The sequence below is a fragment of the Gobio gobio genome (genome assembly GCF_949357685.1).
Source record: "Gobio gobio genome assembly, chromosome: 1".
NCBI classification, from domain to species: Eukaryota; Metazoa; Chordata; class Actinopteri; order Cypriniformes; family Gobionidae; genus Gobio; species Gobio gobio.
Genome location: NC_137097.1, coordinates 76,807,875 through 76,879,963, shown reverse-complemented (window position 1 = coordinate 76,879,963; position 72,089 = coordinate 76,807,875). Strand labels below are relative to the sequence as shown.

Here is a 72,089-nt window from a genome sequence, read left to right as displayed (position 1 = left end):
GATCTGTTTGCCGCCCCCGATGAGACCCACTGCCAGTTGTATTATTCCCTGACCGATGGGACCCTCGGCACGGATGCACTGGCACTCAGCTGGCCCCGGGGCCTGCGCAAATATGCGTTTCCCCCAGTGAGCCTTCTTGCACAGACACTGACCATGACCCCATTAATGGTGAGTCCTTAGGCAAGCACGATCTGATCGTCAGGTTCCTGAGGGGGGCGAGGAGATTAAATCCGCCTCGCCCTCCCTCTATACCCTCTTGGGACTTGACTCTGGTGCTGACCGCACTGCGGAGGGCGCCCTTTGAGCCTTTACAGTCAGTGGAGCTTAAGATCTTGTCTCTAAAGACAATCCTCCTGATTGCATTGGCCTCAGTTAAGAGGGTAGGGGACCTGCAGGCATTTTCGGTTGACGAATCGTGCCTGGAATTCAGGCCAGGTGACTCTCAGGTGACCCTGAGACCCCGGCCTGGATATGTGCCCAAGGTTCCCACTACTCCCTTCCGGGACCAAGTGATGAGCCTGCAAGCGCTGCCCTCGGAGGAGGCAGACCCAGCCCTGGCTTTTCTCTGTCCAGTTTACGCTCTGCGCATCTATGTTGACAGAACGCAAAGCTTTAGGACCTCAGAGCAGCTCTTCGTCTGTTACGGAGGACAGCAGAAGGGAAAGGCTGTCTCCAAGCAGAGGATGGCCCACTGGATAGTGGATGCCATCGTCTTGGCGTATGATTCCCAAGACATGCCCTGCCCGCTCGGGGTTAGAGCTCATTCCACCAGGGGTGTAGCTTCTTCCTGGGCGCTGGCTCGTGGCGCCTCGCTGACAGACATTTGTAGAGCTGCGGGCTGGGCGACACCTAACACGTTCGCTAGGTTTTATAGCCTACGTGTAGAACCGGTTGCTTCTCGTGTGCTCGCTTCCCATAGTCAGCTTCACTGAAGTGCCCGTTCTAAGTGTCGGCTTGCTGCGCCATTCCCTTCCCCATGGAACGGATACGTACGCTTATTTTCTCCAGTCGAGTTCCCCAGGATTCGCGAAATCTGTTGAGTCCTCCGCACCCCTCAGCAGTCGGATGTGGCGGAGCGTCCGACGCCAGGTCTGGCACTTGTATGCATTGGTGGAACTTGTGTCAGACTGGGTTCCGTATGTCGTGACCCCTACGGCGGTCCCATACGTGTATTCTCCATGGTACAGCTCCCTACGGCGAGCTCGTGTCTTTTCCTTGGCAGAGTTCCTCTGCCGTCTCAGTATGGTGTCGTCCCCCGTCTGTATAGGCCGGGGCCACCTCTGGGACTTCCGTATGTTGTGCTGCCCACGGCCAGCCCATACGTGTTCTCTCCACATGGTAACTCCCTCCGGGCATGATGTGGCTCCCGCAGCGTCCTCCGGGCACGCTTTCCCAGCGTTACCCAATAAGTCTGCTGAATGGGTCTTGCGGAACAGCAGTGTGACTCTCCCTGCGTGAATCTCCCCGCCCGCATCAGAACGGGGTCTGAGGGGCTCTCGCTGGGCGCTGGAAGTGGTAGTAACTGTGGCGTTTTCCATAGGGATCCCAATTCGTCGGTATTACCGATGTACGTCGTAGTGACCGACTGAAAGGGAACGTCTCGGTTACGTATGGTAACCCTCGTTCCCTGAAGGAGGGAACGGAGACGTACGTCCCGTCGCCACAGTTCCTTTCCATCACTGCAGGGTCGAGTCACTAGTTCGGCTCCTCAGTGAAAAACGTCAGTGTGATGCTCTCGCTTCCTACTTATACCCGCGGCGCGGGGCGGAGCGCGAGATGCAAATCTCGCACGCCAATGGCCCATTGGCCTGTTCTCTAAATCTCTAAGCTGATAGGGGCTCTCTAAAGTGATCCCAATTCGTCGGTATTACCGACGTGCGTCTCCGTTCCCTCCTTCAGGGAACGAGGGTTACCATACGTAACCGAGACGTTTTGTGATGTTAAGAGTTCATCTGTTTGTCAGTATTTTGTTTATTGTCATAATTTGCTGATTCTTGATGTCTGTGTCTAAACACCATATTTGTTGTAGGATCTCAAGTTTCACATCAAGCATATACTCAGAGATTTAGGCTCTGAATGACATCAGTAAATCTGGCCGTTACATGATGTTGACAGAAATCAAGTAAAACTGGTTAATAATAAGTGTAATAATGTGTAATGGTTGGAAGTCAGTTGTAAGTGTTTTGTATCTCCTTTTTTCTGTTCTTGTTTTTCTGTTTCTGTTCTTCAGTGATTCTGCTTGTTAGCATCAGGTGATATAACTAATGGTCAATCATCACTTAATGATCATTAACTTCAACAAACTTCATTAAATTTAAGTCAGATGACATATAATGTCTTAATAGTCCAAACAATTTTTCTATAACATGCTAAAGAACTTGACTGTAATGATCCCAAGCTAGATTTTCCCCTCTGAACATACACATACAGAAGATTTCAAAGAACTTCTTTCGTATGGGTGATGTCTACATGCAGTGACAGATCATTGGAGGAAATGGCATTCATAAAAAACAATTCAAAAACTTGAGCTCTCCAAAGAATTTCTGTGAATGTTCACCTGTATAGAATCATTTGATTCAACATCTCCAGTTGATTGCTCACGAAGGCTGTTTCCTGTTACACACTTCTCTGTGTTTTCAGGTGAATCTGAAAGAGAGAAAACAGCACTAGTTTGTAAAATATGACCAATAAATATTTTAGGGTTCAACTAAAAACAAAAAACAAAAATTGTTACCATTTACCCACCCTTGCTGTTCAGAATCTGTAACATTTACTTTTATTTGTGGAACCCAAAAGAAGAATTACAGCCTCTGTAACCATTTACTTTCATTGCATCTTTTTACCATTTGATGGAAATTAACATTGCGATGCATTTTCAGTGATCTGGGGCCTGTTTCAGTAAGGAGGTTCAACCAACTCGGAGTTTAAAGCTGAACTCTGAGTTGACTTACTCTGAGATGGGAAACTCTGAGTTTTGGGTTTCAGAACAGCTGAATTGAGGTAGTTTAATCAACTCTGAGTAGACTGACTCTGAGTTAAGCACATGCACTCCAACTATGAGAAGCCACGATCAATGGAGCTCCGAAATTACGATTCACCATGGCAACAGCACCCAACAAAAAGATGTTCCCATACTTCTGGGTCAATATGTAAGTTTAATTCGTAATTATTTTAATTAAATTAATTTTTTATGGTATCTAAAAGGTAAAAAAAAAGAATATGGCAGCAGCTAAAAATGAAAAATAAAAACAATTAAATCAGGTAAAGCTTTAAGCATAAAATGTTCATGGGTGTAGGTTTAATGACTTTACAAACATTTGACATATTAAATAAATATCATTCAGTGTCCAAAGTGCAGCAGCTTTTCCCACAGACCCTTTTCACAGACTGTGCTGACGAGTTTAACAGTCATCAATATCGTAAACCTGCAAAGTTTTTTGTGTTTATATATATATATATATATATATATATATATATATATATATATATATATATATATATATATATACACAATATCCTCCCCCTTTTTAAAGTGCCAGCAGTGTTTAAATACTTAATTCATTCATTCGCCATCAAACGCCACAAATGCTTTTCTTACTGAGTATTTTGGTCGTATTTCAAGTACAAATATCAAAAAATTATAAATTTTATCTAAATCTAAAGTAAGCGAAGTTTACTTAAAACAAATTAAATTATCTGCCACTTGACAAAAATACATAGTAAGAAAAGCATTTTTGCCAGTGCAGGAACATTCATTCATCTTTGTGGAGAGCAATTCTAATTCTCAGACCCTCAGAATATTATATATACATATATATATATATATATATATATATATATATATATATATATATATATATATATATATATATATATATATATATATATATATATATATATATATATATATATATATAAAATCATAATTATTGTAAAGTGATGAAACATTTAATTATACTACAAATCTAAATATTTTTACCTGATATTTGAAGTGATTTCTTCTTTTCTATTGTTGTTTTCTCAGACTGTGAGATGTCTGTCTGCAGACTTTCCTCCATCTTTGTAGATTTGTCTGTTTGCAGAGGTTCCTCTATCTCTGAAGATTCATCTGGCTGTGGAGGTTTGTCTGTATGTAGACGTACTTCTGTCTCTAGAGATTTGCCTTGCTACAGGAAAAAATATGCTGATGTGAGTTAAAAAATACGTATGAAAACATAGATATTACATTAAATCATAATTTCTCATTTCACAAAAATGAAATATCAATTTTCTCCTGATATTTCTCCCCAGTGAAAAAAAGGCAATTATTAAAACTAAACTGCAAAACTTTCTGATGAAAGACAGACAAGTACCCCATTGGGCTGAACAAAAAGGCCATCTCTATATTTAGCCTTTACTTTATCACCTCACTATTTTATGTTTGGTGTAATTTTACAGCTCACAAACTTATAAAAGTAATTAACCCCTTACTTGTCACCCCTCCCCCCATTTTGGCAAGTGGGGCATGAATGACATACCCAAAATAAAAATGTTGCTGCTTATATGTCATTCTGAATAGACATATAACCAACATATATCTAGAAAGACAACACTTGAGAGTTTACAGCCCAAGACATTAAACAAACAAATACAAAATTATGTAAAAATGTCCTTTTAGCGATTATTCATGTAAACAATTGGTTTTGTCTTAAGTTAACGTAAACGGGAGAATATCAGATGTGTATCAGTGTATATTGGATCCGTGCATAGAGTGAGAGATTGAGTTTATTTCTGTCAAAACCAATTTATCACAGAGAGAGAGAGAGAGAGAGAGAGAGAGAGAGAGAGAGAGAGAGAGAGAGAGAGAGAGAGAGAGAGAGAGAGAGAGAGAGAGAGAGAAAGAGAGTTGCTACTCCACTTACTTTTACTGTGGATAGTTCTTTTTCTACTTCTGTACCCCATTGGGCTTTTACTTTTTTTACTAGAGGTACCACCCACTTTACTGTATCCATTGCCCACTGTTTTATATTTATTACCCACTGTAATAGTGGTCTTGATATTGCTACTATTGCAGCTCCTGCCATTGCTCCAACTACTGCTGATTCTTTTTGTGTTTGTGTTCCTACTAATGATGTCAATATTTCTGTTGCTGTTCCTGCCAGGCCTCCTGTTACTGCTGCTATTGCTGCTTCTCCCACTACTGCCGCTATTGCTCTCATTTCTGCTTCCCATAATGATCTTAAAGTGCATAATCCTGCTCCTGCTGCTGCTCCTGCTGCTGTTCCTGCAACTGCATCAAATACTGCTGTAGTTCCTGCCACAACTACTGCTGAAATGGCTGCAGCTGTCATTGCTATTATTACTGTTAATTTTAAAGGTTTTTGTTTCCATGTTTTCACTTGTGATGGTGATTGTAGACTTGCCATGTCTTCTCCTGCTGTTGCATTTGGAGATGCTGCCATGGCTGCTTCTGTTCCTGCACCTGCAAAAATTAAAGTAATACGAACTTATTTCATTATAGAAGCAATACAACATCTTAAAATATGCTGATTGTTATGTATAAGATATTGATGTTACCCAAAACTGAAGGTAAAAATATTGGATTCTAAACACAGAAATGCCACATTATCATGAAGACCTTGAAGCAGATATGAGGGAGAAACACACACACCTCATACGCTCAAGTGTAAGGGGCTTTCCTTACCATTAAGACTTGGATAACACGCACATCTCCTTCCATTAAAGATAATGGCCAGTGTGGTGGCTGGGATAGACATAAACCTACCAACATACGTGGCATAATTTTTTTTAATGACTTATCATAAGTTTGAGTCGCATAATATCAGTTAATGGAAACACTGTAATTTCGGAATAGTTTTTTATCTACATTTAGAAAATTCCGCAGATGTTTTGGTCAAATCTGTAATGGAAACGCGGCTAGTGCATATCGAGGCTTGTTTCGCTTTAGACCAATGACGTCATTGTTGATGTCCGAAGCCTCGCTTCAGTCTGACTGGTTCAGGAAGCGGTTAAAATCTTGCCCTCTGCCCAGGTAAACCCAGCCAATTTCCAGTTTTATAGTAATAATAATATTGCCTATGTCCAAAGAATTGATTTACACACGTGATAGCCGCATTGATTTCAAGCCAATACGTTTATTACAGTTATGTTATACAATCATTATATACCACCAGAAAATACACATTATATTCATATAAATAGATTATTCTATGTGGAAATTGATTATTTCCTTTACTGTTATACCTAAGCCTTAACTGACGCAACATACAGTGTATCACAGATCACATCAGGTCATCTGTAATGTATCTGCTTGTTTTACACTCTTTGACCACCAGGTGGTATTGTGAGCAAATTAACCCTTTTGTGAACCATTTGGCTGAAAATCTTCAGTGCTTCATGAGGCTTAATCTCACAACCACTAGTGTCTTATAAACACACAGTTACAGCAGCAAGAGAAACACTAAAGTGAAAGAGTCAAGGGTCAAGAGCCCAACTAAAGCAATACTGATCTCCATAATGGTGACTTGGAGACAAACAAAACTATTATTTTTTAAATAAAACAAATTACATAAATAAAGAGAAACAATAAAGAGGAATGAATAAACATATTACAAGCAATAAACAAAGAGTGCTTTCAGTATTTAAGAGTAATGTTTTCCATTCAGGAGCTGCGAGTGATTTTTCTATCTCTCATCTTTACTGTTGTTTTACTGATGATGCCATCATAGACAGCAGGAGATCTAATAATCTGCATTCACCCTGATGCACAGATCTCTTTTGAAATATAAGATGTGGGTTGTTCTCAGGGGCGCGGGAAGATGTTTTAGGTTGGTGGTGCTGTTTTTTTATGTAAGAGAGTATATATCGAGTATATAAAACACGAAAGCACAACAAATATATCGATGAGAATACTCGTTTAAACAGCACACACATATGTGACATGTGACTGCACATCATTTTTTTCACAATGTTGATTCTTCTTGCAATCGTAATGCAATGGACTGTGGCCTACATTAAACCTTTAAATAAAAGGGTTACTGAGCTGTTTACACAGTCATGTACAATAAAAGAGCCTCCACAGCGACAGGAAATAAAAATTAACGCAGAAAACCTGCCTACCTTACCTGAGCATTTGAGCAAAGCGGAGCTCCACTCATGAACAGCTCACCGGCAAAACGACGTGCGCTCAAATCGATATGAAATTTCTCTGTACTGCAGCCTACTATGCTTGTAGCCATTAATACACGTATTTTGTTTCATGTTTAAATATTATGTTATTTTGTTTTATTTTATTTACGACGCAAAAGATGCGCAATATGTCAGAAGACATTTGATCACTTCATTAAGTTTCGTTTTGTATAAATCAGATTTTTATCAATGTTTTATCAACCAAATTGCCCGGATTTAATAAATAATAAGCAAATATAGCAGACAATGACATAGAGGCGGCGGCGCCACGTGAACAACGGCTTAAATGAACAACTACTAGAAAAAAATCCTTTATTCAGGGGCAGCCCTAACTATTTACAGTATTTCAGATAGACCTATATTTTATCCAGCATGTCACAAAGGGCATTCTGGGTTGAGATTCTTGAGTCATCTTCAGAAAGGCGCTCTCCACTGGAGGAAATATACCGATCTTTCTACGCACACACCGCAACGGTCACAATATGACCTCATGTATGTTTTAACAACATAATTCAACATATAAATAATACTTTTTAATGGGCCACTTAAAATGTTTATTACAAATAAATTACTAAATTCTAAAAATGAATACATGTAAATGAACAAAAATTTGCACGTTGCATTTGCAATCCTTTGAAACCACCCCTGGTTGTCCTGTCTGTTTAATCCCTTTAGACACAACTGACTGTGTTTACATTGATTTCCCATCATAAAATAATTTTGAGACACAAGTAAATTTTTACCTCTACACGGAGTCGGACTCGTGCACAGCTGCATACACGAGCGCTCTTCTCCAAGCACACGTGAGCAGTTGAAGTTGAAAGCAGATTCTGTCAGTGAGTTTCATATTTTTAGTTTAAGTCCACTGCATTCAAACGACATAAATTATGCCTTCATAGAGCATTTATAAGGAAAATACCGGCGGGCGAGTCCACACACTGTGTGAGCGTAACATCAAGCAAAGTGTGCACGGGTAGATTACAGTAAATAAAAGTACAATTAAGAGTAAATTACTGGCAACAGTGATGCCAGTATTTTACTAGCCTGGTAAGGTCTAACAGTGCAAAAAGAAACATTAACAAAGCTATTTTCATCAGAATATACATAAGATTAATAATGAATGTGTACATATTCTAAATTAATATAATACAATTTGTAGCCTTCAGTCAATTAAAAAGCTCAACTTTAGGAGGGGAAGAGACAGGGCAAGATGAGGAGACTGCAAATGGTTATTCTGTAAAGCATTAATATGTGCTTTATAAGTACTAATAAACAGACAATATCCTAGTAATATGCATGTTAATAAGCAACTAATATTGAGAATTGGACCATAAACTAGTGTTACCATTTTTTAATCATACCCACATTGGGGGGTGAGCCCCCCTAAAATAAAAATACTAGAATTGCCTCATTCAGTTAGAATAATAAGGCACTAATTTAAAACTACAAACCTCTTTACTGTAGTAAATTACTGGCTAACGAAAAATAATCTCTTAGCTCTGTTCTGGAAATTTTCTAACAAAATTAGGCTATCATTCCCGGAATGTCTTAGAAACCAAACATGTTTTGTTGGGTTTTGATAATAGCGTCTGCTAAATGAATAAATGTAAAATTGTCAAACCTGTCCTGAGGGAATCTGGATTCCAAACAGCAAGCTGAAGTTTTCTTCAGGATGAGGTCTTGTCTTCTGCTTTATATTATTCTGTCGCACTGCATTGCGGATTTATAACTATATCTCAGCCAATCAGAATGGATTAGTAGGTGATGTCAGATGTCTTTTCCCAGTACATCACATGACTTTAAAGAATTCTGAGATCTGCTGAGCCTTGTGGTATTGGATAAATACCCACATTATACATCTCTGGAAAAAAATTAAGAGAGCACTTAACATTGATTTTTTTCCAGAGATGTATTATTATATCATATTATACCCAACTCTCCCTCTTTAATAAAGTATGCTGGGCAAAGGCATGCAGATCTTAATATTATCAAGGGCCAAACAGGAAATAATTAGATCCTACTGGGACCCAGTGTTAAAGTTAATGAGATAATTAAGAGATTAATTAAGTGATGATTGACCATTAGTGAAGTCACCTGATGATAATGAGCAGAATCACTGAAGGATTTATTATGGCGATCAGTGTTTATTTTAGTTAGGCTCTTGACCCTTGGTTTTATAACATTAGTTTTTGTCGGTCTACTGTAACTGCTTTAGCAGCCAGACAAGTTCAGAGAAAATGTGATCAGGTGTTGATGGTTGTGTTTTGAAATAATCATCATGAGCTGAATCACTGATGTCATTTAGAGACTAATCTTTGAGTTAGATTTACTTTACTGATTACAGCAGCTCTGTGATTCTACACAAGCGGCACCTCCCCCAGTTTCTCTTGAAGCCGATACGGAAGTGAGTTAAACTGCAATTCCTCAACTGGCCACTAGAGGCAGACTCCAGAAGGAGCAGAATATCATTGCGCTCATGTTAAAATGCCCAACTTTACAGCAGAAGAACACATGTTTACAGTCTGGGACACATTGTGTCTGTTAGTCATCGCATCACCTCAGCTCATCTCCGCCCACGTCCCGCCTCTTTGCCCATTTTCTGTTATCCGGGTGTGACGAGCTGCCAAGATGGCGACGGCCAGCTCGACCCTACTTTACGCATCAAAACGGTTCTTCAGAATCCTATGGGTGATGTCACGGACACTACGTCCATATTTTTTTACAGTCTATGATTCTACAGCATCAGATCTGGTGTTTTCAATATAATCAGAGGGATTTTTAAAAGTTATTCTGTCAAAAAAGGTTTGAACCTCACAGCTATTTAGACACACAGAGACATCAATAATCAGCGTATGAATCTCAACAATGGTGACCATCAAAAAGCTTTTTGCCGTGCATTCTGGGTGAACCAATCAAAACTCACCCATGGCTCCCAGAATGCATAGCGGCATGAATAATTTATACGATTAATTGTTTTTGTAATTTCTTTTATTCTTACCATTTTCTTTTATTTTTGCTGTTTTATGTGACTTTTTAGTAGCTTGTTTTGTGATATTCAGAGTTAATCTGTGTATCTGAAACAATTAATCAGAGTACAACTCACCTCTCTTCAGTCTCATTTACCACGAACTGAAGAGCAGCCGGAACCGGAACAAGAGTCTTATACCCCTTTTCCACCAAGGCAGTGCTAGAGCTAATTCAGAGCCAGAGCTAGTCCCAGTTCATAGTTGGTTCGACTGAGGAGCCTTCTAAGAACCGTTTGCTTTTCCACATGCTGAGAGCCACAACAGAGCCAGGTCTTATGTCACTGTTTACGTCTCATCTCTCTCAGCAACGCTAGTGAGGCAGCGGCAATGTTGCCAAGTATGTGGTTTTGCCGCGGGCTGTTTTTTCATGTCCGCGGGATGAAGCGACCCCAATTGTGATATTTAGCCCCGGGAATGCGAATTGTAGTGCCAAAAAACACATATTTTACCCCCAAATATGATTTTTACTGGGGAATCCCCCCCTGGAACGTGATTGGGCTTGTTTTGAGTAGCAATTGGGCGGGTTTGTTGTGAAAACCTGGCAACCCTGGGCAGCGGGAAACACACACACACACCAGGCTTGTTCGAGATGCATCGGCACTGCGCAGACCGATCCACGTATGATATAAAAAAACGCATGAGTGAATCAAAAGCATAAGGAGTCGTATGCTCTCGCTGGACTCGTTATCATACGGCGATCGGTCTGCACAGCACCGCTGCGAACAAGCCTTCCATCAACAATGCAAACCTTGCGTTACTATTCATTCACATGGCTTTACGATCCTACATCGGCATCAAAACACAACGCAAACACAGCGAATCCAACGCATTCATGTAGTTCGCCGTAATTTGTATAGACGGAGATTACAAACGAGCAGCAGCTGTTAGCTCCATTAGCTCCATTAGCTGCTATTTCAAACATGGTGGATCTAAAGTTTGTGTTGGTCTTGTTGACCCCGCCCCCAGCGCCTGACGTAATCGGTTCTTACTTCTAGCCCTGTTCTAGCCCAGCAATGTTTTGGTGCTACTTAAGAACCACTTTTCCTGGCTCGGAGCTGGGGCTTTGTGTGTGGAAACACAAAGAACCGATTTGAAACTAGGCTCTGGCTCCGATCTAGCTCTGGCTCTGCTTTGGTGGAAAAGGGGTATTAGAGGAGCCACTCACCTTATTTAACAAAACACCAAAATCACTGAAAAATGAACATATAACTATAGAAACATGTAATCTCAATTCAAATAAATCAATATTAAAATAATAAATTAAATGAAACGTTAAAAGAATATTTCAGTATACAAAACAATAACATAAATGTAAAACAATTGATAAGGGGAGAGATTTTGAGTGAAATTAAATACATATAATATTACACCTGTTACACAAAGGAGCACATGGCAGGATGACATGAAGGCAAGGAAATCACATGACAAACCAGGAAACATTCAAAATTCAAAATAAAACATGAACATGAAACAAAAACCCAAACCAAACCATGACAATTCTACACAGTAAAAAGTGGAAGTTATTTCTGTAAGGAGCTAGGCCTATATGGTTACCGGAACCCTTAAAACTATCTAACATAATGTTCTATACTACTTCACACACTATTCTTAAAAAAAAAAAAAAAAAAAAAAAAAAAGTGGCCAGTGTGCAATAAGCATTAAGTTAGTTTGCGATTTCAAACACAGCCTGTTGGTTTAATTTGTTCATTTAGAACTGGTTCTTTAGATGAAGATCAGAAACTGGTCTAGTAATTCGTAAGAGCCACTAGTGTATAACTCGTTCATTTCTAAATGGGTTTCAGGCCTGTGGCAGACACACTAAGGGCCTGATCACACAGAACGCGTTTTTGCAGCGAAAGGTGCCTTTTTATGCGTTATGCGTACTGCTTATGTGCACCCGGCGCCTCGCGTTTTAACCGTCTGCTGCGCCTCGTGTTTTTGAAGGAGCGCTCTGAGCACATGAAGTTGAAAAAAATCAACTCTGAGCGGAAAAGGCCCGACATCATCGTGTTTTTTTTTCCTATTGTCCAATCAAATGAATGGAGAGGCGGGTCTAACATTTTGTCGACCGTTACCTTGATTAGACTGACAGGACAGCTGATTCGGGGGTTTCCTAGCAACATAAAAAAAAAGCTCACCACTCTTTTCTTAATGAAAAAAGGTCAACCAAAAAAGCCAGTGCGGTTTGTGAAAGCGCCTCGCATTTTCGAACCTGAAAAACGCGTTCTTTGTGATCGGGGCCTATCTCGTCTTTATATACTATGTTGTTGAAATCAAATGTCAATCAATACAAAAACAATTATCAAGTCTAATGAAGAAATATAATCACAATTGGAAAACTAAATGTTACGAATGTAATTCTCAAGATCTCCGTCTGCAAATATTTTTCAATAATTAAAAAAATAGCACAGAAAAGATCTTTTATAAATGTATTTTATTCGGTACCAACATTTCAGTAGTATTTTCCAACACCAGTAACATTTCATGATTAGCAAAACTTATAATTTTTATCATCATTTATCATTAACTCATTCATTTAATATTTTTATTTTAAAATAGTTGAATAAGTAAATAATACATTAAAACAGCATATAGCCTTCAAATATTTTTTAAATAAGTAAACATTGCTTTAAAAAGGTCAAGTGAAAAGTAAGTAATAAAATAACAGGGAAAAAAGAAACATTAAATAAAACAAGTGGCAAGTCTATTAATCTGTACACTCCAAGACTTAATGTATAGATATGGCATATTTTGACATTCAGTATCACATTTTTTCCCCTGTCCATTGCTATGGTTATCACTGTCAGTTATTGCAGTTTCAGATTCAATATCAAAATTCAATATGGTTATCACAGTGCAGTGTGTACTTAGCAGCATGAAAAATATAACTTTTATTCAAATTATGAATGGGTTATATACAGAAAGCGAGCAAAGAGCATTCCCATTTTAATTACTGAATCTGTCAATCACTTAAGCTTTAAGGATTCATGAGTTTGTAGAACAGAAATGCTGGCGCTTTGAGCAGTGTTGAGCAGATTCAGACTAACTTAGACATGTCTGATTGGCCATTGCATTCACATGCTCAACAGACAAATCCTTGATTAGCTTCAATGCACAATGCTTCAAAAAAACAAACACACATTGTAAATAGAAACACTGGACGCTTTTCACAGAGCTCTCGCACAAATACTGAATGCACAAGCACATTTAAAAACAGTCGCCTATCATGGATACCGAATTGACCCAGTACTTGCACATTCTTAAATTAAAATTTCATTACAGACTTAAGCCCCATTTCCACCGAAATTACCCGGAACAATTTGTCCCAGGAACTTTTTTCCCAGGAACTCTTTTCCCCCCAGACCCGCTGCTGTCTGTGTTTCCATCGCGGTCTAAACAAGTAGCATGAAGATTAGTCCGGTGACGTAGGACTGTGGGCGACTTTACAGTTCCTACTGGATTTTGTCCTCCGCATACAAGCTTAATAAAGCCTGAATCTCGTCATAGGTCCATCGGTTGTATTTTTTAAACTCCATTGTTGCTTCGAATAGCAATCAACTCTTACTGCACACACCGCATCCGCAACAGACTTTTAAATATAGTGGTTGAAATAAAATGCTGCCTGAACTCAACCAATCAGCATGTTCAGCGCCCCAAGTCTCACCCCCCGAAAGTTCCTGAACTTTGAAAAAGTACTACCTTGCGAGCAGGGCCATTTTGAGGGGGAAATATTTACCTGGAACTTCATTTAGACCCTGCGGTCGAAACACACCGAGTATCAGCCCAAAGTCCCTAGTTCCTGGGGAAAGTTCCTGCGGTGGAAACGCGGCTTAAGTGCTGAAGTACCAATACTTATAACAACACTAGTCACAACAGACAGCAAGTCCTCTGTAAACCTCAGAAAATAGTAGAATCAGCTCATTGGTTCTTTTTGAGTCGGACATGACCGAATTAGTTTTAACCCAGTTCTTTGGTTCAGTAACCGTTCTAAAGTGTTGCCTCTAACTCTGCATCTTGTGTCATCAACCCACAACTAAAGTTTGATTTAGTTTGATTTTGTGAACCAGCTCGACCAATTCTTTGCTGCAAATCGACTCAAAAGGACGATTTGTTCAAGAATCGGATCATATCTGGTGTTTCTTCTGTGGGATTGTGTCAGCTCTCCCCCAGAGGAGTCTATTTGATGTTTGAGGATTATGTGAGAATACAAGTTAATGGTCTGTGGGAGACCGGACCTATCAGAGCCTGCTTGGGCCTATGACCTCCAGGAGGCATGTCACAACTCTTCTATCAGAAGAAATGTAACTGGTAAAATTTTCAAATCATGACACCAGAAGAATGGAAAGACTGTGTCAGTGAAGGTGGTTGTGAATGTGTGTAGATTTGTGTTAGTAACAGGATCAGAGAATGACACCGTTCCTCCGTCATAGTCCAGATCAACTCTCACACGCTCAAGCTTCTGCTTAACAGGAAAACCAAACCGCTCATCCAGTCCGTACTGCACCCAACAGACACTAGAGTTAAAGAAAACACATCCCTTCCTCTGGTTTGAAGCTGTAGTTACTCCAACACTCCAGTACAGACTCTCTTTAACCTCCACATCCCAGCGGTGTGTTCCTGAGTTAAAACTCTCTGAACCCAGAACACACGAATACTCATCAAATCTCTCTGGATTATCAGGAAGCGGTTGACTGGTCAAGCTGTATCTCACACTGGTCAGATCCTCAGACAGAATAAGATGTGGATGAGCTGTGTTTGGATCCAGAATCACGGGAGCTGATGAGACACAATCAACAGCTGCTTTTATTCTGATCTTCATATAATGATCAAGAGTTTTTATGAATTATGATCAAACACATAAGACATTTTCCTCTGATCACTTTATGTGCTTGAGAAATTTCAAATTTGCATCCCATGTCAATAGGCACCGATACTGGCAAAACAATTGAACTGTAGAGATCTGCTGTATCAATGTAACTGTAAATATCATGTTCTTCATTTTGCTGTAGTAGCTAGTGTTGTAGTACTCGAGACCCATTTTTTGATGGTCTTGGTCTTGTCTCGGTCTCGACTGCATTTCTCCTCTGTCTTGTCTTGGTCTCAGACTTAGAGGACTCGAGATTTTATCTCAAGACCAGTCAAGACCACAACTGCAAGGATATCACTAAATTGCCGGTGCATTGTCTGATTTAACATCATTAATGTGATTTGATGTAAAACTTCCAGCTTAAAATGCAATCAATAACTTCTTTGTAATGTGAATTATTTTGTTACTGTGCTGCCGAGTTCAAAATCAATGCAGCATTGTCTCAAAAATGTATAAAATTTATATAAATGCCCACAAGATTCTGAAATTTAGTTTTTTTTATTTAACATAGAATATAATTAAGCAATATCGCAAGAGCAAGAGAGCTGTTTTCATGAATATAGGCATGATTGCAAATGATATTGATTTATACAAACATTCAATAAACAAGAAGTTCATATTAAATAACATTTTAAACTGTGTCTTTGCTCATTCGGCATCGTTTTGTTATTAAATGAATCAGCTGCTTTGAACAAATCGGTTGAATGAAGGATTCCGTGACTGTTAATTAAATAATGTTAAAGTGTTAATGTTAAATTAATCTAAACTTTATTTATGCAGGCGTAATTGTACCAATTTAGATGCAACTTCTGTGCCATGAGTTTTATTGTCAGTGATTTGATTGTTAACAGTGCTATAGTGTCTTACTATTCTAATTGTATTTATTCATTACATTTAAGTAATTTCTCAGACAGTAGATATGGATCTTTTAGATTAATTTAAGGAGTGCTGGTCTGGTCTTGACTCAGTCTTGCCCTGTCTTGGTCTTGACTTGACTCGGTCTTGCCCTGTCTTGGTCTTGACTCGGTCTTGCCCTGTCTTGGTCTTGACTCGGTCTTGCCCTGTCTTGGTCTTGGTCTTGACTCGGTCTTGCCCTGTCTTGGTCTTGACTCGGTCTTGCCCTGTCTTGGTCTTGGTCTTGGTCTTGACTCGGTCTCGCCCTTTCTTGGTCTTGGTCTCGACTCGGTCTTGCCCTGTCTTGGTCTTGACTCGGTCTTGCCCTGTCTTGGTCTTGGTCTTGACTCGGTCTCGCCCTGTCTTGGTCTTGGTCTCGACTCGGTCTTGCCATGTCTTTGACTCAGTCTTGCCCTGTCTTGGTCTTGCCCTGTCTTGGTCTTGCCCTGTCTCGGTCTTGGTCTTGACTCGGTCTCGCCCTGTCTTGGTCTTGTTTTGGTCTCGACTCAGTCTTGCCAGTCTTGGTTTTGAAATTTGTCTTGGTCTCGGTTTAGGTGGTCTTGACTATAACACTAGTAGTAGCTAATCTATAATGCTAAAATCTGTCAATCTTCCCCCATGCTAATTTCCAGTTTGTGTGAGAGCTCAGATCTTCTGCAGACTCACCCTTTTGGACGATGTCCTGCATCTTCTTCCAGACTCTGAACGGCAGGTTGCCCAAGTACCGTGGCACATGAATCAAAGCTCCAGAAGCCATCTGTGGATCCGGCTGTGAGATCTGGACTCTGGAAGAACATTCAGGAGTCAGAACTGCAGTGGCTTTGGATCAGAACCAGAGAAACCAGAGACAGGAGCAGATCACTCACCTTTCCATTGTGACTGGAAACTTCTGCAGAACAAACACACCATTGATCATCAAGAACTCAATCAATCAATAAACCAATCAATCAATTGTGTGAAATCAGACCTTCAGAAAGCAGACGTCATTGGCTTTCATCATCTCCTCCATGTCTTTGATTGTGTGTGAAAGAGCTGAGATGTGTCTGTTCATCTCCTCCAGCTTCTCCTTCATCATCTGCTTCTTCTGCTCCTCTTCCTCCCTCAGTGCAGTGATTGTAGCTTCTTCTTCATCTCTGAGAAACCGATGAAGCTTCTCGAACTGCTGTTTAATCTGACGCTCTGTGTGCTCAGCTTGAGACTGAAATAAAATCACATTCACTTCAATCATCTCAAATATGAGTGGCTAAATGTTGGCTATTTAACTAAAACTAACTTTCTGAAGTACTAGTACTGCAGTAGTTCTGTCTCTGTGGAGTGCAAATACACATAATTCTCACCAGCTTCTCTTCACAAAACAAGTGTTAAAGGTCCTGTTCTTCGTGATCCCATTTTTCAAACTTTAGTTAGTGTGTAATGTTGCTGTTAGAGCATAAATAATACCTGTAAAATTATAAAGCTCAAAGTTCAATGCCAAGCGAGATATTTTATTTGACAGAAGTTCCCTTTCAAAGCCTACAGCGAACGGCCGGTTTGGACGACATCCGTGTACATCCTGCTTTAATTATGTCAGTAGAACAGTTTGTCGACTAACCTCCGCCCACAAGAATACGCGAAAAAGGGGGCGTGGTCTTGTTGCTCCCTCGTGGAGAAGAGGAAGTGTTGCGTTCGGTTGCGTTTGTCGCCATGTCGTTCAGACACTGTTATTTTCATCCCGGAGTCAAATCACCTTTGTTTGGCCTTCAGGGGCTGTAGTTTGAGCGCGTTCATCTCCCCATTATGGTAAGAGGCGTGACCTTTCCGGGCAACGTGCCCTAAGCTGCTGTCGAATCACAACACGGGAACCGCTGGCACAATCAGAACTCGTTACGTATTTCTGAAGGAGGGACTTCATAGAACGAGGAAATTCTCAGGCCGTTTTGAGGACAGTGAAAACAGCAGTATACAGATAAGTAAATTGTGTGAAAAATACTGTTTTTTTACACATGAAACATGAACACGTTATATTGCACATTGTAAACACAATCAAAGCTTTAAAAAAAACACGAAAAACGGGACCTTTAAATGGCTTTTTAACTACTACACAAACAGCATTACCAGTTTCAATTATTACTAACCAGTTTGACTTTATTTCTGTCAGACGTCTACAGAAGCTCTTATTGAGAATCAACAGGTTTAGATGTTATGTTTTATTGAAAATGTTTAATTTTAACTCACCATTATGGCAATCAGTGTTTGATTTAGTTGGGCTCTTGAACCTTGACTTTTAGTACATATATTTTATTTTAGCAAATGCAATAGTGTTATTAGAGGACATTTATGCATGGGCAACAATAGAAATGTAAGATAAAGCAGATATGATAAAGATTGCCGCATTTAAAACATTCGAAGGCACTTAAGTGTTGTATGGTTAAAGTATTACAGAATTATGTTAAATGCAGCTGTTGTGCATCATTTGTTGTCACATTGTTTTACTGGACATTGAAACTCTTCAACACTCATCATACAAACCTCAACAATGTTGCCATCGAAAAATTCTAATAATACAGCAGTATTTATTATCCATGCTATAGTGCATGCTGGGAGACATGGATGATATTTTTTTACTCATGCAACTGCAGCATTAAGCATGTCTTCATTTATGAGATTCATATGCCGATTCATATGCAAATAGTTTATATATTATCACATCATAGGCCCAATCACCATATGTTCAGTCACTTAACGGCTGACATTTGCCAACACTGGGTGTGAGCATTGTGGGTCAGAGCATCTCCAAAACATCAGCTCTTGTGGGGTGTTCCCGGTCTGCAGTGGTCAGTCTCTATCAAAAGTGCTCCAAGGAAGGAACAGTGGAGAACCGGCCACAGGGTCATGGAGGAACAGTGGAGAACCGGCCACAGGGTCATGGAGGACCAGTGGAGAACCGGCCACAGGGTCATGAAGGACCAGTGGAGAACCGGCCACAGGGTCATGGAGGACCAGTGGAGAACCGGCCACAGGGTCATGGAGGACCAGTGGAGAACCGGCCACAGGGTCATGAAGGACCAGTGGAGAACCGGCCACAGGGTCATGAAGGACCAGTGGAGAACCGGCCACAGGGTCATGGAGGACCAGTGGAGAATCGGCCACAGGGTCATGAAGGACCAGTGGAGAACCAGCCACAGGGTCATGGAGGACCAGTGGAGAACCGGCCACAGGGTCATGGAGGACCAGTGGAGAACCGGCCACAGGGTCATGAAGGACCAGTGGAGAACCGGCCACAGGGTTATGGAGGACCAGTGGAGAACCGGCCACAGGGTCATGGAGGACCAGTGGAGAACAGGCCACAGGGTCATGAAGGACCAGTGGAGAACCGGCCACAGGGTCATGAAGGACCAGTGGAGAACCGGCCACAGGGTCATGAAGGACCAGTGGAGAACCGGCCACAGGGTCATGGGCGGCCGAGGCTCATTGATGCCCGTGTGGTCCGATCAAACAGACGAGCTACTGGAGCTCAAACTGCTCAAGAAGTTAATGCTGGTTCTGATAGAAAGGGGTCAGAATACACAGAGCATCTCAGTTTGTTGTGTATGGGGCGGCACAGCCGCTGACCAGTGCCCATGCTGACCCCTGATCCCAAAGCACCAACAGTGGGCATGTGAGCATCAGATCTGGACCACGGAGCAATGGAAGAAGGTGCTGGTCTGATGATCACGTGTTCTTCTACATCACGTGGATGGCCGGGTGCGTGTGTGTCTCTTACCTGGGGAACACATGGCACAGGTGCACTATGGGAAGAAGGCGTGGCGGCGGAGGCAGTGATGCTTTGGGCAATGTTCTGCTGGGAAACCTTGGGTCCTCCATCCATGTGGATGTGACTTTGACACGTCCCACCTACCTAAGCATTGCTGAGCCCATGTCCAGCCTTTCATGGAAACGGTATTCCCTGGTAGCTGTGGCTCTTTCAGCAGATAATGCGCCGCCACAAAGCAAAAATGGTTCAGGAATGGTTTGAGGAGCACAACAACGAGTTTGAGGTGTTGATTTGGCCTCCAAATTCCCCAGATCTCAATCCAATCGAGCATCTATGGGATGTGCTGAACAAACAAGTCTGATCCATGGAGGCCCCACCTCAAAACTTACAAGACTTAAAAGGGTCATGAAATGAGAAATCAACTTTCCCTTGAGCTTTTGATATATAAAATCTCATGGTAATATAAGAATATCCTGTAAGTTTCAGAGCTGAAGACTTCCTTGTTAATGAAAAGCTTTTATTGACACCAGGCCCAGCAAACGCTCAGTCTCAGAATATGCCAGGCTATGACGTCAGAGTTTAGTGAAGCACCGCCTCAACAGAAGAAGAACAACGCCTAGTTCTGTAGCCCCGCCCACCGACTTGTGCCACTGACATGACATAGGCCTACATAGAGCTGAACTAAGCAGTAAACATACCTCATAAGCTTCATTCGGCTTCCAATATTATGAATGCATGGATGAACTTTATTTTTAATGAATATCCAGCTCACGTGGGGAAGACTTTGCGCATCTGTTTCTATTTCACCGCGGATTCGTTTGTAAACAAGAGACTGGATTTGCAGACAGGATGCGATTACATGAATGAATGAAGCAACACACTAATGTGAGTAAAACATGTTTTTATATGTGATAGTATAGCGTCAGTCGCTAGAGTGTCTCTTACGATCAGGGGAGTGAGAACTACTAGCTGGCCTCCGTTACACTCACCCCCCTAAACCTCACTCCCATCCGGGTCACGGCATCAATGTAACCCCTCCCGTTCGAACCGCCCGCTCCAAGCGGGACTCAAACCCGGGTCTGCCGGCATGAGAGTCGGACGCTCTAACAAGGAGGCTAAAGGCAGCAACCCCTAGCATCAGTCGCTAGAGCGTCCCTTGAGATCAGGGGAGTGAGATTTACTCGCACGTGACTACTAGCTGGCCTCCGTTACACCTGATCGGTGTATGTTTTTTGTGTGCAAAATCTTTTAATAATATTATAAGTGAATCTTAAGGAACATACTCAAATAACAACAACAAAAATCTATGTCATGATTCCTTTAAATTGCCTTAAATATCTTACAATGGTCAAATGTGACATCTTTTTGCTCACATCTCAGGTAGATGCATATTGTCAACAGCTCATGAATATTATACGTATTGTCTGCGTTTGCCTAAAAATGATTTGCTGAAAGTGCGTAGTGTGAAAGGGGAGTGCTAACCACAGCCCACTTAATATGAATTAATTATGTCTGACAAACCAATTCAGCTTTTCACATCAAATTTGTGAATGTCAAAAGAGTCAATCCTCACCTTGATGTGTTGAACTGTTTTCTCAAACTTTGCTTTAATGTCTTCTTTGTGTTTCAGTTTCTCTTGTAAGGGCTTCAGTGCTGTATTGAGCTCCTCCTGGAATGTAAAGTGAAAGCGTAAGATTTCTTTAATACGTTCATGTAATACAAAACATTCATTCATTATGTTTATAATATACAACTTCTACGAAAACAAGTGTTTATCCTCAGATATGAATCTGTCTTACCTTGTATGATGAAGCCACTTCACCGATGGGTCTGAAAGTGTGATTGACGTGTGTCTGCGAGGTATAACACACTAAACACGCCGGCTGTTTGTCCTCCAGACAAAAGAGTTTGAGTTTCTCACTGTGTAAACTGCAGAGCTCCTCAGATCCTGATTGGCTCTCGTTTTTCTCCTTAAGGAACGACTCGCACAAGTTCTTTAAAGCGAGATTACATGTAGGATCGGATTTTGATCTTCTCCTGCAGACAGGACACTCCTGAGTTTTTTTGATTTTCCAGAACTGTTGAAGACACTCTTTACAGAAACTGTGACTACATGATAAAATGACAGGAGCGTTGAAGATTTCACGACACACGGGACAGGTATAATCATATTCAGATGGTGAATCCATTTTCACAGCTTGAGCTCCAGCAATCTGAGCTTTACTTTCACTTTCTGAATCAAGGTTTCAAAAATGAATAATCACACAGATCTGCTCAAAATCCTTTGAAGCATTTTTCTTCTTGTCCCACTTATCGCTGATCTCTCTCTCTCGCTCTCTCTTGTTTTTGTTTTGCTTTTGTCAAACATGAGTCAGGTTGACAGGAAAAGAGAAATAATGAGACTCTCTTCCTGGTAAGTGTTGTAAGAGGGTGGAGTTTGTGATCATCTGTGATATCTCGCAGCAGGTCAGATTGCAACGGTATTTCTTTAGGTTAAAATGAATTCAAAATTAACCTTTTTTTTATTTTTATAAAAAGACCAATAAAAAAGACTCAATGCACTTTATTTGCAAGCGTGTTTCATTCATTGCTGTTTATTTTATGGTAAGTGTAAATGAAGTTGAAGGAATCTTGATCAAAATGACTCACATTGAAGGTAAAGTATCAATTTTCATTTTACATATTTGTTTATGTAGCAGACGCTTTTTATCAAAAGAGAGGAATACAACAAAATGTGTGAGGCAATACACGAGAAGTGCTAACAAAAAAGTTTGGGTTTTAAACCAAAGAGCTTGTAAAATATTACAATTTGAATTTTGCAAAACTACTACAATTCCCTTGAGCAGTGAGGCTGAAATAAGATAATTTGGTGTTGAAAAAGATTATATACACACCACAACAAAACAAATTACTATTAATGTTACCACAGGAAAGCGTCATGGATCAAATGCAAACGGCAGTCTAAATATTAATTTTAAAATACTCTTTACAACAATTAAAGTTTAGAAAATATTGAAGTGATTATTGTTAATAACAATATTAACAATGTTGTTATTACTTAACATAAGCTAAACTATCAATTTTACCTCAGATTTTACCTCAGATTGTTCATGCGCAAATCAACGAACAGGGTATTTAATTGCATAATTAAATTAGAAAGCTTTCAAATACACAAAACTGTACACATCTAAAGTGAGATTAAACGTAATATAGACAAAAACGATGAACAAACTCAAGATTGATAAGCGCTTACCTTGTCTCAGGAGTCCATCTGCTGGAAAGTGACCGTTACAAAATCAGACGCGGGTGCGCGCGCTGCAAACGGTTAAAATTCAAACTTCTTGCCCCACTCGAAGCATTTCTTTCATTCATAACAAAGAATAAATACTATGAATAATCGCCAACCATTATTAAGTAAAATCTTTGGTGGACGTCAATTGTCCCTTTGCCGGCAGATATCCGAGTAATAAAACAGGACAATTCGTGTGTAATCTATCCCTGTAATCTCCACAGAAATAATGCTTGTTAAATCGTGAAGTAAGGAACGCCGTTTCTGGGTCCAAACCCCAACTCGTTTCACTTGAGAATGCCATCGACGGCCGTATAAGCGCTATTTATTTATTCATATTAAACATCAAACATTTGAAATACTTACAGTCTACACAACAGTCTCTGTGCTCACAGATATTTTAACTATTTATAAAATATGAATCACTGTCTGGCCATCTGAATTTTGGTATGGAGATAAAGGTTATGATTATATATATATCTTTAGTATTAGGCCTACATCACATTGTGTGTGTCTATTAGCACCGTTTGTTGTTTTTCTTGTGGTTATGAGAGCATTTGGACCCGAAAGCCCTACCGCATGACGTCAGACTTAACAACCGGATACAGATTTGACAACATTGATTCATTTACTAGGTAAATAGTTTGATAAATGTAGTAGATAAGCGAGTCATTCCATGAAACCGGTATGATTTGAGTCCCTCTGACCTTTTTAATTGATTTTATGTATTGGATCACCAAAATCTATTTTTTAAAAGCTTTTTGTATCAATTGAAATATCTCCTTTAATAAAGTTTAAAAACATGACATACATTTTATATTTATAATAGAAATTATCTTGTTTTTTTCAGCTGACACCACCTATTTTGTCACGTCCCTCTTATCTATGAAATTGTACTTGGGATATGAATTATACAATTAGAAAAAAAACATACATTTTGCCATTAATATATATCTGTGCTTGTATTTGCTGGTAATGTTTTTTTTCTAAGCAAATGCATGATTGTACATTAAAATCACATTATTTAGTTTTAATTTTACCTTGAATACTGGAATCAAGTTCTTCTCTTCTTCAGTATCAGGAGCAAGAACGTTGTGAAAACTTGTCATTCAGTGTAAAATCACTCACATTTGACTGCTGAAGACCAGCACTGAATTAATTCTGGCCAGAAAGCAGAAGCTCAGCTGAAAACACCAAAGTTTGCCACACCTGTAAAATCAAACACTTCAAACAGAACTGTGCGCGTGGAAATATGCCCCGTCTTGTGTATATATAAATGTGACCCTGGACCACAAAACCAGTCAATGTTTGAAAATTGAATTTAAAAAAAAAAGCTTTGCTAGGATACAATATTTGGCCAAGATACGACTATTTGAAAATCTGGAATGGGTGCAGAAAAAAAAAAAAAAGAGTAAATATTGAGAAAATAGCCTTTAAAGTGGTCCAAATTAAGCTCTTAGCAAGGCATATTACTAATAATAATAAAAAAATGTATGTATTTACGGTAGAACATTTTCAAAATATCTTCACTGAACATGATCTTTACCTAATATCCCAATGATTTTTAGCATAAAAGAAAAATCACAAATTTTGACCCATATGTACCCAATGTATAGTTGGCTATTGACTGTTTTTGTGCTCCAGGGTCACAAATAAACGTTGGTTATAAAAATGTAAATACAATTTTACCTCACAAACAATAAAATCACAAGATTATAAATACAAGTGACTGCACATGAAAAATAAATGTGAAACTAAATGAAACACATATATGACAAGATTTCCGATAAACAATAAAGTCCCATTACCTCTGATTCTGTGGGGTTACAAATTTATACATTGTTATATCTAGGTTCAAATGTAATAGAATATAGCTGAAAATATTATCTATATTTGTGCTTTACATTTTGAAGTAAACTTGAGGAAATTCTAAGGAGATTACGTCAGGCTGTGTAAGTAGTTGAGACATTAAGTCTTTTGTCTTTATGCATTTCCTGACTATTTACCATGACAAGTTTAGAGCAATACTGCCTGAGTGATTGGATTAGCATCTATGCATTTATCCTATTCAACTATATGAAACACACATGACAAGATTTCCGATAAACAATAAAGACCCATTTCCTCTGATTCACATCAATTACGAACATGAAATATTGTGTTCAGAACAAAGAACTAGAGAAGAAATGCATACAATAGTCATTTATTCAAATAAAAACAGATCGTAAAACCAACTAAACATATTTCATAAAATAACGTTTATTACATAATACTATGATCAATATGTTTGTTTCATTTTCTTGAATAAACAGTGAATTATAGTAAGGATAAAACAAACTTACAAAAATAACCCTTCTGTGCTCGTCTTATTGAAGTCCTGGACAAATCCTGCATGCAGATCAACAGCTGAAAGACAAAATGTCCTGATCGCTGTCTAACAGAGGAACATTTTATTCAGTGTATGAACAGGTTGAACACCAACGAAAAACATTCAGAAGATCCAGACCGGGTCAAACTAATATATTGAACTGAATCCACCAACATTTCTCAATTTAAGCAACATGAAGTAAAAGATTTGTTCACAGACGTAAGAAACGTGTGATGGTGATTTCCATGAGTTCAGTCTGGAGGTTCACGTCATTCAGATTTTTGGAGCACTCGCCAGGCCCTCTCACCTGATTATACACAGCACAAATGTGAGCTTGTTTGTTTAGTTCTGAAGCAGAAAGTTAAAGATCCCAAATTCATTGTCAGTTGGAGAGATCAGCATGTCGGCTCTGGCTTTGTCCAACGTCCTGCGCAGAAAATCCCTCCGTTTGCACCACTCCTGAAGCTCCTCCTCACTGTGAGCGAAGTCACAACTCACACCATCAGCACAACCATCATCCAACCTGTCAATCAGACATCACAGCCAATGATGACATGAATAACAGCTTTTAAAAACCACCTTCACTGATCAAACAACACTAGATACAAACTAATGACAGATGAGGAGAGCTGGTTTACTTCAAAGACTTTATATATAGGAAGACGGTGCACTCCAATTATTTATGAATGGGATATGTATGGCGAATAAGCCCCGCCTTCAAACTGAACGAGCCAATCGTTGATTAGTAAAGTCATTGTGTTACTGCAGCTGCCACTAGCTATAGAAACAGCCAGTGTTTTGAGACGCGCTCTTAGGACTGTGCATGCGCATTAGCTTTGTCCAGGCTGAAAAATGCTTTTTTGTCTTATTCGAGAGTTTAGAAACTACATTTATGAGACAGTTGTTATCAGATTTCATTGGTTTTATCAGTTTTGGAGAATTTAATGTTTCCCCATTCAAAGAGATGCCCGAGAGGAGTTTCTAAGATGGCCGTCGAGTGAAATGATTGGATTGGATGGGAGGTTGGAGGATTGGATTGGGGTGGATGGGTTGGATAATTGGATGCATGGGGGTGGATGGATTGATGGTTGGATGGGTGGTTGGATCGGAGTGGATGGATGGATGGGTTGGATTGGATGGATTGATGGTTGGATTGGGTGGATGGTTGGATTTGGGTGGATGGATTGATGGTTGGATTGCTTGGATGGTTGGATGATTGGATTTGGGTGGATGGATTGATGGTTGGATGATTGGATTGGGGTGGATGGGTTGGATGATTGGATGGATGGGGGTGGATGGATTGGATGGGTGGTTGGATCGGATGGGTGGTTGGATCAGAGTGGATGGATGGATGGGTTGGATTGAATGATTGGATGGGGGTGGATGGATTGATGGTTGGATTGGGTGGGTGGTTGGATGATTGGATTGGGGTGGATGGGTTGGATTGGATGATTGGATTGGGGTGGATGGATTGATGGTTGGATTGGACGGGTGGTTGGATGATTGGATTGGGGTGGATGGGTTGGATTGGATGGATGGATGGGGGTGGATGGATTGATGGTTGGATTGGATGGGTGGTTGGATGATTGGATTGGGGTGGATGGATTGATGGTTGGATTGGATGGGTGGTTGGATGATTGGATTGGGGTGGATGGATTGATGGTTGGATTGGACGGGTGGTTGGATGATTGGATTGGGGTGGATGGATTGATGGTTGGATTGGAAGGGTGGTTGGATGATTGGATTGGGGTGGATGGATTGATGGTTGGATTGGACGGGTGGTTGGATGATTGGATTGGGGTGGATGGGTTGGATGATTGGATGGATGGGGGTGGATGGATTGGATGGGTGGTTGGATCAGAGTGGATGGATGGATGGATGGATGGGTTGGATTGGATGGATGGATGGGGGTGGATGGATTGATGGTTGGATTGGATGGGTGGTTGGATGATTGGATGGATGGATTGATGGTTGGATTGGACGGGTGGTTGGATCGGAGTGGATGGATGGATGGGTTGGACTGGATGATTGGATTGGATTGGGGTGGATGGATTGATGGTTGGATCGGAGTGGATGTATGGATAGGTTGGATTGGATGATTGGATGGGGTGGAGGGATTGAATCGGGGTGGAGGGATTGAATCGGAGTGGATGGATGGGTTGGATGATTGGATGGATGGGATGGGTGGTTGGATTGGGGTGGATAGATGGGTTGGATGATTGGATGGGTGGTTGGATTGGGGTGGATAGATGGGTTGGATTGGATGATTGGATGGATGGGGATGGATTGGGTGGATGAGTTGGATTGGGTGGGGATGGATTGGATGGGTGGTTGGATGATTGGATTGGATGAGTGGTTGGATGATTGGATGGGTGGTTGGATCGGAGTGGATGGGTTGGATTGGATGGATGGTTGGATGATTAGATTGGGGTGGATGGATGGGGATGGATGGGATGGATTAGATGGGTGGGGATGGATTGGATGGGATGGATGATTGGATGGGGATGAATTGGATTGATTGGATGGGTTGGATAGGATGATTGGATGGATGGATGGATGGATTGATGGTTGGATTGGATGGGTGGTTGAATCGGAGTGGATGGATGGATGATTGGATGGGTGGTTGGATGATTGGATTGGGGTGGATGGATGGGTTGGATTGGATGGATGGGGATGGATTGGATGGGTGGTTGGATGATTGGATGGATGGATTGGGGTGGATGGATTGATGGTTGGATTGGATGGGTGGTTGAAGGACTGGATGTGTAGTTGGATGATTGGATTGGGGTGGATGGATTGGATTGGATGATTGGATGGATGGTTGGATGGGTGGTTGAATTGTTTACTTTGACCAGTCTGAAGAATTCATCATTGATCATGTTCATTGACTTGATGAAGACTTGATGATGGTGTACCTGGGACAGATGGAGAAACCGGGTCCAGGGAAGCGATGGGACCAGGCCAGACTCTCGTCCTCTCCCTCTCCGCTAAACACTCTCTGCTTGTGTTTCTCTGAGGAGATGTGCTGCAGCCACTGCCGGTCGCTGTTACTGTGCTTCCCACACAGAGGGCAGTAGAAGCTGTCCGGCTACACCAACAAACACAGCTCCGTTGGCACACTGGAGGACAGTAAACATGGGAACGGCAAGAAGAAACCTGCGAGCACGTACCATTGGTTCAGCAAAGTCCGTCGGCATGGTGATCTGCTTCTCTTCTATTGGCTGAGGCGGGGAGGTGGCGTCAGACGCTCTGTTCTGATTGGAGAGCCAGACGTCAAACACCTGCTGGATGTCCGAGACTGCAGCGGAGAACTCAATTAAACCAATCACTCATTAAGACTGTGACGTCAGCTGAAGCCAAATTCACACACGAGCACAAAGTACGAGTTAAGACTGTGTCGCAGACTCAATTGTCTTGTATCGTTTGAATTTTTGCCTCAAGATCAAGAATATTTCCGCCATATTAGATTTCGCCAATGCAGTGCAAAGATCCTCTGGAGTCCAAATATCAATGATTACCAAACAAAGTTTTGATTCATCACCACAACGGCATGCCAAAACGCACAAATTGGGCATGGACGCTTACTTACATACTTAAATGGCACGGAAATAGATTATTTCACCAAACTTGGTGCTTATGTATGGCCTCAATATGCAGATAGGCATACAATATGTAGTGCTTGTTCCCTTCATGGCGCTATAAAAGGGAAAATATATGAAGATGGCCTATGGATCTGATCCGATCCACTGGTCCGACTGACATTAAAATTGGCTTGCAGTGTTTATTTTCTCCAAACTGCCATCATTGTCTATGTAGACATTCGCATGTGTTGAAAAATAAAGACCACCACCAATCAAATTTTAGCAGCTATCAAGCAAGGTTAAAGCAGACCATCAGAATGAAAATCTGTGGGCCTGTTTGACTCTTTTTAGCCACTAGGTGTGTTTAAATGATTGTATATTATGTATTAGGGCTGTTAGATCTCCTCAATCTGAACAACCTTGTAGGTTAAAAATGTTTATAGATTTTTATCAGAAAAACTATATTTCGTTTTTTCAATCAAATCAGCCCTAACACTAATCCTTATCTATCCCACTACGCAGGACAGATAGTGTGTGAATTGAGCTTCAGGCCATGACTAAACCTCAGTGTCGACTGTGTGTTTGATTTGACGCTCACAGCCGTTGTTCTTCATGTAGGTCCACAGCTCCTTCTCCTCCTGACTGTGAGCGAAAGAACAGTTCCCGATGTAATGACATTTACGCTGCTTCAGCACATGGATGCAGATCTGTGGGGAAACACGGCAAGAGCATCCAGATTGATTATGTGGCGTTCACACCGGACGCGATTCGCGCAAATAATTTGCGCTAATCGCGCGAAGGTGGACACTTGAGCATTTTGAGTTTACTCGCTTCAATCGCGCGTGAAATTCACTCCACAACAGACGCGAATTCGCGTCATGGGCGGGGCTTCCGCCAGCAGCTCGTCTCGCTGAGAAATGGCTGACATGGGCTGTGTTTACACGTCTTTTTTTTGTTAAAATCTACTGTTAATGTGTGACAAAACGTAGTTTTAAGAATTTTTCAGTCGATAATGTAGTTGTTTAAAGCTCAAATCTGTGGTTTATTTATATAAAGAGTGGCTATTTGAACATTTGATCTGCCGTTTTCGGAGTTGTGAGCTCCAGTGGATCAGCGGCGCTCAGCGCTCATTAACCCGGTGAGAGCAGCCTTTCCTCGGCCAGTCCTTCTGCCGCTGGCTCTGATGTCTCTGTGGTGTCTCGAGCTATAATTCGTCTTGTAACGGCCGATCTTTGGTCTCATGGATCTATAATTTGTTACCTGACAAATCGTTTAGGCTGAGGGCAAAGATAAGTTTCATTACTTTATATTTTTAGGCTATAACTGTACGTTGCAGTTGTAACGTTAGCCGACTAGCACTGACTTTGTATAGCTTGTTATACATTACTTATACTTTTGTATTATTGATCATACATAAACTTGCATTTAACAAAAAGAGACTGGGTTGTGTTTCATGTCATTTAATGTTTTCACAGTGATAATCATATTGTCTGAACCAGATATTAATATACAGATTTTCTCCTCATTGTTGTCACTACTAGAGCAAGCTCCTGATTGGTTAACGCGGTGCGAAATATCCGCCAAAGTTCCGATTTTTCAACTTGAGCGATTTGCGCGTTCAAAACGCTCAATTCGCGTCGCCTCAATCGCGCGAATCTCGCCGCCTCAATCACGCGAATCGCGCCGCAGAATGCCATTTCGCGTCTCTGCATTGACTTAACATGTAAATCACTCGCGCGAATCACGTCCGGTGTGAACGCACCATTAGATTTGGTATTTCACTAGTTTTCTCGACTAAGGTCCAAGTATATCATTCGGAGAACAGTACAGTGAACAGCAGGTCAACTAACCGCATCTCATCTGTACATCAAACAGAGTAAAGAGTCGTTTTCACTCACATCGTATTGTTGAGGAAAGGTCTTGGCGAAGGGCACAGGTCGCACTGCGACCCACTTCTTCCTCTCGTGAGACTTGACCAGTAAAACCCTCCTGTCTTTGGTCCAGCTGAAGAGAGACAGACAGAGAGTGAGACAGGCCGTGTGTGTTCAGATGTGGCGTCTGTGTGCACATCCCTCCATCTGCACCTGTGTCGGGCTTTAGCTCTGCAGTATTTCATCACTCGATCCGGTTCACTGACCAGCCCGTCTTTCCAGCACTGACCGCACACAAACTTCAGCATCAGCTCCAGCCCGTGACCTTTGACCTCAGCTGCGTCAGCACTTCCTGTTCCCTGCACAGGACCCGCCTTCCCGTTCGTTTGCTCTGCTCTGATTGGACTTTTTGATTTGGCAGCAGTGATTTTATTTGGTGATCGTGAAGCCACAATCACAGGCTGATGAAGACACAAAACAAACAGAAAGAGATTTGAGATGATCACCACATGCGTTATAACACAAGCTGTTTACTAAGCTGGTCTTCACTAGTACTGGTGTTTATAGTGATCAAACCTCTAAGCATTTCAAGGATGATTGGAGTGGATGGATGGATGGATTGATGGTTGGATTGGATTGGATGGATGGATGTATGATTGGATTGGGGTGGATGGATGGATGGTCACTAGTACTGGTGTTTATAGTGATCAAACCTCTAAAACTAAGCATTTCAAGGATGATTGGGGTGGATGGATGGATTGGATTGATGGTTGGATTGGATTGGATGGATGGAGGTGGGTGGTTGGATGGATGATTGGATTGGGGTGGATGGATGGATGTCACTAGTACTGGTGTTTATAGTGATCAAACCTCTAAAACTAAGCATTTCAAGGATGATTGGGGTGGATGGATGGATTGGATTGATGGTTGGATTGGATTGGATGGATGGATGTGGGTGGTTGGATGGATGATTGGATTGGGGTGGATGGATGGATGGTCACTAGTACTGGTGTTTATAGTGATCAAACCTCTAAAACTATGGATGAATTGGATGAGTTGGATTGGATTGATGGATGTGGGTGGTCGGATGGATGATTGGATTGGGGTGGATAGATGGATGGATGGATGGTCACTAGTAATGGTGTTTATAGTGATCAAACCTCTAAAACTAAGCATTTCAAGGATGATTGGGGTGGATGGATTGGATGGGTGAATTGGATTGGATGAGTTGGATGGATTGGATAGATGGATGTGGGTGGTCGGATGGATGATTGGATTGGGGTGGGTGGATGGATGGATGGATGGATGGTCACTAGTACTGGTGTTTATAGTGATCAAACCTCTAAAACTAAGCATTTCAAGGATGATTGGGGTGGATGGATGGATTGGATTGATGGTATGATTGGATGGATGGATGTGGGTGGTCGGATGGATGATTGGATTGGGGTGGATAGATGGATGGATGTCACTAGTACTGGTGTTTATAGTGATCAAACCTCTAAAACTAAGCATTTCAAGGATGATTAAACTAAAATATAAATATTTAAAAAAATCCCATGAGTCTCACGCCGTATACAAGCAATGGCCAAAATCAAGATTTAACCTAAATATTAAATTACATTTAATTTTTCTCTCTCGCTAAACCCCATCACCTACTTCCAGAACATTTTCTAATGACAATGCATCATTATTTACTTACCCTGGTGCTCTTCTACAGTTGTATGACTTCTCATATTTTTGCAGAGCACCAATGGAGCAATTTTAGAAATTGTTATCATATTTTATTGTTTTATGTTTTATTTATCTGCATTATTACAGGTTCTTGATGACAATTGATTAAAACACTGAATTATTTTGTTGTTACAATAAAAAAAAAAACAACATTAAAAGACCAAAATTAGAATAACATTTTTAAAATTGCTAATCTACAATCTAATAAACATCTAAAACTTCTCCATTTGTGCAACGCAAAAATAAAGTCATACAACTTTAGAAGAGCACCAGGCTGAATAAACACTGCTAATTATATCATAAATACTTTGAGATTATATTACTATTAAGTAATAATTGAGAAGAAACTCACACGCTGTTTGTTCCAGTGTTTTTTGGACTCCTGCACGATCTCTTCATGGCTGATTCCTAAACACAGAGATGAAGTGTGGTGAGTTTATCGTGGATCACTGATGTAATGCGGCACAGCACACATAAAACATCTATTTGAAACGGTCATTTACTGTTAACTACTTGGCCCATTTACAGCTGGTATTAAGATTCGAACCACAATCACAACTATAGGAGTAAAAGGGCTGCAAAACATTTCAGGGTGATTGGATCAATGAAAAAAATACTATTATTGCGATATTATCTTTTTATTATTACAGTCATAAATGATGTCTTGATTGCCATTATTGTATCATTGTCATAGTACTATTTATTCTGATAAATGATTCATTTGCTTTGTGTATTTTTGAGATTATATGTGCCATCCTCTTGTAAACAAAAATTTAATTAATGAAAATGTTTTTTTCCAAACTTCTTCGTGCCTCATAAGTGAGCAATGTATGTTATGATTTCTGTCTCACGACAATAACAGGTGTGTAAATGTATTGTGTGTGTATCAGATCTCCAGGATGTGTTTGTGTACCAGAGTCTCTCTGCAGGATCCAGATCTGCAGTTCGATGAGCGAGTGAGCGAAGCAGCAGCCGTCCTCCCTCTTACAGCCCAAACCCAGCTCATGACGACACACGTCAAACTGACAGAGAGAACTCAACGCTCGGATCTTACTGTAACTCACAGCGCTGCTCTTCACCACGTGAACCAAACACCTGACAGAGAGACACACACAGATGCTTTATCTGATGGAGGATTGGATAGATAGTGATGGATGTATTGGGGTGGACGGATGGATAGATGGGTGGGATTGGATTGGTTGGGTGGTTGGATGATTGGATTTGGGTGGTTGGATGGATGGATGGATGATTGATGGTTGGATTGGATGGGTGGTTGGACTGGGGTGATTGGTGGTTGGTTGGTTGGATGGATGGATGGATGGATGGATGGATGGATGGATGATTGATGACTGGATTGGATGATGGTTGGATGGATGTGGGTGGTTGGATGGATGATTGGATTGGGATAGATGGATGGACGGGATTGGACTGGATTGATGGGTTGGGTTGGATGGGTGATTGGATTGGGGTGGATGGGATTGGATTGGGGTGGATGGATGGATGGTTGGATTGCATGGGATGTATGGACGGGTTGGATTGGATGGATGGACAGGTTGGATTGGATGGATGGGTTGGATTGGATTGGTTGGATTGGATGTATGGACGGGTTGGATTGGATGGATGGGATTGGATTGATGGTTGGATGGATGATTGGATGGGTTGGATTGGTGGCTGGATGGATGGATGATTGGATGGATAGATTGATGGACGGATTGGATGGTTGGGATTGGATGTATGGACGGGTTGGATTGATGGTTGGATGGATGATTGGATGGGTTGGATTGGTGGCTGGATGGATGGATGATTGGATGGATAGATTGATGGACGGATTGGATGGTTGGGATTGGATGTATGGACGGGTTGGATTGGTTGGATGGATGGATGGGTTTGGATTGGTGGATGGATGGATGACTGGATGGGTTGGATTGGTGGTTAAATGGATGGATGATTGGATGGGTTGGATGGATGATTGGATGGGTTGGATTGGTGGTTAAATGGATGGATGATTGGATGGGTTAGATTGGTGGTTAAATGGATGGATGATTGGATGGGTTGGATTGGTGGTTAAATGGATGGATGATTGGATGGGTTGGATTGGTGGTTAAATGGATGGATGATTGGATGGGTTGGATTGGTGGTTGGATGGATGACTGGATGGGTTGGATTGGTGGTTAAATGGATGGATGATTGGATGGGTTGGATGGATGATTGGATGGGTTGGATTGGTGGTTAAATGGATGGATGATTGGATGGGTTGGATTGGTGGTTGGATGGATGGATGATTGGATGGATGGATAGATGGATGGACGGATTGGATGGATGGACAGGTTGGATTGGACGGATGGACGGTTTGGATTGGATGTAAGGACAGGTTGGATTGGATGGATGGATGGATGGTTGGATGGATGATTGGATGGGTTGGATTGGTGGTTGGATGGATGGATGGATGGATGGATGAATGGATGAATGATTGGATTGAATTGGATGGATGAATGGATGGATGGACGAATTGGATGGATGGATGGATGGATAGATGGATAGGATTGGATTGATGGACGGGTTGAATTGGATGAATGGATGGGTTGGGTTGGATGAATGGTTGGATGAATGGTTGGATGATTTGATGGATGGATGGGATTGGATTGATGGGTGGTTTTCTCACGTACTTCTTCTTGTCAAAGTAATGTTGTGTTTGTATGTTGGCACACAGAGTGGGATTCTCCTTCCAGCGTTTGCTGATCATTCTGGGTTTACAGTCAAAACAGGCCTGATGAAAGACAGACGGCACGTGTTTCAGTATCAGACATCCAGAGAGTTTAAATAGAGACAAAAATATGATCGTGTTGATACATATTTAAATGTTTATGAAATTATTATATAAAGTGTTTGAATATTTGGTTTAATTTTGCACTCGTCAACTAAACGTTATTTTCATTGACTAAAATTAGGGATGCACGATATATCGCAACCATATCGGTATCGGCCGATATATGTTCACTTTTAAATGTTATTGTTATCTTCCCAATAAGAAGGACGATAAAAATAACAAAAACAAGGCCGATATACACTGCACAGCCAAAAAAAAAAAAGTCACTATTTGGATTTAAATTGGCAAATTTTGAAATCCATCCGTGAAAATCTCAAGACTGTTTTCGAATCATGAAATTTTCACCACAAATTGTGTTGCGTGTGTGTTTTTACCTCACAGAGGAACATAAACATGCCCGTGTGTTTGTTCAGGAGTTTGATGACACTGAGTGTTTGTCTCTCATTGGTCACCAGCGGGTTGAAGAGCAGCTCTCTGACCAGTAAGCCCCGCCTCTCCTGCGTCCACACGTCAATCTCTTCTTGACAATATGCAAAAGTGCAGCCCTCACCGTACTTACACACCTGACTCTCCAAAACCTCTACACACACACAGGGAGGATTAAATCACATTAATTAAGGTACTAGTTAATTAATCATTCAACAGCTGACGTACCTCTGCAGAGCACAAAGGCAGCCTGGAAGTTGTTGCGAGTTGGGCGGGACCGGATCCGCCTCCAGGGTGAGTTAGCCCCGCCCCTTTGCCTGCACAACAGGAGATCCTTCTTACAGCTGTGGTTCACATCAGACCGGAACTCAAAATCCAGCACACCTGGACCTAAGAGAGAGACCCACAACGATGAGTTTGTGAATATCCATGAATATGCAAATTAGCCCCGCCTCCGTCAACTCACTCGCACCAGCTCAGAGACGAGATGTGAACTTACTGAGCTAAACGCTGCACAATGGTATTGCTCTTTGCAACATGGATTAATATGATTAGCCTTTTACTTGACTACGTTATCAAATATACTTTATGTATTTAATCTCACTTTATTAAAATCGACATGAAATCAAAATTAAGCCTATTTATTTTGTTAGTGCACATTACTAGTCTTGTGGTGAATTCGTTAATACTCCCATTTTTTTCAGAAATGTTTCTCCCGGTCTGGAATGGCGTTCCCTCACTGATGACATCAGTTTGACGGCTTGGGTTGAGTATCCTTAACCACTCCCCTCCAACCATTAGTCTGCTATGAGCAAGGGATGGAGAGGAGGTGCGCTAAAATAACTTGCAATTCACTTGGAAATACGCCACAACAAGTAAAGTCGGTTGCAACTTCCGGTTCACGGGGACTTTAACCAATGTCTTTGCTGCTGTCCTTCGATGACTTAGTTAAGCAATATTTATAAGCAAAAACGACTTTAGTAAGAAACATTTTTGTTTTTATTGCTGAAGTAAGAGTGCTGAACTTTCTTCTCCTGCAATCCAGAACAGAAGCGCAGCTGAAAGGTTTGTTTGAGCGGTGTCCTCTACTGTACAGGCATGAATTTGCATTTCCTTCAGCCTGAGGATTATTCATTTCACTTGTGGTACAAAAGAGGCTTTTCATTTGCCAAAAATAGAACTTTGTTTTTTGTTAAAAAACAAACAAGCCCAGCCCAGGTGAGATGGATGGATGGATGGATGGGTCAGAGGATGGATGGATGGGTCAGTGGATGGATGGATGGGTCGGTGGATGGATGGGTCAGTGGATGGATGCATGGGTCGGTGGATGGATGGGTCAGTGGATGGATGCATGGGTCGGTGGATGGATGGGTCAGTGGATGGATGCATGGGTCGGTGGATGGATGGATGAGTGGATGCATGGGTCGGTGGATGGATGGATGAGTGGATGCATGGGTCGGTGGATGGATGGGTCAGTGGATGGATGGATGGGTCGGAGGATGGATGGATGGGTCAGTGGATGGATGGGTCAGTGGGTGGATGGATGAGTGGATGCATTGGTCGGTGGATGGATGGATGAGTGGATGGATGGGTCAGTGGGTGAGTGGGTGGATGGATGGATGGATGGATGGATGTATGGATGGATGGATCTGAATCACCTGTAGAAGTGAAGCAGGAGCTGCAGGCTTGAGTAAATTCATGCGTTTGTTCCAGTGGGTTCTTGGACAGACAGGAGAGTGTGGAGGTCACGTGACCGTTCCTCTGTAACACACACACACACACACACACACACACACACACACACACACACACACACACACACACACACACACACACACACACACACACACACACACACACACACACACACACACACACACACACACACACACACACACACACACACACACACACACTCTCTCTCATGTTAACCAGACATGCTCTAATGCTCTCATATCATCATCAGTCAGAGACGTCACACTCACCACATGAGGAGAGTCTGCCAGTTTGACCGATGGCAGGAAACTACGACAGACTTTCCCACCTGACAGAGAAATAAACACATACAGGGAAATTAACCTTGAGATGAACAAGCCCAATGGAATAAAAGATCATGTTTACAAACATCTTCAAAACACCAATATAACCATCTACAGTATAACACTGATATATAACCATCTACAGTATAACACTGATATATAACCATCTACAGTATAACACTGATATATAACCATCTACAGTATAACACTGATATATAACCATCTACAGTATAACACTGATATATAACCATCTACAGTATATTGCCAAAAGTATTGGGCCACCCCTCCAAATCACTGAGTTCAGGTGTTCAATCTCTTCATGGCCACAGGTGTATAACTCCAGCTCTAGTGCAGACGCTTCTAGACACATCAGAGAGAGAATGGGCCGCTCTCAGGAGTGTGTGTGTGTGTGTGTTCGCTTCTACACACATCAGAGAGAGAATGGGCCGCTCTCAGGAGTGTGTGTGTGTGTGTGTTCGCTTCTACACACATTAGTGAGAGAATGGGCCGCTCTCAGGAGTGTGTGTGTGTGTGTGTGTGTGTGTGTTAGCTTCTACACACATTAGTGAGAGAATGGGCCGCTCTCAGGAGTGTGTGTGTGTGTGTTCGCTTCTACACACATCAGTGAGAGAATGGGCCGCTCTCAGGAGTGTGTGTGTGTGTGTGTTTGCTTCTACACACATTAGTGAGAGAATGGGCCGCTCTCAGGAGTGTGTGTGTGTGTGTGTGTGTGTGTGTTCGCTTCTACACACATTAGTGAGAGAATGGGCCGCTCTCAGGAGTGTGTGTGTGTGTGTGTTCGCTTCTACACACATTAGTGAGAGAATGGGCCGCTCTCAGGAGTGTGTGTGTGTGTGTGTGTTCGCTTCTACACACATTAGTGAGAGAATGGGCCGCTCTCAGGAGCTCAGAGAACTCAAGCGTGATTGGTGGAGACCTGTGCAATAAGTCCAAATATTATACTAAATATTCCACGCTCAACTGTTAGTGGTGATATAACAAAGTGGAAGCGATTGAGAACAACAGAAACTCAGCCACGAAGTGAAATCACAGAGCGGGGTCAGCGCATGCTGAGGGTCACAGAGTGGGGTCAGCGCATGCTGAGGGTCACAGAGTGGGGTCAGCGCATGCTGAGGGTCACAGAGCGGGGTCAGCGCATGCTGAGGGTCACAGAGCGGGGTCAGCACATGCTGAGGGTCACAGAGTGGGGTCAGCGCATGCTGAGGGTCACAGAGTGGGGTCAGCGCATGCTGAGGGTCACAGAGCGGGGTCAGCGCATGCTGAGGGTCACAGAGCGGGGTCAGCGCATGCTGAGGGTCACAGAAGTGGCCAACTTTCTGCAGAGTCAAGAGCTCCAGACCTCCAAACTTCTGTGGCCTTCAGATGAGCTGAAGAACAGTGTGAAGAGCTTCATGGAATGGGTTTCCATGGCCGAACAGCTCATCCAAGCCGCACATCACCAAGCGTGGGATACAGTGGGGTAAAGCGTGCCGCCACTGGACTCTAGAGCAGTGGAGACGTGTTCTCTGAGTGACCAATCACGCTTCTCTGTCTGACAATCCCATGGATGAGTCTGGGTTTAGCGGTTGCCAGGAGAACGGGACTTGAGGGGGGATTATGGGGTGGGGTTGTTTTTCAGGTGTTGGCCCCTTAGTTCCAGTGAAAGGAACTCTTAATGCTTCACCAAGACATTTTGGACAATTTCATGCTCCCAGCTTTGTGGGACCAGTTTGGGGACGGCCCCTTCCTGTCCCAGCATGACTGACCAGTGCACAAAGCGTCTCCATAAAGACATGGATGAGGAGTTTGGTGGAGGAACTGGAGTCCTGACCTCATCCCGATAGAACAGCTTTGGGATGAATTAGAGCGGAGACTGAGAGCCAGGCCTTCTCGTCCAACATCACAAATGCGCTTCTAGAAGAATCCCCATAAACACACTCCTAAACCTTGAGGAAAGCCTTCCCAGAAGAGCTGAAGCTGTTAGAGCTGCGACTCCATATTAAACCCTACGGATTAAGAATGGGAAGCTCATGTGCATGTAAAAGCAGGCGTCCCAAAACTTTTGGCAATATAGTGTACCATAGTTGAGTCTTGTGAGAATGACAATAAAAAAACCTTATATATGAGTGTTACTAAAACAGAAAACGAAATGGTTTAAACTGACATATTACTTATCTGTTATTTCCCAGTTTGGGAAAAACCTGGATATAAGAGGCTAGTGTTGTTTTTAAAGTGTCTTAAGTCCTAATTAGATGTAAGTTTGGTGCCTAAAAAGAGCAGAAGCCTTGAAAAACATTACGGTCTTGAAATGCTTGGAATCATGAAATGTTATTATTTACAATTTATTTCCTAAGCTAGTTTAATATCTCGACACTGCTAGTTTCTGTAATTTAAATATCTTGCAGGTACTACAGGAGAGCAGACCTGGCAGGCTGAATTCAGACAGCGAATCGAGCGCGGCTCCTCCCACCACCAGAGGGCGCTGCAGGGAAACGGCCCCAGCGGACGGACAGATGGAGTCCAACGCGTCCAGGGTGGAGCCGGAGGTCATCTCAGGTTTAGTGAAGGAGTCCAGAGAGTTCAACTGACTCCCGGCGGAGGAGAAGAACGCGGGAGGAAGGCGAGGAGACGCAGACGGGAAACACACCAGACCGGTGGGAACGACTCCACTCTGAGTGCGAAACAGGACAGATTCAGCTCCTGGTACATCGCCAACACCCGCTTCATTCCCATCCAGTGCCCTCACCTGCGGTGCGTCTTCCTCTTTGGACATGCAGTCCAGCAGGCTGTCCAGCTCCTCGCCCATCAGGTCATTGTCCTCCAGCGGCTGAGACACGGGCACAGACAGCGGCACGGCTCCGGACAGACCCAGGGCCTCATGGGAGTCGCTCACGGGGACCGGGGCCGGTAACACAGGGGACGGCCATTCAGCTGTCAAGAAGAACACACACACAATCAACAGCATCCAGTCTTCACTCACAGGATTCTTCAGAAATCATTCAGATTTGTTAAAGGATTAGTTCACTTTTAAATAAACTTTTGCTGATAATTTCCTCACCCCCATGTCATCCAAGATGTCCATGTCTTTCTTTCTGCAGTCGAAAAGAAATGAAGGTTTTTGATGAAAACAGTCCAGGGTTTTTCTCCATATAATGGACTTCAATGGGCTCCAAACGGTTCAAGGTCCAAATGACAGTTTCAGTGCAGCTTCAAAGGGCTTTAAACGACACCAGATGATGAATAAGGGTCTTATCTGGCCAAACCATCAGTTTCTGTGAGAAACCCAGCAGTATTTATGCTATTATTTTACCTCTTAACAGACGAACGCGATCGCCTGTGAGCTCCGACATAACTTCCGGCAAGTAAGGTCAAATATGAGCGTGGTCATAGATATATACGTAGATGCCTCATTAGCGACTGCACGGATCAGTAGAATGAGGCATCTACTATCGATATCTCTATGACCACGATCTAATTTGACCTTACTTGCCGGAAGTTAGAGATGATCACGCTCCTCTATTAAGAGGTAAAACAATACAGGGCTCGACATTAAGCATGTTCACGTGCTTGTCCTTCGGACAAGTAAATCTGTCATCCACTTGTCCGAGTAAAAAATGTGCTTGTCCGGGAAAAAAAAGATTTTTTTTTTGTGTGTGTGTTGTAAATAAAATTTATTCTGAAGCAATATTCTCACCAGTGTTCAATCAGCTTTTTTACATGCATATTTGTGATATTTTTACCTTTTATAAAGGGCATTTTTCCCCTAATCTTATTAAATATAGGCTATGATTCAGATTTCCTTTTATATTCTTAAATTGGATCAATCAATTAAATTAGAAGACGACACTAGCCGCGTTTCCATTACCCTTCAAATTGCGCAAATTGCGAATTGAAAATACGCCCAATGGAAACGCGTCAATTTCGAAAAAACTCCCATATATCGCAAAAAAGTTTTTACGCTCGCATGAGGTGGTTTTTCAGGCAATTCGAAAAAGGACATTTTCGCAAAACTGCAATGGAAACAATGGAATTTTTTTTCGCATTTACAGGTCACCTGGTACGGTCACGCATTGCTCTCACATAGGGCCTACATATCATTTTTTTCCGTTAAAACAACATATATTTTCTCCTAATAAGGAAAGTGGCGTAACTTTATAATGAAGGACCCCGGTGCAACCACAAATATCATAACTATCTATAGGCATATACTGTAATTATGACATATATTCAAGAAATGTATTAAAACAGAAAGACGCTATAGTTTCAGCCTTGCTCAAAGACTAGGTCTATCCATTCCCGACGATCTTGGTTTGCTTCTTATTTATTAAATATAGCCTACAGCCAAATAGTTGTTAAACATTGATCAAAATTAAAATACAATTTATACAAAACAAAATTCATTTTAAAGAAAGACTTTCTAGAAAACACAATTCAGTTGTGCTTAAAATCGGATGCGCATCTGATTATGTGCTTTACTCATGCTGCTCACTTTTCATAATCAACATATGAAATTAAAAGATTATAATATTTAGACATAGCCTATATGAAACTAAATAGGCTATGTTTTCTTTAACCCTCTTTCCGACAAAGTCGTTGTCGCCTTTTGATAAATTTTTTCTTAGGCTATTCCAGCGGAAACTTAAAATTCTCCGTCATTTTTAGCCATACAGATAAGTGCAAGACATAATTATAAACTATAAACTGTCTACTTTTATTTGTGTACACTCACGATAACCGCAAAGGCCGTGGACTCAGGGAACAGATTATTTTGCACTCCACTCCAAACGCTGTCTTCATTTCAAAAATATATTTTGTTTATTAAACGCAAAGTTTTTCATTTCAAAAGCATTTCTAAATTCAGTTTATAATTCAAAAAAACGAAATTACGAGCCAAAATAACGAAGTGGTAAAAAAAAACGTCGAGTTCCACCATGCAAATTCAAACTTTTCGCTCGTCTCTGTATGTGGCAATGCGTCACAATAACCTGGCGTATGTAGGCTAAAAGTCGATCAGAAGACAGAAGACGAGTTCTTTATTAAACTCATAAAAAAACAATAGAATATAAAACGCCACAATTTATCATAACACCTCATATGTGCCGCTCAAGTATAAGGTGCTTTCCTTGCCATCAGTGCTATAACACGCACGTCTCTTTCCATTAATAATAATGGCGTGCGGTGGCTGGGATATACATAAACCTAACAACATACGTAGCATGATTTTTGGAATGATTTATCACGAGAGGAAAACAATTTTTTTAGTCGCATAACATCAGTTAATGGAAACGCTGTCATTGCGCAATATTTTTTTGTCGACTTTTAGAAAATATCGCAAAAGTTTTGCGCAAATCTGTAATGGAAACGCGGCTACTGGCTGTTACCAGTCAAATTAAATAATTTACACTGAAAAATTACAACTGCATTAAATAATGTTATGAGATTGTTTTAAATAGATGCTGGAAAGATGAAACTAAAGCACCAGTAGGTGGCGCTGTGACCGTCTGAATGAGTGAGTCATTGAGTCGATTCGTTCAAACGCTGATTCATTCAAGAATGAGGCGGGCGTTTAGGAATAGTTCATTGAATCTTTGACTCTATCGATTCATTCAAAACGCTGAATCATTCACTGACACACTGTTGCTGTGACACGCGTTCTGTTGTGATCTTTTGGAACTATTTTCGCTGCTGAAATAGAACAAAAACACTCAATATTGCATCAAAATGTAAGTGACTTAATGTTAATAATTGTTTATGGAGCTGTCATTTGAAATCAGTGTCATTTTCAGTCGTGATGTTATTCAGGAAAACAGCACTCTTGGGAATGTGACGTTGCAACTGTATCATATTATAAATATAAATAAACTCCACATTTCTACATTTTTACGGCAGTGTGTTAACTGAGTTTCTCTGTGTGAGCGGTGCACATTTGTCTCGATTTCTCCTCGAGAGGCTGCGCAAGTGTCAACAGTGCAACGTTACCGTCAGTTCATTATACATTATCATTCACTGACGATCGCCACTTACAGTAATGAATGCAGAATCATTCTTGCATTTGGGTGATTCCTAGTTATTTTTGTTAATGAAGTTTTATCAGACTACTTGTCCGTCGGGCACGTAAAATAATTTTTCACTTGCCCCTTCAAAAAATCCACTTGTCCCGGACAAGCGTTAATGTCGAGCCCTGCAATAGCATAAATACTGCTGGGTTTCTCTCAGAAACTGATGGTTTGTCTAGATAAGACCCTTATTCATCGGCTGGTGTCGTTTAAAGCTGCACTGAAACTGTCATTTGGACCTTGACCCGTTTGGAGCCCATTGAAGTCCATTATATGAAGAAAAACCCTGGACTGTTTTCATCCAAAACCTTCATTTCTTTTCGACTGCAGAAAGAAAGACATGGACATCTTGGATGACATCGGGGTGAGGAAATTATCTGCAAAAGTTTATTTAAAAGTGAACTAATCCTTTAAGGGATTAAAGAGGGTAGGGAGTTAATGTTAGCTAATGCAAGTTAGAACCAGTGAGATTATTTACATTTATCCAAAGCGACTACCATTGCCTTAAAAGTATTTCATCTTTCTCTGGGAATTGAGCCAAAGACCTTGGTGGTTTTACTATCTGAGCTCCAGGAAAACATGCTGCATTTCACACAGAGCGGATAGATATTCTGAACATCATACATGTCTCTAAGTACCTGCAGAGTCAGACACTTTCTCCAGCTCAGCAGACGAAATCTGCAAACAAACACAAGAGGCGAGAGGGATTGTCTAAATCTACTCCGCATAGCTAGCACAGATTAAAATCCAAGCAACGCTGATTTTAAATGAAGTCCTGCCTCATCTGAAGGTGGCAATGCGAGCCTGTCGTCCTCAGATCCTGCGGCTCTCCCCCTCTGAGACAGAACAATAAAAAGCAAATGTTACACAAATAAAGCGGTGGCATTATGAACTCAAACATGACGTTTGGAAACATGCCGTGCAGGGAATGCTCACGTGGGAACTGATGTAAGCTTTTCTGTTTTTCAGGCCCAGACTGGCTGCAAGCTCCTGGGACAAATTACTGACCGTCTGATCCTGAAAAACACACACAAAACTGCAGTCAGACGGAAGTCACAAGCCCTGGACCTCGTCACATGACCCTGACACCGCTAATCAAGAACACTAATGTGCAGCTAAACACTGGAAATGCTCCATAAGATTAAGGTAAAGCAGATAGACAGAATAGAAACACAGACAGACAGACAAACAGACAGACAGATGGATAGAAACACAGACAGACAGATGGATAGAAACACAGACAGACAGACGGATATGGACAGATAGACAGATGGATAGAAACAGACAGACAGACAGACAGATAGAAACACAGACAGGTGGATTGAAACAGAGAGATAGACAGATAGACAGACAGACAGAAAGACAGATAGAAACACAGACGGACAGATAGAAACATAGACAGACGGACAGATAGACAGAAAGACAGATGGCTAGAAACACAGACAGACAGATGGACGGATAGAAACACAGACAGACAGACAGAAAGACAGATGGATAGAAACACAGACAGACGGATATGGACAGATAGACAGATGGATAGAAACAGACAGACAGATAGAAACACAGACAGGTGGATTGAAACAGAGAGATAGACAGACAGAAAGACAGATAGAAACACAGACGGACAGATAGAAACATAGACAGACGGACAGATAGAAACATAGATAGACGGACAGATAGAAACATAGACAGACGGACAGATAGAAACATAGATAGACGGACAGATAGAAACATAGACAGACAGACAGATAGACAGAAAGACAGATGGCTAGAAACACAGACAGACAGATGGACGGATAGAAACACAGACAGACAGACAGAAAGACAGATGGATAGAAACACAGACAGACGGATATGGACAGATAGACAGATGGATAGAAACAGACAGACAGATAGAAACACAGACAGGTGGATTGAAACAGAGAGATAGACAGACAGAAAGACAGATAGAAACACAGACGGACAGATAGAAACATAGACAGACGGACAGATAGAAACATAGATAGACGGACAGATAGAAACATAGACAGACGGACAGATAGAAACATAGACAGACGGACAGATAGAAACATAGATAGACGGACAGATAGAAACATAGATAGACGGACAGATAGAAACATAGACAGACGGACAGATAGATAGACGGAAAGACAGATGGCTAGAAACACAGACAGACAGATGGACGGATAGAAACACAGACAGACAGACAGACAGACAGACAGATAGATAGATAGACAGACAGACAGATAAACAGACAGAAAGATAGACAGACAGACAGATAAGACAGACGGATATAGACAGATGGATATAGACAGATGGATATAGAAAGATGGATAGAAACACAGACAGACGGACGGACAGACAGATGGATAGAAACAGACAGAAGGATAGAAACATAGACAGACAGATAGATAGAGAGACGGAAAGACAGACGGATAGAAACAGACAGACGGACAGAATTAAACACAGAGAGACAGACAGATAGAAACACAGACAGACAGACGGATAGAAACAAAGACAGACGGACAGATAGACAGACGGATAGATGTATATAGACAGATGGACAGACAGACAGACAGATAGAAACACAGACAGACAGATGGATAGAAACAAAGACAGACGGACAGACGGACAGATAGACAGACGGATAGACGTATATAGACAGATGGACAGACAGACAGACGGATAGAAACTAAGACAGACGGACAGATAGACAGGCGGATAGACGGATATAGACAGATGGACAGACAGACAGATAGAAACACAGACAGACGGACAGATAGACGATATAGACAGATGGACAGACAGACAGATAGAAACACAGACAGGCAGACCAAAAAAAATCAATATTGAATGAATATTTTACTGCTTTTATTTATAATTAATTTATGCATTCACAGTTTTACCTGCGGTGAGGCCAGCAGACACACAGCGCTGCAGTCATACGCCTCTCTCAGTTTCCCAGACTCCTTCAGACACACAGCTTTACGGTATAGTGCTTTAGCGCTGTCTTTACACACCTCCAGAGCGCGCTCGCAGTCCTTCACCCCGCTGTCAAACTCACCCTGACACAGAAAACAACACATTTACAGCCTGCTTCACATTGGGGATCAGTGCTCCACCCATATATCGGCCGATCTCTGACATCTTTACTTAGCGGCACTGACCAATAGGTTTTTCTGTTTGGCAGATAAATGTCAGACGCTGGCTTTTATTTTACCAGCGGCTGAGTCCGAGTTATCATAGAGACTTTAAGAGCTGCACGGATCCAATATACTGTTACACACGCATTTTCATCTTTTCTTTTCAACTGTCTCAAGACACGACCGATTGTGTTTACGAGAATATTTTGACATATTTTTGTGTGTGCGTGTCCATTCATGTGCTGTGCAAGAAAGACGAGGAAGAGAATTCATTATCGCACACTATTCATGAGAACCCTATTTGATTCTTATTTTTAAATCCAGGCAATTGGCTGATAAAACATTAATTAAAATTAAGATTAAAAAAGTGAAATTCACGTTATAGAAAGGTGACAAAACAAAACTTAATGAAGTGGTCAAAATAATTTCTGACCTTCTGTCTTCTGGAATATTGCGCATCTTTTCACTTTTCATAATCAATATAGTCGAGAGAAAATTTTAAAATAAACATTTAAACATAAACAGGAACTTCCTGTAAATGCTCTGAAAGCCCAAACCATACAGAAAATGCTTTCACACTAGAAACAACCCCAACCAAACCTTTGTTCAGTTTGATCCGGATTGAGACTACCTCTTTTCGTCAGACCAAATTTCGTCTGTTTGACTCGAATTGCTTAAGTAATGCTGTAAACTACAATAACTCTCACACTACGTACAATTCATTTTACAGGCTCAAATTAAAAGAGAGCACAAACTATGATGAGTGGGAGGAAGTCCTCCTAACTGAGCTGCGGAAAGTCCTCGACACAGCTAAAGTCCAAAAAGAGTGTCCCTGGAGCCTGCTGTCGGCCTCATAGTCAGATCACACACATCCAGCTGGAGTTAGAGAGGGATCTGTGACCTTGGGAACTGCTCAATAAGCTCTTTTTCATGCTTTCATGCCGACCTTGCTCCTTATCTATGTCTGGAGATATCCTTGCCTGGCACATTCCTTACATCCTAGCTCATGAATTACTGATGTTAATATCTGCGACCGTTTTGGGGGATTTCCGCCTACCCAAATTGAAAAGCTTACACATACAGACACATACAGTGGTCTCTAAATACACTATTTTGGTGTAATTTTACAGGAAAACCCTTTGAAGTTACATAAAACATTGCTAAAAGTTATAAACATGTAAGTAAAATACACTGAAGGAAAACATCAAGATCTGCATACATTTAAAACATGCACGTAAAAAAACTTTGAGGCGGATCATTTTTGTTATCCGATAAGACAGCACGTGCACAAACTATGATGGAAACACATTTACCCAAAAAAATGCACAACAACAAAAAAAGTCACGTGATTCAACACAACGTGATCAGAAAAATGGGGCCGTATAACTGGACTAACCAGCGGAGCAATCTCAAATGTTGGTTCAGTCATTCTGAATAATGTGTGGTTTATTTCCCTCCCAGAAGCGTCTCACGTGTTCGCATTCCCAAACACCAGCATCCGAATGCAAGAGAATTGAGTTTCATCAGTGTGCTCTGAGCATAGACCTTAAAACAAGATGGACGACACCCCTTCACTCTCTTCCATTGTAGAGATGTGAAGCCGGCAAAGTCCCAAAATATGGCGGTGTTTCGGGACCCGAGTCCGTGCATTAGTGAGCGTGAAGTGGATCCGCAGAATCAAGGCTCCGCCCACACTCCCGCAGAATCGCATAATGAACAACTCATTATGTCGGAGTAAAATAAACAGTTATGGAAATGTAGAAATTAAAGTTAAAGCTCCAATCTCCTCTCGAAAAGAGTAAGCTGGTGCCTCAGTGATTAATGGACAAGCAAATGTTTTTACAACGTCACAAATAAGTAACTAAAACATTTATTTTAGATTAGATTCCATTAGATTACATGGAGGGGCGGGGCTTATGAGCTCTACTGGGACCAATCACCTGGGGGCGATCGTGATGCTTTGGCTTCACTTTTCACACTTGGATATGAGCCGCAAATCATTAATAATATTTATCGGCTTAAGGGTTGGGCGATGTCCCCTAAATTGGCAGTTGACGATGTTTACAGTAAAACATCGCAATGGTCGATGATATCGTCGTCGGAGATTATGTACTATATCTCTTTACATAAATACTATTTTCTACTTGAAACTATCATTTCGTTATATTACTAACCCAAATAATGACTCATCTGCGCTAGGTTGCCCGTGAGGGGGGAAAAAGTAGCTTCCTTCTACTTTTAGAAGAGTTGTGCTCTTTTTATTTTAATATATCTCTTTACATAAATGCTATTTTCTACTTGAAAAATATAATTTGGTTATTTTACTAACCCAGTGTTTTGTATGTGAAAGCTGTTTCACGTGAATATGACCACAGGAGTGAAGCACAAAGCTTTGTTTAGCCTACAAAGGAAATAAATGAGCACTTTTTCATTCTGTTTTGCGATCTGGTCACTCGATTTTCCGTGAATTTTAACAATAGGCCAAGTCCATTTTATTACAATGGACATGGACATCCCGTTTCTTTTCCCAAATCTTCACTCACATCGCCATTTTCGCAGGGGATTATAAACGTTTCTTCCTTTCGTCTGCTTATAATTAAGTCTAATATAACTATTCACATCCTTTACTGTGGTAAAGTATAAAAAACACTGTAAGACGAAGACCTTTTTACTTCAAATTTTATTTAAGACAGTTTGTTCTTGTTATTAAACTTGGTAAGGCACCTCAAGTTTATTTGAATAGCGCATTTCACACACGCGCCGGTGATTTTAGTTTCGTTTTCTCTGGCAGTGAATAATCAAACATTGCCTAAATGTCTTGACCCTGTGGAAGATAAAATTCGCTCGAGAACTTTTACAACAAGTGTTGCTTTGCAAACATCATTAGAACATATGAAGATGAAGATATTCGAGTCTATCCAGCTTGTGTCCCAAAGCGCAGAGCGGTATATGACGCATCTTTGCGGGGAAATAGTATGAATCAAATATATTTTTAACTAATATTTAATTTTCTTTAGGTTACCATTATTTACTGTTAATCGTTTAGATGTTTTATAGGCTGTAGTGTGTTGTTTCACTGATGGAAGTGCTAAACACGCATGCTTTGGATGTTTCAGCCTCAAATTATTTCAATATGTACTAGTGTTAGACGATATATCAGGCCGATATTTGCGATTTTTACATGTATCGGTATCGGCTGCGTTCGCCGATACTTTTTTCAAGAGATTAAGTTAAGTGCACCTAAGCATTAAATGACTAGGTTGTAAATAGTTTTAAAAGTATAAAAGTTTTAAGCCGATTTCCCATTTTGTTGTCTTAAACACGGGATGGAAAGGCAAATTCGTCAAATATTTTATGCAATATTCCAAGTTAAATTCACACTTTTGGATGTAACCACAGCTATATTCACCATGTTCTGATGGGCGGCCGCACGGTTGATGTACAGACTCTCCAGCAGGGCGGCGGGAACGTGCAGCCCCTCGGCCTGAGCGTAAAGAGCCACATTGACGCCCTCGCTGAAATTACCCCGTGCCTGCGTCCACTTGCCCTCTCGAAAGGCGGCGTTGCCCTCGTCTAAGAGATCACACACCAGCTGAACCACAAACCCCTGCGGACGCCAACAACAGGAGAAACAGACGATGAACAAATGCTCATATATGAATCTTTTAAAGGGTTAGTTCACCCAAAAATGTTAATTCTGTCATTAATTACTTACCCTCATGTCGTTGGACACCCGTCAGACCTCCGTTCATCTTCAGATACAAATGAAGATATTTTAGTGTAAATCTGATGGCTCTGAAAGGCCTCCATTGGCTCAATGCACGTTCACTCTCAAGACCCTTAAAAGACACTAAAGACGTCGACACAAAGTCCATCTCACTACAGTGGCTCTACAATAACTTTATGAATCAGTGAGTCAAATGAGCAGTTTGAATCGCCAAATTTCAGCAGTTTGGCGGTTTGACACGCGATCCGAATCATGAATTGACTCACTGATTCATAACGCTTCGAAGCTTCATGAGGCCGTGTTTTGAAATCATCATCACTATCTAAGTCGTTATTTAGGGTTTTTTTGCGCACAAAAACTATTCTCGCCGATTCATAAAGTTATTGTAGAGCCGCTGTAGTGAGATGGACTTTGTAACAACGTCTTTAGTGCCTTTTAAGGGTCTTGAGAGTGAACCGTGCATTGAGCCAATGGAGGCCTTTCAGAGCCATCAGATTTCACCTAAAATATCTTCATTTGTGTTCCGAAGATGAACAATACAATACAATACAATACAATTTTATTTGTTAAGCACATTTAAAACAACCGAGGTTAGCCAAAGTGCTGGACACTGACATAATTACAACAACAACAACAACAAAAAAGGTTTTACGGGTTGAACGGAGGTCTTACGGGTGTCGAACGACATGAGGGTAAGTAATTAATGACAGAATTTTCATTTTTGGGTGAACTAACCCTTTAACATTCGTTTTGAGCTTAACAAACATGCTAAATGAGTTTACTCAGCTATACTGCGGTTACAAATTGTGTGCACAATATCTCCTCAAGCCTAACCTCATAGCTTTCAGGGTCCGGATAAGGCAGAGAACATCTGTGGACACGAAGAAAAAAACCAACAGTCAGCTCGAAACTATGAGAATAATACAGAGGAGAATGACAGTAGATCAGTGCTTCTCAACTGGTTTGTTTCACAAAATCCGCCCATGTTGACATCTGTCGAATTTAACCAGATAACACATGAGTTGGTGCCAAAATACTTTGATTGGACGCCAAGAAAATCTGCTATCAGAAACTGAAAACTCATTTTTGGGCCACGGCCAGCCAGTTGAGAAGCACTAATGCACTAAAAACAAAGCACAATCTAATGAAAAACAACATGTCGGTGGATCTTCTTTCTCCTAATATTAAAAACTCATCCTGCGTCATCCTGGCCTATCCGGACACAAACACTCCGGGAATAATGGAGCGCTCTAGTAGGGTTTGACAGTTTGTCGTACTTGATGAAGCTCAGCGCTCTCTGGATCTCCTCTCTGCGTTTCTGCCGCTCGCAGCTCATGTTTGACCATCACAAGCCTGAAAAACAAACAAACGCATGTGCAAAAGTTCACGTCTACCATCTGTTCATCACAAACAGTGCATTATATTAACATGGTAGCTGTGGTTGAGAGAATAATTCTGTAAAAAATGCACTAAAAATGAGGGCTGGATTGGTAATCCGGGTATTTTCCAGTAGGCCAACGCACTTTGGAGCCGATACAAGGTTATCTTTTTTTATTTTTTGGCACTGACTGGGGCTGGGTAAAAAAAAAAAAAAACTGAGTTCTCATTTTTTCAAACCGATATTGATTCTTAAATCCCAAGAATCGATTAGTAATTTGTGTTTTAGTAATGAATGAACGGGACATTGTAGCACACCTCCCATCCAATAAATCTCAATAATAGTTGTGCGTTGTTACCAGTGATATGAAACAAAGTCTCAGATTTCGAATTATATCCATTGTATTATGAAATTCAAAAAATAAATACCGCCGTTTAATGTGGCCCTTTATATATGCTAATGGATTTAAACTGAAGTAAAATGAGAGGCTCATGAAAGAGTGTCTTAGGTGTTAATGTTATTGCTTTTAAAGGCACAATATGTAAGATTTTTGGATTTAAAATATCCAAAAAACCACTAGAACAGTGTTATACATGTTGTTGACTTGTGTACATGTTTTCAAGAACGTTTAAATCCAGAGAAATAAGCATTTAGGGTTCCCACACCTTGGTTAACTTCAAATTCAAGGACCTTTCAAGGACTTTCCCGGTCCAACACCCTCAAATTCAAGGACACTCAAGCGTTTGGGGTTCCCACGCCTTGGTTAACTTCAAATTCAAGGAGTATTTGATATTTATTATGCGGATATGATGTCATCGACAGGCCACGCCCTCACACGTCCCGGTTCCTCGGGTAAAATAGCATCACACGATTTACAAATAGTTGGAAACATTTGGGATATCGTAAGTACTCAACTTAACAAAATATATAACACTGGCCTAGTGGTTTTTGGATATTTTACAAAAATGTTACATAGTGCACCTTTACTATATTGTGTGTTTTATTAGACAGGTGAGCAACTGTTTGGATCATTCATGGACAGAAACTCAACACAGTTAATCTTATTGTGTAAATCTGGTGTTGTTTTACCGCCTAAAATGATCTCGCCCACTGCAGTGTGAACAAGCGTCTCATAGTAGCGCCGAGCAAACACATTATAGCAACTCAAATGTGTGTAATATGATAAAACAGCGGCGCGTTACACACACATACGCAGGAGCGGAAGAAGCGCACTGCAAAAAATACTTTTCTTACTTAATATTTATGTCCTGTTTCTGGTCCAAACATCTAAAAATTCTCAAAACAAGAAGCATTTACTAGCCAAGTAAAAATTATTGTCTTGTTTTGGGGGGAAATCACTCAAAATTAAGTGAGTTTTTGCTTAAAATTAGCAAAATAATCTGCCAATGGGGTAAGCAAAATAATCTTGTTTTCTGTTTGAATTAAGATTATTTATCTTGCCCCATTAGCAGATTATTTTGCTAATTTTGGGCAAAATCTCTCTTAATTTTGAGTTATTTTCCCCCAAAACAAGACAAAAAATGTTGCTTGTCTAGTAAATGCTTCTTAATGTAAGATTTTTTAGATTTCTGGACTGAAAACAAGACAAAAATAGTAAGAAAAGCATTTTTTGCAGTGCGGAAACACTCGTCTACTGTAAAAAAAAAATATCCTGCGAAATCAAGACGTCATCAAACTTACGCCTTTGTTTTGAATCAGCGAACTCTAGTGGCGAAAAACTACATATTGTGCCTTTAAAGGGATAGTTCAACCCAAAATGTCATCATTTACTCATCACTCCAAACCGGAATGACTTTCTATCTGTGTATTGTGTGTAATATAAAAGAAACTCATGCGAGTTTGTTTTTTCTCCATACAACAGAAGTCAATGCGAGTAAATGACAGCATTTAATAGCAGTAAATTTACTTTATGTCATCCTAGCTCAAAATCAGTGACAAGTGCATATCGGTGTGACAAAATGCGATATTAATAGTGCTGTCAGATCCAAAATAAAAGTTTTTGTTTACATAATACATGTGTATGATAAATAAAAACACATACGTCCGTGTATATATTTAAGAAATATTTGCATGTATATACTCTAAATATATAATGTATATAAGTTACAAGTTATTTTGTAAGGGAACTAACTGTTAACCAATGAACTATTCTTAGTCTTTAACAAAATAAAGTTGCAACAATTTCTTTCAGTGTGTATATGCACCAGTTTATACACCAAATATTAAAGTCTGAAGGAGGTGACATGCTTTTTAAATTATTACAGTGTAAAAATATTATAGTACACACTATATGAAGCACAGCTAGTGTACTAAAAGAAGAAGAAGAAGAAGCTCAGTGGACATTTGACACACGCCCAAACCAACTTCCTCCCTAGTCCCTACAGTTTCTGCAAAAACGAAACCTAAGCAGCTGGAAATAAACATTCAGAACGACAACATAATAATCCATAAAGTCAGCCACCGAAAAGCAAATATAACGTACGGATTAAGTCTTATTAGTTTACTCAAAAAGTTGACTCCTCTAAACTCACCTGTGTCTGGAGAAAATCACAACAACACGCGCTTTCTTCTGAGCCTCGAGTGTGTTTGGTTAGTGTTTCGTGTCCGGAGCATTAGAGGAACGACTGACAGATGATTAGTCGATCAATATCAAGACATTTCCCCCCAAATGTGTGTGTGAACGCTGCACTGTGTGTGAACTGTGAACTCGACAAATGTTTCCAGCGAATAACCGCCGCTTCACATGAGACACACGACCGTTCCGCCAGGAGGCACTCCGCGTTCAAACCTCTCAACGGTTTATTTATTTATTCGGGAACGTATACTGTGGAAATGTTCATTTATAGAGTTAATAACGGCTGTACAAATGAAAACATGCCGTAATAAATATTATAAAGTGATTTCCAAATAACACATAACCAGTAATCAACGAACAACTGTGATTGGTCCATCCTCAACAGCGCTGATAAAAGTAACAAGAGCGGTTAATCAACGAACGACTGTGATTGGTCCATCCTGCACATCGCTGATAAAAGCAACACGTGCCACGTGACAGTGACGTTCCGATATAACGGAGGTATCTGGCCAGTGATAAACTTTAATCGACAACGCCTAAATAATTGTAAACAAATCTGCTAGCATACCATGACCTGTTTTTTAGGAACATATGCATAAACTTCAATGTAGTTAGTTTGTTGACACGTGATCATGTGTTTTGAGAAAGTTTTAAGGAGTCACATTAGAGTGACCTCGAGTTCCCTCCCAACATAAACCTGTCAACAAAACTAATACGGTTATTAAAAAATAAAGTCATAACGACATTGTAAGTTTACTCAAAACAGGCAGCAAAGCTCAAACAAATGACAAAAAGCCAAAAGGCTTTAGAATTATGGAAAAGAACCACAAATCCCATGAACCACTGCGCGCCTACACTTTTTGCGTCATCAGCGCGAGCGGGAGGAAGGAATTGCGAGTAAAAGAAATAGCTACATCTACAGAGATAAATCATTTCAAACACCAACTTGTAAGTACACACATAATATTTATACAGTGTGCTTGTTCCGGAAACGAGTGTATAGTTAGTAATAGGCTGAGTCACTTAAAACGTGTCTTGTGTGTTGATCATGTGTATGAATATGAATGTACATGCTAGTACAGATACATTACAACATGTGCAATTTAGGGGTGAATAACAACGGCTACACACTTATTTATATTTACAGTTTAACATGTGAAATAGGTTTATTTGGAAGGAATTCATCTATGCACTTTAATATTATCAATACAAATAATTATAAACACACTACATATAAATAAGGTAAAAGATGAACTTATAGATTTCAGCATATTTCTACAGTTGATTGATTATTTAAATAATTGCAATCATTTTTTGCATTGCAAGTTTGATAAAATGTTATGTTTAAATGTGCAAATGAGGCATTGTCTAGTTAAATATGCACTAATTTGCACACATTTCCAGAAGATCAATCTGAAGATTGGATAAAGCCAGGTTCAAAATTCTTGTTTGATTTTGTTGACACATTAGAGCTAAAGGTTTTTAGCGAGGGGATTTTGAATATCTCTTTTTATCAAGTTATAAATCAGAAAATACTGTCAACAGTCAGAAGAAAACACATTTTAAACATGTTTTTAGGAATAAACCGTAAAATATGCACTAATTGCACACATTTCCAGAAGATCAATCTGAACATTGGATAAAGCCAGGTTCAAAATTATTGTTTGATTTTGTTGACACATTAGAGCTAAAGGTTTTTAGTGAGGGGATTTTGAATATCTCTTATTATCACTTTATAAATCAGAAAATACTGTCAACAGCCAGAAGAAAACACATTTTAAACATGTTTTTAGGAATGAAATGTTATAAAAAATTAGTTGAATGATCTATGAACAAACCCCTCAGTAAAAACCTTCAGAATATACACAGGAATAAAACTGTACGTTTTTGTGTGTAAGTGATGCTAAAATGGAAAAAAAAAAACTCACTGCATTTGTTGCAGTTGAAATCTACAGCACAAATAGATCAAGTGTAATATATCAGACACTAAACACTAAACCTTCAGAATGTAGACAGGAATAAAACTAAAACGGTACATTTTGGTGTGTGTAAGTGCTCCTTAAGTGGAGGAAAAACAGTTTTTAAAGATATGTATTGAAATTGAAATCTACAGATGTACATAGATAGACACTTAAAAGTGTTTAGTGGATGTTTTCCATTCACTGGTCTGAAAACAACATGTTATGAAATGCCCAAATAATTCATAGCCCAAAATCTCAAATGTCATGTTTTTACCTATTGTGTCTTGGCTTAATAATAAAAACGAAGTGGGTTTGATTCTAATGTGTGTTTAATTTTATACTATATCTTCATGATTCACATGAACTCTTTCTTCTCTATGGACTTCAGTTGGTGTCAGGATGGCATCAGATGATGTGGCAAATCTCGCCGACTCGTTGGCGAAAACGCAAGTCAACGAGGGGGAGCTCAGCTATAAAGGACAGGGCCTTAAACTGGACAACGCTCAGTCTGGTGAGCTCAAACACACATCAGCCGATGATTATCTATCAATATCTCATCTGTTTCTGGCATCTTTATGAAAGAATAGCAGACGTATTGTGGGGTTTTGTGTGCAGTGGCAGAGATAGTGAAGGAGGTGGAGGAGTTTGACGGTCTGCGTGCGCTCAGGCTGGAGGGAAACACCATCGGCGTGGAGGCGGCGCAGACCATCGCCAAAGCCTTGGAGAAGAAGAGCAACCTGCAGGTGCTGAAATCTCTTCATTTACTCAACTCTAACAGTCATTCTTAACTGGTGGACCACAACCTGAAAGTGGGTTGCAGGTTTATAAGCTAAGTGAAAATTTAGAAATGTTGCCTTTACAATAAACTGAAAAATATGGAAGCCCATTTCCACCAAAAACATGCAGATATCATGCATAAAAAGTCAAAATTATGATTTGAAAAGTTGAAATTAGGACTTCAAAAGTGTCATAACTTTGACTTTATCTCATAATTATACTTAGTATGTCATAATTTCAACTTTTTGAGTCATAATTTTGAACCCATTTCTGCCACAAAAGAAAAAAATATAATTTTAAAAGTCATAATTATTATAATTATGAGATAAAAAGTCCAAATTATGACTGTAAAAGTCATTATTAGATACTGTAGTTATTGGAAATTATAATGTTAAAAGTCGAAATTTTTACTTTAAAAGTCATTGAAATAAGATTGTCTTAAAGAGTTTTAGTATGTCATTATTTCTACTTATGAAAGTATAATTTCGACTCTTCATCTCATAATTATGCCATCATTTTGACTTTTTCTGCATCTTTTTTTTTCTTATGTGGCTGAAATTGGGTTCCATAGAAATCATTTTTTTAAATGAATAAGTTGAAGCACTGAAAGTTTTTAACTGTAAATAAAACAATGAAATTAGGACTTAAAAAGTATGTCATAATTTCTAGCCCATTTCTGCCACATAAGAAATGATGACTTAAAATTTTGATTTTAAAAGTCATCATTATGAGATAAAAAGTTTAAATTATGACTGTAAAAGTCATTGAAATAAAATGTTGAACTTATAATTTTAAAAGGTATGTCTTAGTATATCATAATTTATTTTGAAATCATCATTTCATCCTTTTATCTCATAATTATGGCTTTGTATGAATGGTATTTTTTTCTTATGTGGCGGAAATTTAAGTTGAAGTTGAAGCGCTTAAAGTTTTTGACTGGAAATAAACTAATTTAGTTTGATTGATAATCTAAAACAAAACATAAACTGAAATAAAAATACCAAAATAGAAATATATATAAATAATAAAATGACAAAGCACATAACAAAATTACTAAAACATTAAACTAAAAACATAAAATAAAAACTAATTCAAAACATTAATAAAACTATAGTTTTATTATGTTATATAAAAACTGAAATAACAGGTTCACTTGCTGCACTAACAAATACGATTTGTGACAGTCACAATGTTACAGAGCCACAACTGTGACAAAATGATGAAAAAACATGAGATGTGGATAAAAAATAGAAATATTTATATTGTTTTGAATTATGGAAATCAGTAGTGTGTTTTGTGTGTTTAATTATTGGCTTCCAAGAGTAAGAAACCACATTTAGATGATAATATTATTAATATTATATGAATTTATGGACATTTTTGTAATGTTTATTTACTTCACGCTCTTATTAGGAAACAAAAGGAATCTATGTCCTCTGTCTCTATTGTTTTTTATGTTAGTGCTGCCACTGGAGCGACATGTTTACCGGCCGCCTGCGAGCTGAAATTCCTCCAGCGCTGGTAAGATTTGACGATTTACCAATTAAAGTTTTCTTTATGATACCACAATCATCTATGATTGGTGAAACCCTTTGCGAACTCTATATTACACCCAAGGTGCTCCTAGTAAGTAGTTGTGACTAGTGTTGGGGAAAGTTCAAAAGTAATGCATTACAATATTGCGTTTCTCCCAACACTGGTTGTGTCTATAACAGAGCGTTTAACGACTAAGCTGTGTTTCTCCAGGTTTCTCTGGGCGACGCGTTAATCACAGCTGGAGCTCGCCTTAAGGTTCTGGATCTAAGCGATAACGCCTTTGGACCTGATGGTGTGAAAGGCATCGAGAAGCTGCTCAAGAGCGCCGCTTGCCACTCGCTGCAGGAACTGCGCCTGAACAATTGTGGGATGGGCATCGGAGGAGGAAAGGTGGGCGGGGTTTACGATGATGTAATCTTCATGGAACACAACAGCCGGGTTCCAGAAGGAATAACTCTGTTAATTTTCTCCATAGGGGACCCAGATCCGGTCCACATCTGGGAGATGTGGATTCCACACGTACCACATGTGGGCCAGGGGGTGTATTACAGAAATATCTTAACTTTAGAATCCTATCTTATCTGTTTGGTAACCATGGCAATTTCAGTTAGGACTGCATTTAGAAACAAAGGCTATTACAGAATGACATTTCTTAAGTGCTTAATCGTATCTTAACTATGGATAGGGAACGGGTATTACAGAAGCATCCTAACTCGACGAAAAATCCTAAAAGCTGTCCTAACTTTAGGACAACCCCACTGGTGTCCTAACTTCAAAAGTTGAAATCCAACGGTAAAAATCACAGTACAAAAGCCTTTTCCAGAGAGTGTTACATTTTTTGATTATATAAGATGAAGAGCAGCGACGTTTGATGGTGGAGATACTTTTGGAGGACCCAGAGGATGTGCTTTGATGATAAAATGCTTGTAAATAATCACAGACTCCCACGACACAGGATTTTGCAGATTGTTGACGAATTACGACCAACATTACCAACGAGCCGTCACGGAGCATTACCGGCCGTTCAGGACCGACTCTAAAGTTACATTCGACATTGGTACCTACACATTTCTAACTTCAATAGCATTTGAACGGAATATGTAAAATGTGTGCATCAAACACCTAGATGAACACTTTACAGTTGGTTTTGATACTGGAAGTCATTCTGTTCAAATGCTATTAAAGTTAGAAATGTGTATAACAATATCGGATGTAACTTTAGGGACGGTCCTTAAATTTGCGCATATCGAACGTCTAATAACGTCAAACCAACTTTATGCCAGTTCATTCTTCAAGTGACTAACACCTTCTACTTTTCTTTTTTGCAACAGGCGATTTATAAAACAGGCTTTAACTTTTCAACGGCGTTTCAATTTCTGGCGCACTGGAATTCAAAGCATTACCGAACTCGATGGAGCGGGTTAAGATTTCCTAACTACAGATAAGATGAGATTTTGTAAGATAGGATAAGAATCCTAAATCAAGTTGAGATTTGCTTCTGTTATACGTACGAAATTGTGAAAAATCCTAAATTAACTTAATCATATCTTAAGTTAAGACCTAAGATAGAAAGTTTCTGTAATACGCCCCCAGGTCTGGGCTGCTGTCTGGGGAATTGATTTTTAACGATAACTTAAACTGTTTAAGACAGACGTACTGTGAGCTATGAGGTTGTTGATCGATGGTACAAATTTTTTAAATAGTCATTTTAACATAAGGAAACAACCAAATTATTCGGAAAATGCTAAAAAAAAACATGTGAACTGAACTGTAGCGCTCTGTTATATTGTCAATCTTTATGCCAATGGTGATGTGGTGTGACCGTCTTCTGTAGATCCTGGCGGCGGCTCTGACGGCGTGTCATAGGGAGTCGAGTGCGCTCGGCGTCCCCTTACAGCTGAAGGTGTTCATCGCCGGCCGGAACAGACTGGAGAACGATGGAGCCACGGCGCTGGCGCAGGCCTTTCAGGTGCTGAATGACACGAGAACTAAATCTCAACTACAATATTAACCATTTTCTTGATTTCCGTTTATTTTAAAATCTACCTGTAGGTCAGCCGATGTTGTTGGGTCCATTGCGAACGTTGTTTAGTTTTCCTCATCTGATTGGCTCATTGGCGAATGCTTTATCTTCTCAGTTGATTGGCAGTCTGGAGGAAGTGCACATGCCCCAGAATGGCATCAATTACCCAGGAGTCACGGCTTTAGCCACAGCTATGCAGCACAACCCACAGCTGCGAGTGCTCAACCTCAACGACAACACCTTCACCAAGAGAGGAGCGATCGCTATGGCAGAGGTACACTGGAAAACACTGTGCTTTAGATGAAAAATCTAATATATATATATATATATATAAAACATTATGACCACTGACAGGTGAAGTGAATAACACTGATGATCTCTTCATCACCTGTTAATGGGTGTGATATATTAGGCAGCAAGTGAACATTTTGTCCTCAGAGTTGATGTGTTAGAAGTAGGAAAAATGGGCAAGCGTAAGGATTTGAGCGAGTTTGACAAGGGCCAGATTGTGACGGCTAGACGACTGGGTCAGAGCATCTCCAAAACTGCAGCTCTCGTGGGGTGTTCCCGGTCTGCAGTGGTCAGTCTCTATCAAAAGTGCTCCAAGGAAGGAACTAGGGATGCTCAAAACGGTTAATTTTCCAGATCGACAACCGCCGCTCATTATCCGATTATTAACCGTTAACTGATTAGATTATAATATTGAATTGGCATTAAATAAATATAAAATTGAAGAGTGTCTGTGACCCGTTAAAAAGACACTTTTTTCCAGGGGTTTATTTCACTGTGCAAACCGCAGCATACAGAACAGATCAATAATATACTTTACTATTTGCTTATTATTTATTAAATTCGGGCAATTTGGTTGATTAAACATAGATTAAAATTAAGATACAATTTATACAAAATGAAATTCACTTTAAAGAAAGGCTTTCAACAAAACGCAACTTATTGAAGTGTTATTGAACTTATAAGAACTTATGCATCTTATGTGTCCTGTTCACTTTTCAACGTAAATGAATTTAAAAATAACATTATCATATTTAAACTGAAACTAATTATGTGATTTAATGGCTACAAGTATAGTAGGCTACAGTACTGAGAAATGTCATGTCGGAGAGGGATTTGAGCGCACGTCATTTTACCGGTGAGCAGTTCATGAGTGAAGCTCCGCTTTGCTTTCATGCTCTGGTAAGGTAGGCAGGTTTTTTTTTTTTTATAAGAAGGCGTGGCGCCGGAGGCAGCGATGCTTTGTGCAATGTTCTGTTCTCCATCCATGTGTATGTTACTTTGACACGCACCACCTACCTAAGCATTGCTGAGCCCATGTCCAGCCTTTCATGGAAACGGTATTCCCTGGTGGCTGTGGCTCTTTCAGCAGATAATGCGCCGCCACAAAGCACAAATGCTTCAGGAATGGTTTGAGAAGCATGTGTGTGTAAGTGATGCTTAAGTGGAGAAAAAAGTATTTAAAGAAATGTATTTCAAGATTCAAGATTCAAGAGTTTTATTTGTCACATACACAGTTATATACACAATATACAACTGGCAGTGAAATGTAAACAGGTCCGCTCCATGGACAGTGCAAATAACAGTTACAAGAAATTAAAATAGAGATAGAATAAAATTAGAATAAAAAGTATTAACATAAGTAGAATTATAAATAAATCAAGTAAAAGATAAAAATAGGAAATAAGATAAAAATAAAATATAAAAATTAAAATATAAAAATATAAAAAAAATAAGTGGATATGATAAGTGAGATAAACTGTAGACTTAGAAATAAGTGGTTAACATAAATATATATATATGTATATATAAAGAAGTATAATGTGCAAGGTTTATTACAGGTTGTTACGCAGTAACAATAGGAAAGTAAAGTGCAGTGCAATGGCAGTATGTGGATGATAATGTATAAACTGGATGTTTATGTGTGTGCGGGGGTGAAGTGAAGTCACGTGACTGAGTTCAGGAGTCTGATGGCCTGGGGGAAGAAACTCCTCCTGAGTCTTTCAGTCTTTGCCATCAGGCTACGGAAGCGCTTACCAGATGGCAGCAGGGTGAAGTGAGAGTTTGCAGGGTGATTAATGTCTCTGATGATTTTAGTAGCTCTACCTCTGCAGCGTTTGGTGTAGATGTCCTGCAGAGACGGGAGAGCTGAGCCTGAGATGCGCTCGGATAAGCGCACCACTCTTTGCAGGGCTTTGCAGTCGTGACTGGTGCTGTTCCCGTACCACGCTGTGATGCACTGAGTCAGGACACTTTCTATCGCCCCTCGATAGAAAGTTTTCAGGATGGCTGGTGAAACCCTGAATTTCCTCAGCTGGCGCAGGTGGTACAGTCTTTGCCTGGCTTTTTTCACCTGTGTCTGGATGTGTGTAGTCCAGGTCAGATCCTCGGAGATGTTCACTCCCAGGTATTTGAAGCTGCTCACTCTCTCTACCGGTGTCCCGCTGATCATGAGAGGGGAGTATGACCGATGCTGTCTCTTCCTGAAGTCCACAATCAGTTCTTTGGTCTTGTTAACATTCAGAGAGAGACAGTTGTCCTGGCACCATGATGTCAGTTGCTCCACTTCGTCCAAGTATGCCGTCTCATTGTTGTTGGAGATGAGACCCAGGACAACAGTATCATCAGCAAACTTGATGATCGAGGTGGAGCTGTGTGTGGACAAACAGTCATGGGTGTAGAGAGAGTAGAGCAGGGGACTCAGCACACAGCCCTGTGGAGCTCCAACACTCAGGGTGATGGAGGTGGAGGTGAACTGGCCTACTCTCACCGCCTGGGGTCTGCCAGTGAGGAAATCTTCAATCCAGAGGCAGAGAGAAGAATTCAGGCCTAGATCCAGGAGTTTGTGTGTTAGCTTAATGGGAACTATGGTGTTAAAGGCTGAGCTATAGTCAATAAATAGCAGCCTGACATAGTTCCCACTTTTGCTGTCGATGTGAGTGAGGCAGGAGTGAAGGACGTGAGAAATGGCATCTTCAGTCGATCTATTGGGACGATAGGCAAACTGAAGAGGGTCCAAAGTGTCAGGAATGGAGGAGCAAATGTTGTTTTTAATGAGTCTCTCAAAGACCTTCATGACTAAAGATGTGAGAGCCACTGGACGATAGTCATTTAGGCAAGAGGGTTTACTGATCTTAGGTACAGGGATGATGGAGGATCGTTTGAAGGAGGTGGGGACAACAGATGTAGCAAGGGACTCGTTAAATATGGATGTAAAGAGCCCTGCGAGCTGATCAGCACAGGACCGCAGAACACGACCTGAAATACCATCCGGCCCAGCAGCTTTCCTGACATCCACACGTTTGAGTGCCCTCCGAACCTCCTCCTCCGAGACAGAGATCACGTGACTGTTGCTGCTCTGAGGGACTCTCTCTGACGCGTCACTCGCCGGAGTCGCGCTGCCGCGATTACCATCAAAGCGAGCGTAGAAAGAGTTTAACTCGTTCACCAGCAACGGATCAGCTCTCACCTCTGCAGAGGATTTAGTTCCAAAAGCACAGATGGTCCTCAGTCCCTGCCACATCCGCCGGGAGTCGTTGAGTTGGAAATGAGATTCCACTCGGTCTTTATAGCGGAGTTTTGCGGCTTTAACGGCGCGCCGGAGGGCGTAACATGAAGCTTTGTACTCCCTCATATCCCCCGTTTGGAGACCGGCATTGTACGCGATAGTGCGCGTGTTAACTGCAGTGCGGATTGAACTGTCCACCCACAGTATTGTAATTGAAATGTACAGACCCTAAATCTACAAAACACTACAAGTGTACTTTGGATGTTTTCTTCCCACTAGTCTGAAACAAGAAAAATAACCATCAAAATAAAAAGCAATGGTTTTTAAAGGTGTTTCTCTGTGTGTGTTGTTAGGCACTGAAACACCTGCGCAATGTTCAAGTGATTAATTTCGGCGACTGTCTCGTGCGGTCTGAAGGAGCCAGTGCCATAGCAGAGACTCTGAGAGAAGGACTGCCCATACTCAAGGTATGACCGATCATTCGGACTAATTGTGATTATATGTTATGTAGCTTTGGCTAAAGGACTCAAATCAGTAAAGATGCTTGTCTCATTCTCAACAGGAGCTGAATCTGTCTTTCGGGGAAATCACAGAGGAAGCTGCTCTGGAAGTGGCCCGATCCGTCCAGCACAAAGATCAGCTGGAAAAACTCGACCTGAATGGTACAAACACACACAACACACTTCTTAAACATAAAAACATCACAGCATCATCGGGATTTATCTGCAAATATCTGAAGAGTCTCATGATTATGATCAAGATCATTAAAGATGCACTGGTTTAACCTTCATCCGTCCCTCGCATTCTGTAACATTATACTTTTAGTTTTTGTTCCAGCAAGCTTATATCATAATTTAAGCACATTATTCACATTGTTTCAACTTCAACAAACTCAACATTCATGCATAACCCTGTTAATTCAGCTCAGATTATCTCACATTGTGTGTCTCTGTCGACCTCCTGTGGAAAAATAATAATATAACATGATATTTAATGACTCTTGATGGCCCTATAGCTCTATATTGATCAAATGAGCTGTGCCGATGGGTCCTAAAGACAGTTAATTCAGTATGCATTCAGATGCACATGTAGACATTATAAAATACATTTTTAGTAAAGTTTAGTTTTAAATTGAGCATTTTTAGGGTTTTCTATGTATAATGAAGTATTCAATTAATTTCTATGCGAGTCATTTTGATCTGCGAGGGTCTAATTTGTCACTTTTTAAAATTTCAACCACATAAACCAGTCAAAGATTGTTTTGTGGTTCAAGTGACAAAATTCCTACAGTCTTGGACCACAAAAATTAATTTCGGGTCAAAATGACCCAAGGGACGAATGCTCTCAAACCAATGGTGAACAGGTTATAAACCACTTTTTGTCATTTAAGATTTAATCAAGATTAACAGTGTTTTCTGTCACAATTGTGTATTTGTGCATTATAATACACTCCGAAATGTGCTGAAACACACTAACGGTGATTTGCAGTGATAAAGCAACCGTCAGATGCACAGTTAATATTTAACTAAAACTATTCTAGTTAATTGAAATAAACATCAACTGAAAAATAAAAATCTAAACTTATTTTATTTCATCTAGTTGCCAAAGAAACCTTTCACACTTTCAATAAGTTGTACTAAAATAACTAATACTAAAAGTGAAATTACTAAAAACCATATACATATAGAAAATATGAAATAAGTGACAAAAATGACAGAAACAACAAAATTACAAAAAAGTACAAATGAAAATGGAAAATATAGAAATACAATAAATTACTACAACTAAAAGTGAAATAAAAATTACGAAACTATATTGACATTATATATATATATATATATATATATGTATATATATATATTTTTTAATTATATTTAAAACAGCATAAACAATAGTTACAAAAGCACAACAAAATCACTAGAACCTTAAAATAAAAATGGAAAAAAAAAAAAAAAAAAAGCATTGAAAATATTACAAAAACTATAATAGCATCTCATTTCAAAAATGTATTTCGGGTCAAAATCATTGATGACACTGGTTAGATGACAACATGAGTGACAAATACACTAAATTTTTCAACCAAATATCGAAATAAATCTAATTATTAAACTAAATTAACCATATAAACTAAATTACTGCTCTAATTACTGATCTTAAGCCCACACTGTCACTGTATGATCATTGAAATTAACTGATGACATTTTTTCTCCAGAATGGCTAAACGGCTGAATACAATTATGCTGCATTATTTTCCTGTTTAACACTGTAAAGTTGCTTTGAAACAATCTGTATTGTTAAAAGCGCTATATAAATAAAGTTGACTTGACTTGACAAATGTTTTTGTCATTAAAAAAATGCACACTGCACTAATACTCATACACACATCCACTTAAGGGTTTGACGAGACACTTATCTCACGAGACAAGGCGAGACACAAGATTGTCGTGGACGAGATCTCATCACACCCCTAACATCCACATAATAAATGTGTTTGTGTTTAGGGAACAGTCTGGGGGAGGATGGATGTGACAATCTGAAAGAGGTGATGGACAGCATGAACATGGGAGACAAACTGGGCTCTCTGAGGTACCAAACACACACTAAACAATGTCAATCTTACAAAACACATTCCCATATTCCCTTTATCTTTATGTGAAAAAATACCCTTTCCTGATTCCCAGTCAACAATCTGATCTCAGTGATCTAACCATTAAAAAGTAGAAGGGTCAAGAGCCCAACTAAACCGAACACTGATCTCCATAATGGTAACCAACCAATAAAACATCAACATCTAAACCTCTGTTGATTCTCAATAAGAGCTTCTGTAGACGTCTGACAGAAATAAAGTCAGTCTGAGCTCAGCATGTGAGAGCACTGTGATAGTGTTGAGAAACAGGAAGGAGACTGTGATCATCGCACTGTGATGGAAGGCAATGAACTGTAAAGTCTCTTCGTAAGTTCTTTCTTCCACCCCACTTGCACACACACAGTGATGACGAGGGAGAACCTGAGGAAGATGAGGATGAGGACGATGATGACGATGAAGACGTGGAGGAGGAGGAAGAAGAAGAAGAGGAGGAGGAGGGTGAAGGAGAGGAAGAAAAGAGTGAATTAAATCAGGTTTGCCTAAAGCTGTAGAATTCAACATAAACACGATGAAAGCACGAGAAGAGAAATAACTGTGTATCTGTGGGTGTTTGTGTAGTTCTCAACGCCGCCTTCAGCACCTCGTACTCCAGACGTCTCGTCTTTCCTGAGTTTTCCGTCTCCAGATAAACTGCTGCGACTCGGAGAAAGGAGAAGCTCCCTCATCCAGCAGCAGGTCACACATTACACTGAACACGCTACAGATCTGGCACTTCACCACAGGCCTCGTGCTGAGCGTTTGCGTGTGTTTCGCAGGTGGACGTGTTGGACGTGAGTAAGACCGCAGAAGCGTTTCTGAAAATCTCCTCCGTGTATAAGGAAGACGACGCTGAGGTGAAATCAGCCGTGCTGGAGAGTATCGGTGAGATGACGTGCACATCCGTCACATCTGGATCTGAGAGTGACGTTTGACTGATTCCCATGTGTCTGTGTGTTTCAGATGCGGTGCTGAGTAAAGCCTTCTTCACTCCGTCTTTCCAGGGTTTGAGTTTTGTCTCGTCGTTACTGGTGATGCTTGGACTGCTGAAGGTAAAATCATTCAGCGCATTGAGACTGGAAGCTGAAACTGAGCTAGTTTGCGCACATATGTATCGTTTTTTCTTGATGAATAGCCTTTCTCTTTGAAATTATGTCACCATTTTACTGTATGTCGACTTTGTCGATTTGTGCATTTCTATACTAGTTTGGGCTTTTACAATTGTACCGAACCATGTTCTCTTTTTGACACCAAGGACTCTCAAATATGATGATCCCATTGCAAACTCAATATAAATTAGTGTTAGACCGATATATCGGCCGATATATCGGGTCGATATTTGCAATTTTTACGTGCATCGGCCGGCCGATATATCGAGCCGATATTTGCAATTTTTACGTGCATCGGCTGGCCGATATATCGGGCTGATATTTTTACGTGCATCGGCCGGCCGATATATCGGGCCGATATTTGCAAATTTTACGTGTATCGGCCGGCCGATATATCGGACCGATATTTGCAATTTTTACGTGCATCGGCCGATACAAGGCTGCTGCGTTCGCCGATATTTTTTCCCCTGCATTATTTACAGACAGGCGTCCACAGGGCAGCTCTCACCGTCTTCACACTGTCTTGCTCTCCCTCCCTCGCGCATATTAATCAAAATCAATTGAGAATTGACACGATGGTAAAAGGTGGAAAGACTGAAGTTTCACGTGGAGCATTGGGAGATTTTTTCCTGAATTACCGCTGGTGTTGCTCTACAAGAGATTAAGTTAAGTGCACCTACACTCTAAAAAATGCTGGGTTAAAATTAACCCAAGTTGGGTTGAAAATGGACTAACCCAGCAATTGACCTATCGGTAAGCCCCGCCCCCCTTAGCTACTGTTGCTATATCTTACAATAACAGCTGTCAGTGTGCAAACCTTGTCCCAAGATGTTTTTGGACACAGAATGTAGCCGTACTATCGTACCGTACTAATGTAGCTGTATATCCCGTCCGAATGATGGCCAAACTTTATGAAGTTTATTACATAGTTTTTCACTCAAACAAATCATCTGAGGCGTTCGATGGGAGGGGCTTACCGATAGGTCAATTGGGTTGTTTTAACCCAGCGATTGGGTTGTTTTAAGCAAACATTTAACCTAACCGCTGGGTCAAAACAACCCAATTGCTGGGTTAGTCCATATTCAACCCAACTTGGGTTATTTTTAACCCAGCATTTTTTAGAGTGTAACCATTAAATGACTAGGTTGTAAATAGTTTTAAAATGAAGTATAGTACAGTCAGTGTGCACTTTATTATGTTAAATTACTTTGTGCAATAGTGTAATTATTTTATTTATGCTTAAATATTTATTTTCACCACTGAACTCTTTTTTTTCTTGTTCTACCTCACCTGTTTTTACTATTTGTTAAATATTGTTTTTTTTAGTTCAATAAATGTTCCTTTTTTAAATTGTACATTTTAAATTGTTATCATCATGATCATTGTGTCATTTTTATGATGTAAATTGAGGGAGCAAAAGCAGTATCGGCTCAAGAAAATCGGCAGCCTGTATCGGTCATCGGCTAAGGCTGATGAAAAAAAATCCATATCGGTCGATCCCTAATATAAATCCCTAAATGTTCATGTAGACCCCAGATTGCAAACCCCTGTCCTATTAGAAATGTTTGATAGCTCACCATGACTAGAGCCGTTTGAGCTGATGGTGGACAGCTTTATTTGATTCTCTCTCTTTCTCTGTAGAGCGAGGACAAGCTAAAGCCGGTGAAGGTGGTCCCAGGTCACCTCCAGTGTTTGGAACATGCCATAAAACAGAGTTATTTCCCCCGGGAAAACATCACTGTCCTCAATGCTTTCATGGCCAGGTAACTCAACAATCAAATGTTTATGCATGTGTTTGTTCTTAATATGTGATGACTGAATCTTCTCTTTGTGTGTTTGATTACTCTTCCATGTGCAGGCAGAATAAATCGCTGGAGGTTTGCAGCAGCGCTCGAGACCGCCTGAAATTCACCCTGCAGAACCTCACACCAGAGAGCTGAACACACACACACACACCGCTTCAAAACACACACATTTGCTTAAACGAGTTCCACGTGATTGTCAATAATAAACTAACATGTCTTGAAACATCACCTGTCGTCTTCCTGTGTTTGCTTCAGTAATAATAAAGAAATGTTCAGTAGAAATGTACAGTCACTGAAATTCAAATAACAGACAAAATCTGCAGTGAAAAACAACATTGTGCTAAAAAGAAAATGTATATATATTTAATAATAATAATAACTATATATATATTTACATTTGACTTTTACCCCCAATATTGTCTTTTTTAAATACTATAATGAATAAAGACAAAACTGAAAAAAGTTAAAATGATGTTGTAAAAATGTATGCTGTAAATTTTGTAACTGGCCTGGAAACGTTTCCCAGAAATTCATAACATTCGATTTAAAAAGCACTGATATTCCCAGTTTTACAATTTAAATATTGTGTACTAATGATAAATATAGAAAATATTATTTTCATGTCTTTTAAGATTGTATACAATTCTGAAACTTAACTTATTAATAAATAAATAATTTAAGTTGCATAAATTTATAATACCTTTATGGAAATTACAATAATACAGTGATATTTTCTATATTGATCATTCATATACAATGAATATTTTCCAGTTTGGATCTTCCTTTAAATATTTAATTTGCTCTGTGTGAAATCAGGGATTTTTAAATTCAATGTTATGAATTATTATGAATTGTTTCTGGGCCTATTACAACATTTAAAGAATTTAATTTGTTTTTTATTTTTGTTTTATTTCAATTTAATTTATGTATTTATTCAAATATAGGATTTAATCATTTAGGTTACAGAATTGTATCCTTATTTACATCCTTAATTTCCATAAAACAATGATATCTGTATTTCTTTCATATACAATAAATATTTTTAAAATGTAAAACTGGGAATAATGATTTTCGAATTGACTGTTATGAATTGTTTCCAGGAATGTTACAAAATGTAAAGAATGTCGTTTTTTTTTTAAATACTATAATAAATAAAGACAAAACTTAAAAAAGTCACAAATAGATTGTAAATATTGTTTTCTGTATATCTTGTAACAGGCTTGGAAACAATTCATAATAATTCATGACATTCGTAAAATGTAAAACTGGGAATATTAGTGATTTTTAAATTGAATGTTATGAATTATGTATATTTCCAGGCCAGGATTTAATCATTTAAAGTTTCTTCGACAGGATTGAGTTTCTTATTTCAGCCAATTGATAAAAATCATAATTTATAGAAAAGAATTAAAAAAAATTATGTCAATATAAATAAATATGTGAAGTATTTTTAAAATATTAAATGGTAAGCGTGTGACATCATAGGACATGCCGTCCTTTTTTGGGGGGTCAAAAAAAAACAAACAAATCATCATAAATACAACGTAAAAAAAAGCATCTTAAAACACAACAATATTTTGTAAAGTATCATTTCAAACTGCTGTAAGTAATGAAATGCATATGATCGTGATTTAACGGTTAAAGACTGTAAAAATGCAATACGGTTAAAAACTGCTTAACAGAAAGTTTCCGTACTATATACGGTGAGTAACTGTAATAGAGCTTCTACAGTGTGTGACAATAATATTACAGGACTGTCCATACATTTCCCATCATGCACTTCCATTTACAGTAAAACCATGAATACAATACGTTGCTTTACAATTTATTGGGGGAAAAAAACAGTTGTATTACTGTTTAATTCCAGATCAATATTGTAATTTTATATTTGTATGTAATTAAAGAAAACAGAATAAATACTGTATAAAAATGTGAATGCCAATTAGAGAGTAATAAAGGGCACGTACTGTCACTTTTGATTGATTTATGGCCCCCTAA

The 72,089-nt window shown here is 40.1% G+C and overlaps 4 protein-coding genes across 4 annotated transcripts in view; 1 reads left to right on the top strand and 3 right to left on the bottom strand.

Moving 5' to 3' along the window:
- The window catches only part of LOC307123018 (interferon-induced very large GTPase 1-like), a gene marked incomplete at both ends in the record, with an annotated part of 21,219 nt that extends 15,778 nt beyond the window's left edge, over positions 1-5,441 (bottom strand). Inside the window, 3 exons of the mRNA XM_079811390.1 lie at positions 2,558-2,646; positions 3,980-4,166; positions 5,403-5,441. Of these exons, the coding sequence (XP_079667516.1) occupies positions 2,558-2,646; positions 3,980-4,166; positions 5,403-5,441 (315 nt within the window). The remainder of the gene's footprint in view (positions 1-2,557; positions 2,647-3,979; positions 4,167-5,402) is intronic.
- Positions 5,442-12,629: 7,188 nt separating this feature from the next.
- trim35-3 (tripartite motif containing 35-3) lies at positions 12,630-22,132 on the bottom strand. The gene is made up of 6 exons (XM_079814550.1): positions 21,508-22,132; positions 21,282-21,377; positions 16,943-17,173; positions 16,842-16,864; positions 16,642-16,760; positions 12,630-14,990 (listed from the first exon to the last, which is right to left on the bottom strand). The coding sequence occupies exons 1-6, from the start codon at positions 21,895-21,897 to the stop codon at positions 14,491-14,493; spliced, it is 1,359 nt and encodes a 452-aa protein (XP_079670676.1). The 5' UTR covers positions 21,898-22,132; the 3' UTR covers positions 12,630-14,490.
- Positions 22,133-25,175: 3,043 nt separating this feature from the next.
- Positions 25,176-54,949, bottom strand: zc3h7ba (zinc finger CCCH-type containing 7Ba). The gene is made up of 23 exons (XM_079814174.1): positions 54,697-54,949; positions 52,044-52,119; positions 51,601-51,637; positions 50,449-50,646; positions 46,803-46,961; positions 44,833-44,913; positions 44,676-44,732; positions 44,535-44,574; positions 40,587-40,771; positions 40,265-40,511; positions 37,787-37,845; positions 37,460-37,562; positions 36,030-36,191; positions 35,750-35,955; positions 35,215-35,315; positions 33,462-33,643; positions 32,901-32,956; positions 31,031-31,278; positions 30,845-30,950; positions 29,545-29,653; positions 28,536-28,663; positions 28,281-28,453; positions 25,176-25,888 (listed from the first exon to the last, which is right to left on the bottom strand). Exons 2-23 carry the CDS (start codon positions 52,100-52,102, stop codon positions 25,708-25,710), a joined length of 2,877 nt encoding a protein of 958 aa, XP_079670300.1. The 5' UTR covers positions 52,103-52,119; positions 54,697-54,949; the 3' UTR covers positions 25,176-25,707.
- Positions 54,950-55,599: 650 nt separating this feature from the next.
- On the top strand, positions 55,600-70,369 carry rangap1a (RAN GTPase activating protein 1a). The gene is made up of 16 exons (XM_079814334.1): positions 55,600-55,688; positions 57,090-57,212; positions 57,317-57,444; positions 58,940-58,999; positions 59,225-59,404; positions 60,849-60,983; positions 61,153-61,311; positions 64,908-65,021; positions 65,117-65,216; positions 67,056-67,140; positions 67,545-67,674; positions 67,760-67,876; positions 67,957-68,062; positions 68,141-68,229; positions 69,928-70,049; positions 70,145-70,369. Exons 2-16 carry the CDS (start codon positions 57,101-57,103, stop codon positions 70,224-70,226), a joined length of 1,719 nt encoding a protein of 572 aa, XP_079670460.1. The 5' UTR covers positions 55,600-55,688; positions 57,090-57,100; the 3' UTR covers positions 70,227-70,369.
- The last annotated feature ends 1,720 nt before the right edge of the window (positions 70,370-72,089 follow it).

Excerpts from the sequence above, each read along its gene's own strand:
- trim35-3 (XM_079814550.1), bottom strand. The coding sequence starts at position 21,897 with ATGGATTCACCATCTGAATATGATTATACCTGTCCCGTGTGTCGTGAA. Across the intron at positions 17,174-21,281 it reads AAACAGTTCAACACATCAAG|TCTCAAGCTGAGCACACAGA; the intron begins GTGAGGATTGAC and ends ATTTTATTTCAG. Across the intron at positions 14,991-16,641 it reads GCAGGACATCGTCCAAAAGG|CTCCCGTGATTCTGGATCCA; the intron begins GTGAGTCTGCAG and ends GTGTCTCATCAG.
- zc3h7ba (XM_079814174.1), bottom strand. The coding sequence starts at position 52,102 with ATGAGCTGCGAGCGGCAGAAACGCAGAGAGGAGATCCAGAGAGCGCTG. Across the intron at positions 51,638-52,043 it reads AGAGCGCTGAGCTTCATCAA|ATGTTCTCTGCCTTATCCGG; the intron begins GTACGACAAACT and ends TCGTGTCCACAG. Across the intron at positions 35,956-36,029 it reads TGCCTTTGTGCTCTGCAGAG|AGGTTTTGGAGAGTCAGGTG; the intron begins GTACGTCAGCTG and ends GTGTGTGTGTAG.
- rangap1a (XM_079814334.1), top strand. The coding sequence starts at position 57,101 with ATGGCATCAGATGATGTGGCAAATCTCGCCGACTCGTTGGCGAAAACG. Across the intron at positions 67,141-67,544 it reads GACAAACTGGGCTCTCTGAG|TGATGACGAGGGAGAACCTG; the intron begins GTACCAAACACA and ends GCACACACACAG. Across the intron at positions 70,050-70,144 it reads CTCAATGCTTTCATGGCCAG|GCAGAATAAATCGCTGGAGG; the intron begins GTAACTCAACAA and ends TTCCATGTGCAG.